Source organism: Vulpes vulpes, chromosome 4 (genome assembly GCF_048418805.1).
Source record: "Vulpes vulpes isolate BD-2025 chromosome 4, VulVul3, whole genome shotgun sequence".
Taxonomy (NCBI): domain Eukaryota; kingdom Metazoa; phylum Chordata; class Mammalia; order Carnivora; family Canidae; genus Vulpes; species Vulpes vulpes.
In genome coordinates this window covers 30,828,838-30,900,926 of record NC_132783.1, presented here as the reverse complement: position 1 = coordinate 30,900,926, position 72,089 = coordinate 30,828,838, and the positions used below count along the sequence as shown (strand labels likewise).

Sequence of the window (72,089 nt, the reverse complement as noted above, 5' to 3'; positions counted from 1 at the left end):
TGCTCTACAAATCTTTAAAAATATATATATATATAATGAGAGTGTCTATCTTGTGGTAGCTGAGTCAGTTTCTTGATTATTTCTGTATTTGTTATTATGCTTAGATGGACACTCCCAACCCCAAATTTAAGAATATTGACAGATAATTTGCTTTTACTTATATAGTTTCAGATTTTGCATCCTTTATCTGTATTTACTTGGCCATGTGATAAGGTGGTTAGGCTTAACTTCTTTTCCTAATTTTTTTAAAGATTTTATTTATTTATTCATGAGAGATACAGCAAGAGAGGCAGAGACACAGGCAGAGGCAAAAAGCAGGCTCCATGCAGGAAGGCGGATGCGAGACTCCATCACACCCTGAGCCAAAGGCAGATGCTCAACTGCTGAGCCACCCAGGGATGTCCTCTTTTCCTATTTAAACAACTCATAATTGCCACAACTCTTTATATTAGTGCATTGTACCTGATAATTTATATGCATTGCATGTTAATATTATGACTAATACTAAGTGATTTCTTGAAAAATGTTCGAACTCAAGACAAAGTTGAGAAAAGGGCATTATGTATTTTTTTGTCAAATTATTATACCAACATGATACAATTCTAAGGCCACAGTGCTTAAAATAAACTTTCTTCTAGATTAAATATAATTTTAATTGTAGTGCCATTCATACAATATCTCTAATCAGAAGCCTATCTCAGATTTATACAAAGGTGCTCTAAACATGCAGTTTTAACCTTTACTGATTCAAGGACTCTGTCATTATCCCATTTTCCAGGGTGAGGTGATTTCTAATTACTTCACATCCTGGTTAATTTCATGTGATAAGCTTGAAACTAATAGATGAATAGCCCTGCTTGTTTCTTAAAATGTAATAATTTGGTTTTAACGGAAAAGAAAAAAAAAGATTTAAGGAATTACAGAGGTGAATTTCACAAAGCCACGCATATTTTAAATGGCATTTACCTACAATTTTTCTACCTACAAAGAAGCAAAAACAAAAACAAAGGCTCTTTTCCCCTTTCAAAACCAAAAAAAAAATTAAATGAAAAAAAAAAACACAAATCCATTTCACTGTTGGCTTACATACAGTGTCTTAAAAAAAAATCACAGAAAATGGCCAAATTATTTTTTTCAAAATATGTTATAATGGAAAAATATCTATTATGTGTACATATACATACATACATATACATAGATACCTAATGTTTTATTTTTTCGATAGCAGTGAGGCATTTAAAAATATTCATGTAGGCATTCAGAGTCCTTGTATCTTTATAAAGAAAGGTAAGATCTGCTGCTGTTTAATGAAATTTAAATATATGATGAATGGTGTAACTTCAGATTTATTAGTAGTGTAGCATTAACAAAACACCTGTCTGTGCTATTTGTGAAGTAGAGGTGTGCAATTACTGTTGAAGTCAGAGGCGAGTTGCAATCTGTTTAAGAAATGCACATTATATTCAAGTATGGCTTGGTATTCCCTTGCTATTCACTCTTTTTAGTGCAAAAAGTGGTTTTTGCTAACTCCATTCTGCTGCTCATGGAAAGCTGAAAAATCAATAGCTGCAGGTTGATGAAACCTAAATCCATTTGATTCCTTTCCACCATTGCCATTATGCAGACAGTCAAGTGTGATGTATTTAGTTCATGCAGTACTTATTACTCTCAAGCACAGCTTCTCATCAGGGAAAAATTAGACCAGATGAGAAGTAATCAAGACATTCTGGAGAGGTTGCAAAGATCTTCTTTTTAACTGCTTCCTTCCCCTCCCCCCCTTCTCTCTTTGGCTCTCCTACTCTTTTGCAAAAAAGAAAAGTTAAGATCTCCACCACAAAGCTCCAGAAAGTTCTGTGGAAATATTTTATGTCACTTTTTTTTCAATATTTGTATTTAGTAATGGTCACAGAAAAGAACACTAACTGGATAAATAACAAATTAAGTAAAATTTCCCCTTACTAGAACTAACAGAGTCATCACTTTGGCAGAGTTGAGCAAATAAAAAACTCCTTAAACAGATTTGGACATTTCCAGTTTTTCTTAATAGACTATATAATAGGCTATTTAATAGACAACTAAAAGTGATTGCATAATCCAGGGTTCAGAGCATGGTCTTTGGTGATGGATTGCATTGGTTCAAATCCATAATTACTAGCTATTTGATTAATCTTGGACATGTTGTCCTCTCTGATCCTCAATTTTATCATCTGTATAGGGGAATCATAAAAAACATCAATGTCAAAGTTTTGGTCAGAGAATAAAATGGGTAATCAAAGTAAAGCATCTAATACCATAAACATTCAATATTAATTATTTGTTAATATTAATCCCTTATATGGCAATGGTTGAATTTAAATATATAGCAACACTTTAGCAGTGTTTTAGACATTTGACTTTAATATTGTAGGTATTTGACAAAACCTCTTTTATCACATTGTTGTGAGGTATGTATTACAATGAATGATTAAATGATCATCTAGTCCAACCTTCTGTTTTGGTAGCTAAAATGCTAAAATGAAAGTTTAAGTGATTTGCCTGAAAGTAAACATCTGTGTTTGGAGGAGATCCAAGACTAACACTTGGATATCCTAACTTTCAGAAATGTCTTTTACCTTTATACTCACATCTGTGAGTTTACCTAGACTTGCTTTTCAGACATGGGTGGACAGGATAGGCTCCAAATTACAGAAACTAGAAGTTAAGGTAAGAACTTCATTATAGGGCTATATGTAAAGATTACTCTTACTAGAAATGATACAAGTAGCTGACTATTTGTAATGGGTTAGCAGCTGGCAAAAATCATTCTCTCTCTGACCAATGAAGTAAAAGCCTAGGAAAACACAACTGGAAGGCACTGAAACTGTCCCACTCTTACCAGACAAAATAGTAAAATAAAGAAGCAGTGATATACCTCAAGAACAGATTAATCTACCATCATAGAGTTTAAGGAAGTTGAAATTGTGGTCTCTGACATATCTATGTTTATTTCAACTACATTGGTGTTGCAGAGATAAGATAGATTGTAACAAATGGTAGTGGATTATCATAATTTTAACCAGTTGTTAGCTTCAGTCACATTCATAGCCCTCAAAGAGGTATCTTTACCTAAATGTATCAAGACAGCCTTGGACACTGAGTATGCTACTAATAATATGATAAACACATTCTTTTCACTATCCTCAGTTGAAAGGATCTGAAGTTGTTTGCCTTTTGTGAAAAGAACACAGGAGTATGCTATCTTGACCTAAGGCTAGGTTAACATTATTTTCTTTTCTCTGCTCAAAAATAATTTGCAGTACCTTGATTATCTTGACATTCTGCAGAACATTACACTGGCTCACTTTTTAAATTATATCATGAAAATTGGACCCAGTGAGCAGGAAATGGTATTATATTTAATACGTTATGCTAAGATGTGCATGGCTGCCTATGGGAAATAAACTTTACAAAAATTCAGAGGCATGACACATTACTGAAAGTTTTTAGATTATTTGGCAAGAACGGTTGTTATATAATGGTGGCCGGGTGGGATGTATCCAGTGATCAGGGGATGTGCTAGATTGTCTCTTGGTATTTGCATGCTTTTGCAGTGACCATAGCTCTAACAAGGTAAAGCAATAAAGAGTTTTGAGCTTTGTGGGACTCTTTAAGGAGGAATCAACCCACCATGAAATCTAGAACAGCTGAATTACTGATTCAAGGTGAGAAAAATGTAGAATGTATGGTGGAAGAGGAAAATGATAACTATAACACACTGGCGAACACAGTTTGTCTCAGTAGCTATGATATATAGTCTGTTGTACTGCATATAAAAAATGGTCAGCCACTAATTTGAAAACACAGTGACAAAAAAGACTAAAATGGTGCAAATGGTAGACAGTATCAGATGCCTGGTTTAACTTCCTCTGAATCTTCTCTGTCTCACACACAATTCTAGATGAGACTTTGTGGACAGTTCTGCAAGGGTTTTGATACATCTGGTGCCAATCATAACTTTTTTTTAAGGCTTCTCCAGAGCTGTAGACATAAATGGGATTTATTTCAACCCTCTGAATAATAATCTGAAAAAAAAAAAAAAAGCAATTAGTGCTCTTGAAAACAGCCCTTAACCACTATGGTGATAGGAACAGATGCATTAAACTCAGGTGAATAATTTCAGGAGACATTCTGTAGCCTAGTTTGAATATCTTTGTTGGAACTGAACCTCAGTTGTCCATAGCAGTATACATTATTTCACTTTTTTTTACTGGTTTTTTTTTTCTCCTCTCCTCAGCTGTTCATGTCTTTAACTCTTACTCCCTGAGATGAACTTCAAAAAAACTACCTGCTTCTAAGTTATTGTTTCCGATTTCCCAGGACTTGTTCAGGATTTCTCAGACTATATATAGATTATATAAAATATATAGTCAAGGATCCCTGGGTGGCGCAGTGGTTTGGCGCCTGCCTTTGGCCCAGGGCGTGATCCTGGAGACCCGGGATCAAATCCCACGTCGGGCTCCCGGTGCATGGAGCCTGCTTCTCCCTCTGCCTGTGTCTCTGCCTCTCTCTCTCTCTTTGTGACTATAGTAGATTAAAAAAAAAAATATATATATATAATCATATTTTTTTATTTATAGTATTATATAAATGTAATATTTGCTCCCTATTTGTTGGTCACCAGTAGCCATTTAAAACAAAGTTTCTTTCTTCCTTTGAGGTAGTTCCACCCAAACTAGTACAACCTTTGCTTTTAACACTATCCTATCTCTGAAATTTAAGGAACTCTATTATGTATTACATCATAAATGAATTAGGGAAAAAACAGAAAGGCCCAGTACTTACAAATGTAGTTCAGGAATCATGGGGGAATTAGATTAGGGAGTCCAAACCCTTCACTGTTTGAATAATATATTTGTAATGATATTAAATTTAGTAGGATTAGACACATAAGAGAATTGTTAAATTCATGCACAAACTGACTTTAGTTACCTCTTATAGTGCATTGTTACTGGAAGTACTGTTATTATATTGTGAATCTCTGTGGCATGTATTCATTAGTCTTTTATTACATTTTCAAAAGCTAGAAATGCAATTTATATCAATTTGCTTTCCATACTTCTTAGGGAATTTGATTGAATATGAAAAAGTTCTACTGAGTTCCTGTATGATATACTGGTAATTGGGATATATACCTGTACAACTCACTTGTTATAATGTCTAACACTTTCAGATGATTCACTAAAAAATATAAAAGGCTACCAACTCCAACCAGCTTCACAGGGTCTAGGAATATTTATCAATATACACAAAAACAGGCACACAAACACACACACCTGTCTTGATTTTTTTTGGTATACTTTTGCATTTGAGATAGGAGAGACATGAAGAATCAGAAAAGGGCAAGAAAGCAACTTTCTCATAATTCTATATAGCAAGTCATTTACTTAGCTGTTTTTATTGTATACCAGGTATTAGTCCTCAAAGACTTTCTGTGCGGTAGGTTTTATTTTATATTTTGATTTTTTTCAACAGGTGAAGATATAATTATATATTGGGGCTTGGAAAGGTTAGACATTTTGCTCTAGGTCTCACAGCTAGTAAGTGGTACAATCAGATTTAAATCCTTCTGGCTTTGTCTTAAATTTTAATATTTTCATGGCTATTTACTCCTTTTTTTTAGATGGAATGTACTTATAGTTTGCTTCATCAATTATTGATTTGAATTTAGGTAAACAGCTATTTGTTTATGAATTGATATCTTATTTGTTACCTCATATATTTCATTCCCTCTTTACTCTCATCAAGACATTTGTCATTATGTTAACAAAAGTTTGATTCATCTGTAACTCTTTCTAGACTGGGCATTCTTTTGAAAGAAATAATTTCATAAATTTGATTATAGTGGTATACATAAAAGATTTGTCAGTGATTAATAGTAAAGGTGTATGATTGTATTTCTGTCTTCTATGTTGTACTTTATGAATTTGTTTCATTAATATTGTTATGCATAGTAACAAAATATATTTATATTACAAATATTACTATTTACATATTTGAGTTACTTAAAATAGGATATTCAAAACTAATTTGATTTTGGATACTAAATTGTCAAGAATCTCAAGAGATGAAGGAAAAAAGGAATAAATTACATATAATGAGAGAGGATTTTGAACTAATGATTTGAAGAAAATAAAATATTGAACCTTATGTAATCTAATTCTATACCAGTGAAAGTAGACTTTTAAAATGAAGCGTGGTTAAATATCACTTTACTTGGTAATTATTCTGGTGCAAAAATATGACTTGAAACTATACAGACTTATTCTGTTCCAAATGTAGAAATAACTGTAAGGCCAGTAGACAGGTAAATGTTATGTTTTACCTTTGATACTTCTACTTTGAAATTATGCAGGCAGTTACTAGCAGACAGAGACTTGGGAAATTCTAAGGCTACTTTACCATTAATTGCTAATTAATTCCAATTATTTGTTAGATATTTTTGTATTATTAGGAAGTTTCTCCAGAAATCTGATACTGATTTTTTTCTGTTGTCTAAGACTGTTTTTTCTGGTCTTTGATGGATATTATAATACAGACAATACCTCCATAGGTATTATAACTTATTAACACAATATAGCATTTAATTTTTGGATCATTCCATATCCTATTCCTATTATGATGGGGACCAGGGGACTATTACAGTTTATGTCACTTTATTTGTGTTTGAATTATTCTTATACCAAAATAAAGTCTGTTTGTCTATTAATTACATACAGTTATATTCAATGGTAATTAAATGTTAGTTTAATTTTTATTATTACTTTTACTTAAACTAATTCCATCTTGTACATGAAAACACTGATTTCTATCTTCTAAATACTCAATTATTAACAATTATTGATATTATTAAATATATATTTTTAAATGTACTAATTTTTTTACTTTATTATTTTGATTTGGTTACAAAAGACTGAGCTATTTTCATCAAATTTCCACCCTTTTGTGAAGCCCAGATTTTTTTTTCTTTTTTAAAAGATGGATTCTATAAGATAAGGAATCTCTTAAATAGCTAAGGTAAAGATGAAAATTGTGAATATTATATATTACTTTGAAATATTTTGGAGGAGATTGTTGTACTGTTAGATAATTAATGCCAATATTTTCTTATATTTAGTAATGAACAAATTATTTAATAGAACTAGCAGTGCCACAACCCAAATGTTATTTTTTTTTCCTGAAGAAACTTGATTACTTCCTCCATACCACCTATATAAACTTATTAATTTACCTGTTTGTAATTCACTACCTTTTGAAATGACTATGTGTAATACATATATGTTTTAAGGACTGGAACCATACTCTAATTCACCAGTCTATGTCTGTATCTTAGTTGGAGCTTGATGACATAAGGATGAACCTCTAACCTGTTCTCAGCACTCAGGAGGAGTCTTTGATGTAGCCTCTTAATTTTCTGCTTCTCAAGAACTGTCAGTGAACAGCAGCTATTATAGCTGTGGTATTATAAGAACAGCATTAATTAATCACTCATTCAGTACCAAGCCTGGTGCCACTCTGAGACATAAAATTCATACTTAAAGAATTTTAATTTTATCGTGATCAAGATAAAAGAGATTAGAGCTAAGACTCAACACATATCATTGTGATCTAAAGTCATGAGTAGAGGAACAGAATAGTGTTGTTGAGGAAGTAGGAAAAATTTCCTCAATATCATATATTTTTAGCTTTTAATGATCTACTGGAACATTATCCTTACTTTGCAAGCACTGTTGAGTAACTCCCATTTTTAAACCTATAGTCTTCTTTGTGACCCACATTCCTTTATACCATTCTGATTCTTTAAAAACAAAACAAAACCAAACAGCTACATTACTGACTCCTTCAGTTCCTCACATAATGATTTCCATGTGGCTAAACCTTAGGATGTATTTCCCACTTACATTATTTGACTGCTCTCCTGGTAGCAATATGACCACTTACACTCCTACAACACCATTCAACCTTAGGCCATGACTGTTTCTCTAATGAGACATTTGTAGTGTCCCTTATAGGCTGTTCTGCCTCTTTTCCACTGTTTTGGAAGCTTTTCATGTGTTAGTAATGTCATTCAGTATTACTAGGGTTTTAATATGGTTTTACCGGCCCTGTAGCAAGTCCTGTAAGACCTTCAAATTCAACATTATTTTTTCTCTTAAACCTGCTCCTCTTAGTTACTAATACTTTTGACAAATTGCATCACTTCATATACAATGAGTCTCCAACTCCAGTTGACATTTCCAATGATGGCTTATGTGTCAGCTTGGGTAGGCCATAGTACCCAGATATTTGGTCAACCGCTACTATAGATATTTCTGTGATGGTATTTTTTTAAGATTTTATTTATTATTTATTTGAGAGAGAGAGAGAGAGAGAGAGAATGAGTGGGCAGAGAGGGAGAAGGAGAAACAGACTCTCAGCTGAGCAGGGTGCCCAACTTCGTGGCTCCGTCCCAGGACCCTGAAGTCATGACCTGATTAGAAGGCAGATGCCTAACTGACTGAGCCATCCAGGTGCTCCTCTGTGATGGTATTCTTGATAAGATTAAAATTTATATCAACCTTACCCTGCAAATAATGAATGTATGGAAATAGAGGTTAGCAGCACAGTTTATGAGATGTATGATAAGTCGCATACACCTAAACGTGTTAATCATTTTCCCTCTGTAATAGTGTTAACAATTGCCCTTCCTTCCATTGACAGTAAGAGCTCACAAGTGCCTGAAGAATCACAACAAACCAGTGATAATTTGTAGACTAACCTTGGTATGGTTTTATTGTTGAGACCTTTTTATAGGAGTGACTCTTAATACTCCTTTTTCAATTATTTTTAAAAAACAGTATATTAATATTTGATGTTGCTAAATTATAATAATGGTGGAGATACTGAGAAAGTAAATTTAAATTATTTTTCTTCCACTTTTCATTCACACATATTTGTAAAAAGAGGAAAATAAATGTAGATGTATATCCCACCAATAAATGTAGATGGAGTCCTTTAAACTATATTTTTATTTCTGTTATAATTCCAACCTAACTGTTTTAGAACATAATAACTTTTTATTTCTCCAACTTTGACTAGTAATAGAAGGTTAATCACACCTTTGAGAAACTTCTATTTTCATTTAAAAAGAGAAACTTTGACATTGTAATCATCATGAAATATTAAAAACATACTATGATCAAGTTTTTAAATCCCACTTATATATTAATCTAGGTAGGTATATTTAAATCCTTATATTGGCATTCTTAAATCTAGAAATTCCTAGTCTTTAGGGATAAATATAGAAATAACACTCTATAATTTCCAACTATAACTCCCTTTAGACATGGATATATGCCTGCAAATATCTTCTAGAAATCTGAAGTGCCATGCTAAACTGAGAACAAGTTTAAATGAAATAATTCTTTCCAGGTGGGTAACTTCCTCTAGTGAGCAGGTTAAAATTTCCATAACCATTGATAGAGGCCATAGAATCCTTATGACCACCATCCTTATGACTGCTACCATCCTTATGACGGCTAAGCACCAGACATAAAGTAATAACATAACTTGATTCTAAATGAAGCTACATTCTCAGATCTTATTAGTGTTTTATAGAAAATGTATATCTTTAAAGTGAAAACTTAGATCAAATATCAAAGACCTATGAAATTTTAATTCTTGTTTAAAGAAAAATGATCTCAGTGTTTTACATAATCTCTACTATTTGTTCATTATTAACTTAAATACTGGAGTTATGGGCATTAGTATTTATATAAGTACTGCTACAATGGGAGGGTAACATAAACCTTAATAATTTGCCTGGAGCAAAATTCAAACAAATAAGTACCTTTTTTGTTGTTGTTGTTAAGTGTAATGATCAGTGGTGTTTGTGCTACCTGGCTTTTGATTGTGTGTGGAGAGTACAGGCAGACACTCACATTAAGAATAGTATCATAGTTCAGGGGAAATATGTGGGTTCTGTAGCTCTACTGTCTGAGTTTTGGTCTTGACTTTCACTTATTGGTGTTTGAACTTGGAAAAATTACTTCAGGGGATCCCTGGGTGGCTCAGTGATTTAGCGCCTGCCTCTGGCCCAGGGTGCAATCCTGGAGCCCCGGGATCGAGTCCCGTGTCGGGCTCCCGGTAGGGATCCTGCCTCTCCTTCTGCCTATGTCTCTGCCTCTCTCTCTCTATGTCTATCATGAATAAATAAAATCTTAAAAAAAAAAAAAAAGAAAAATTACTTCATCTGTATGCACCTCAGTTCTATAAACTGCTTTTAATGTTAGTACACACTTCGTATGAACAATGCTTAGCATAGTAGATGCTCAGTAAGTGTTAGTTACTCATATTATGAGACATAAAATGTATGTATCTAATGTTCAAACACTGGTAATTCCTAACCTTTTTCTCTCAGTAAGTCACTATTTTTATTAGTTTGATGTTTGTATCCTAAAACTTTTCTTAAAATTAAGAATAGTGTTTAAGAATGATCACATTGAGGTTTTCTCTCAGTCAGTCACTATTTTTATTAGTTTGATGTTTGTATCCTAAAACCTTTCTTAAAATTATGAATAATGTTTAAGAATGATCACATTGAGGTTTTCTCTCAGTCAGTCACTATTTTTATTAGTTTGATGTTTGTATCCTAAAACCTTTCTTAAAATTATGAATAGTGTTTAAGAATGATCACATTGAGGTTAACTTTTCTCAGGAATGTTGTAATAGTCCTTGAAATAAATACCCTGTCTTATATTACTTTAGCTCAATATTGAGGTGGTATTGTTTTGTAGTAGTACATGAAGAACATAGAAGGCTACAGCTGGGAGAAAACTCAGAGATTGTTATTTACAAGAGGGGGATCCGGACCCAGATGGATAGTATGCCCTTCTGAAAATCACTCAGCAAGGGTAGAGGATCTAAGAGTGGGTTTCAGGTCTTCTGAGACTTAAAAATCTGTGCTTCTCTTGTTAAACTATTCTGCTCTTCTTCTCAGCAATTTAATTGCATGCTTTTAAAAAATGCACATATTCTTTCTTCTTTATGTATATATTCCTTTGAAATGAAGAAGGCTATTATGATTAGAAAATAAATTTGTCTGACTAATTTATATGCAGACAGCATTTTCTTAGCTTTCTGATTCTAAATAATCCTTATACTATTGAACAAATGATTAGGCATTTTTCACATCTTAGGATGTAAGACCAATATTGTTAAATGTTTAATCATGCCCAGAGGTAATACATCAAAGGAATCAACCATTGTAATGATGATGACTTCAATTAAGTATTTTGTAATCCAATAATGAATTTCATTAGAGTATTCGAAGAATTTTCCAGGCATTATTACCATAATCTTCAGTGCTCATATTTGGTATATATTTTGAGTCCTGAACATAATAAATAGAAAGGCACAGTCCCTACTATCAGATAACTTTCATTTCTTAGGAGAATACACTGCAGAATAATATGTGTTGACAAAAGAAAATATTTACACCTAAATTTTACTACTATGGATTAGTTACAGGTCTGTGTTGGTTCTTTAGGAGAGAGGAAAGAAAAAGGAAAAAACAAATGAGGGATTGTTTTTAGACTGTCAGAAAGCCAGGCAAAAGCTCTTGCTAAATATCAAAGCTGCTACAATCTGTACATGGTGAGATATTCACTTACTTCTCAAAACACAGACAAGAAAGATAAATAGTATTCATGACTTTTAACTCTGGAGAGCTGAGACATTTACTAACAATAGAATCCAGGACCTTGTGATATTCTCATTTCCCAAATTAATTCTCTAAAATCAAACCAAATCTTACTCAACTCAGTATCTCCTTCTATAAGACAATTTCTCCTTTAACAACTTCATGTCTCTGAGAGTCTAAATGTATGTTTTCTTTTAACAATAACTGTCAGCTTATTTAAGGAGTATCTGCCATTCCTGGTAGGTAGTGTGAACTGAGTGAGCGTGTGCACATATACCTACTATTTTTAAACCCTGTGGTCTCTGACTACCAGGTCTTTTTACATGTGAAGGCTTGACAAAAAAATTCAACTGTATCTAATCATTGTCTTAAACAAAAAGATCTTCATGGGTATAGGAAAAAAGAAAAAAAGAGATGATATTCATGCTCATTTCCTATTTTTTAGTAATATGAGACTCCTAAAAGCAGAGAAAATAGAGAAAATAGAGCTTATCCACAAGCTATTGAAGGCAATACTGTGACCACCTGGTGACTAAGATTTTGTGTGTGTGTGTGTGTGTGTGTGTGTGTGTGTGTGTGTGTGTGTGACTAAGATTTCTATGCTCATTTCTACTACACAAATGGTGATTTTCTGTAAATTTATAATGCATGATTCCTTTATGTTTCCACAGCTGTGTCTGGAGTGCACTTTATCTAAAGTAGAGCTTAGCTCTTTTCTCTCAAACATGTAAAAGTTTATCAGAATGACAACAGTATATCCTATAATTTAAGCTAATCATTAGTTTACTGCTATTATTTTTTGCCCCAATTAATGGGTAGAGACAGTATATGGAGTTTAAATAATACGCTTATTATAAAACCATGTATTAGAAAATATTGGTAGTTTTTTAATTTTAGATAGTGAATCTATTTAATCAGGGTCATACTGCAGTTTCTTTATTAATCCAAGTAAAATAGATTATCGAGGATCAAAACCTTAGTATTTTATTTTAAGCACCTATCCTTCTAAACTTTCTTATGCATTCTTATCCCCCAGCTAGTGATAATCTTCTACTTCCTTCCTAAATAATTTTTTTTGTGTGTGTGTATATGTACCTCCATTCAGCTCAAGCAACACCATCTCTTTGTGACTGTCCCTAGCCTCCACCAATTAACTTTAAAAAAAAAATGTTTTTATCTTTATGCTGCTGTTGATTTCATAGTTTTCAAGGAATACACATTTAGGAAACAGCAATAAAAAATGGGCAATTTTGTTTTATAGAACTCCAGTGCAGGTATCTGAGCAGAGAGCCAAATTATGGATTAAACAGAAGAACAAAAGGCACTATTGTGTGGAACAGAAGCTTGATCCTAGTGGAGAACAAAAGAAAAACCCCATTTTGGGGGCTAGCCTATGATACCAAATGTAAAAAGCCTGACTTATTTCTCATCTAATCAGTTTTTTAAATTACATACTATCAGAATATATCCATTTCACTTATATTTTCAAGTTGCTTTTTATATACATTTTCATAGTATTTTCTTAATTATTGTGTTACTTGGTAATAATTGTTCAAAACAATTGCTTCTAATTCCTACCAGCTTCCTCTTTATGCCCCAGAGGAATGACTCTCTATATGTTTCAATATATGTAGAAATGCTTATTATATTGTATTAATATTATACTATATCATTTATATTATATTAATTTCCTGGCCCATTTGACGATAGACTTGGCCATGTGACTTACTTTGGTCAATTGAACCTGAAAAGATATAATGTGTGATGAACAGTTTTAAGAGCTAGCATGAGATCACTATACTTTTAATTCCTTAGCTATGAAACTAGCAAGTTCCAGAACAAAAGGGGTTTAAAATTGATAAACACAGCTAGGCATGAGGAATTTAACCAGAACAATAATGATTCTTTCCCATTGTTTACTATTGAGATTTGGTATTATTTGTTAATTACAGCATACTTATTTTTAGTTGAATAATATTTGCTTTGTTCATAGGCTACTTTTTAATTTGTTCCTTTTAGCTTGTTCATATTTTATTAAATATTGAATGAGAAATTCAATTGTTTCATTATTTTCTTAAACTGATTTTGCTTTTTCAGATCTCTATTTTTATCTTTGTTTTCTACTTTTTTTGACAGAAATTACATTATTAATAGGAAGTACCTTTATTTTATCATCACTTTTTTCTACTTTCTTTGGGTTTATTCTAGAATTCTTTTAAACCTCTTAAGTGGATCATTAGCTTATTTAGTTTTAACATTTCTGTTCTCTAATGTATAGCTTTTAAGCTATAAATTCCCGCCTTATTACTGTTTTGCTTGAGCCTACAAGTTTTAATGTATAGTTTTGTTTTGTTTTAATGTCTTTTTTGAAACTAGAGATAGGTAGAAATATGATTTTAAGATTCATAAGGGATTTTTTTTGTCTATATTGTCATTATTGACTTTGAATTTAATTGCATTGCAAACAGAGTAAGTGTTCTGTGTGACAATGATTTTTGAACATTTCTAGATTGTTTTTATTGCCAAGTTTATAGTGAGTTTTTATAAATGGACCATGTGTGCTTAACATAATTTGCATTTTCTTATTGTTAGGTCCAAGGTTCTGTATATGTCCAATAACTCATACTTGTTTTATTATTCAGATTCTTCTTACTTTCCTAATTTTTTTTTTTACCTTGAGTTTTCATTAATTGGAAAGATCCTGTTAAAATGGTGAATTTGTCCATTTCTTCCTGTTTTGCATATTATTATATATAAGATAAGGCAATTTTACTAAGAAAAGTTTAAAATAGTTATATTTGCTTATTGAGTTGAATCTTTAATCATATCCTTAATGCTGTTTTCTCTTGAGTTATTTTATATAACAATAAATACCAACTTTCTTTTTGTTATTATTTTCCTGTACATATAGGAAAAAAAAATTCTTCCATTTTTTTCTTTCAGTGTTTTCTTTTACTTATTTTAGGAACATCTCATAAACATCATACCCCTAATTTTTAAAATCCCTTTTAGAAAATCTTTTGCTTTTAAATGAAAATTTATTTAAGATTAATTATCCATTGAAATTTGCTTCTTTCCGTTGACTTCTAGCCTTGACCAAAACTGTTAGGTATGTTTTGTACATTTGTACCTTTCACTTTATTCTTTCTATGGAATTCTATCTACTATTTCTTTGGAAACTGAACTTTATTTTCTTATATAGATTATTATTTGGAAGTTACATTTACTAGACTGTAGAATATATATTTTAATAGCATCCAAAAAATATAAGGACCTTAGAAAACTCTATCTTATTTTCATTCCTTATGAAGTGTTCCCAGAGTAAAAACTATATAGATAAATTATGTTTCTATCTCAAAAATTAAGCCTATAATGAATCTACTTGAGTTTGTAAAAATGTGGTCTTTATTTTAAGCTTCAATGTATCTTTATACTTTTAGGAAACCCATTTTTCCTTTTTGAAAATTCTGTGCAACCATAGCGGAAATAAGAAAGGTACTATCTCTCGAATCTAAAACGAAAAGACTCTGGCAAAAACAATGTGCCAGACAATATACCCTATATGTTACCTACATTAGGATGTTTGCTGTCATTAGACAACCGTAGTAACTAAGTAGTAGTAGTATGGCCAGTATACATAGGAAAGAGATAAGGCAAATTGACTCTCATTACCTTTTTATTCCCTTATATTAGCTTAAATTCTATAAATTCAAGCTTGAAAATATAAAGTATAAATTATAAAGATTTCCTCAAGCTCACATAGCCTAGTGAGAAGTAAAGTAACCACTTAAAAGTGGCAGCAGCGTAACTCTCTTGAACCTTCTGAGGAAAGTACTTAAATTTTCTTCTGTAAAAGCTCTGTTAAGTGGCTTTAGTGTCCAAACAGCCCCTAAGTTGAATGTTGCCAAGCTAGTCACAATGGCTAGCTCCCTCACCAAGCCAGCTTTACAAGAGTGTCTTGGAAGGCTTTCCTGAGAGGTCAAACTAAGCTCTCCAGTTTCTGAGCACTTCTTTATGTCATTTAAAACCCTATAATAGATTTCTTTCTTCTTCTTTTTTTTCTTCTTAAATAGTAAGCAGATTATGATTTCTGCAACTATACCCTGGTCTATAAATCAGAGAAGGAAACTGAGGCCAAAAAAGGTGAAATAACAACATTCCCAAGGCTAGTTAATTATAGAGCCAGAATTTGAATCCAGTTGGTGTGGAGTCAGTGTCCAAAATGTTCACTTATACAGCTTTTGCCAATAAATTAAGTATTTAACAGGAAGATATGTGACATGATATTAGAAATGGGCACTTTGAGAAATTTAATGTGAATTTGAATAAAGTTGATCATGAAATACAAAATCATATTAAGCATTCCCATTTAACTCCAAGAAGATGAAAAAATATGAAACGCTTTCTAAAAGAATGAATGAGTGAACTTAACCCTGTTTGAAATTGGTGGTGCCAGATATACAGTTGTTTGACTTCTTCAACTTCATTCTGAATTATCATACTGATTAAAACAGTGACAAGCTTATCCAAATCATTGCTTAAAAATAATCCAAAAAACTGGAAGGCAAGAATAAATGAACAAAATGCAAAGCTGGTAATCAGAAAACATATCTTCAAAAGTAGGAAACCTAAATCTAAACATATCGCTAAATACATTAAATTTTAATGGACTAAACATTCCAGTTAAAAGTCAGATATTTAAATATAAAAAAATAAGATGAAATTATAAGCTATCTTCAAAATACACATTTTAAATAGAGAAATGAAGATAGTTTGAATGTAAACAGGTAAGTAAAGGTTTGCCATAAACACAAAGCATGCATAGGCAGGAGTGGCTATATTAATATGATATAATATAGATCTCAAGAGAAAGGTTATCACCAGGATAAAGAAGAATACTTCATTATAATAAAAAGGTTAATTCTTTAGCAAGGCATAATATTTATAACATTAGTTTTTCTAATAACCTTAAAATTACATGAAACAAAAATTAGCATAATTAAAGGAAGTGATAGACAATTCAAAAACATATTAGAGAAACTTAAGACCCCTTTCTCAACAATTGGGAGACCAATTAGACAAAAGAATATAAATAAAGCAATAATAAAGATAAATAATTTGGACAACACTATTAACCACCTTGACTTAATTGGTAATTGTAGAATCCTACAAATGCAAAATGGACATTCTCTACATGTTCTTGGGTTTAACATAAGTCTCAACAAATGTAAAGTAATTGAAATATCATCTCATATCAAAATAAACTTAAAAAGAAAGCACTAACGTTTTTCTCTCTCTAGGTGCCCTCTTTTCTGAAATTTGTATTCAAGGCATATCACTAAAATGTTCATTAATGTGTAAGAATGACTAAGAAAAATATCAGTGTTTTCATCTTAATTCAAAATACATGTAGAACCTTGGTTCTTAACTCATCAGCTTAAATTCTGATTGCAGAGTAGTAAGTCACAATATGTTATGGAATAGAAAAGTGCTCGTATGTTTAAGATTTACCCTTCAGTGAAGAAAATGTATTTGTATATCATAGAAAATTTTAAAATTTCATAACTACTATTATTGAAAAAAGCTCAGTAGTTTGTGAGAAGATAATTTATCTATTTTTTTTATTTTGAAAAAGAGATTGTAGGAAATTAATAGCAATAGTACTTAGAGTTCCTATGCATATGTACCCTCACAATTTCCCTCACTGGTTATATTTTGCATAACCATAGTACATCAAAATGAGGAAATTAGCATTGGTAAATATGTGTGCATAGTTCTATGCAATTTTATCACATGTTTATATAAATATTCAGAATATCCATATATTATCAGACACAAACTATTTCATCCATAAAGATCTTTGGTGCCACTCTTTTTTTTAAAGATATTTTATTTATTCATCAGAAAGAGACAGAGACATAGGCAGAGGGAGATGCAGGCTCCCTGCGAGGAGCCTGATGTGGGATTCCGTCCCAGGACTCTGGGATCATGCCCTGAGCTGAAGGCAGAAGCTCAACTGCTGAGCCGCCCACTCATCCCTGTGCTACTCCTTTATAGTTACACCCATCCCACACCACACCTAGCCCTTGGCTATTATGAATGTGGTTTTCATCTCTATACAGTATGTGAACTTTGTATGTTGGCCTTAAGTGAACAAACTGTGCATTTTAACTTTGCGATCTATATAAACTGTATATTTCAATAGTTCGCTCCTTTTTATTGCTAAATAGTATTCCATAGTCAGAGTTCTATATTCTCTTCTATTGATACATGTATCAAACCTTTGATATTCCACATTCTTGCTTATAATAACTATTTAATAAGTCTTAAAATTAGATTTACTGATTAATTCTACTTTATTCCTTATAAAAAGTATTTACCTATTTTAGTTCCTTTGTGTTTCATATAAATTTAGAATAAGCTTGCCAGTATATGCAAATACAATGAGATTTTGTATATACAAATACACTGAGATTTTGATTGGAATTGTGTTAAAATATCTCATTTGGGGGGAAATATCTATTGTATTAAGTCTTCCATTTCATTTAGGTTGTCAAATTTATGTATATAGACTTATTTTATAATATTACCTTATGTTTCTTTTGATGTTCTTAAGGTATATAAAGACATCCTTGTTTCATTATTGTGGTTCAGGATGAATTTATTTTGGTTTATCTTGCTTTTGATTTCCTCGGCTTTTTTAATCTGTAGATTTATGTCTTTTGCCAAATTTGGTAAATTTCTAGTCATTTTTACTTCAAATTCTTTTTGAGCCTCACAGTCTTAACTCCTTCTGGGGCTTTTTTTCTATAAATGTTAGATCTTTGGTTATAGTTGCAAAGGTCCCGAGGCCCTACACATTTATTTTCAGGTTCCTTTCTGTTGATAATATTGTATAATTTCTATTGTTCTACTTTCAAGTTTAATGATTCTTTCGACTCTCATCTTCATTCTACTGTTGAGCCCATCCTTTGAACTTTTTATTTTGGGTGTTGTATTTTACACTTCTAAATTTCTACTTGGTTCTCTTTTAGATCCTATTTCTTTTGCATTGTGGAGACTATTTTAATTTTTTTCAGTATTCAAAATTGCTACATGGATTATTTTTATGTTGGCTGCTGGACATTACCAGCTTCTGTTAACTCATTGTTGTCCATAATATTTAATCATTGATTTTGAGGTTTCCTGGTTCTTGTTAAGATGAGGGCTTTTATGTCATATACTGAATATTTTGGGTATTTTGTTATGAGGCTCTGGATCTTATTTAAATCATCTATTTTAAAACTGGCACCACGTTCATAGGGTAAAGAAGATAGAGCTTCATTACTACTTTGTGGGAATAAAAGTCAAGGTTTCCTAACCAGCCTTTGTTGATATTTCAGGGAGCTGGGAGAATACCTTAATACTGCTGGGTAGAGTTAAAGTTCAAATTCTCCTCTAGCCTCCACTGAGACCATCCTGGCTGAGAGAAGATGGACACCTTGTTCCTGTTTTCATATGACCTCCATCAGTACTGTGTGGGGTGGCCTCTTTTCTGCCTCATGGAATTAAAATGTCAGGGAGGTTTATCTGAAATAAACCAGCTAGGTTTATCTGACTTTTATATCACCTCAGTAAGGGGTAAGGGCCTTTGCTGAAATGTGTGAAGGTGAGGTCGCCATTTTGTCCAAGACTTGTGGCTGAAGTAGAATAATTATTTAAAAGATTTTTGTCTTGCTAATCTACCCTTTCTTGATCCTTTTCTCTAGAGAGAAGACTTCAATTTTTTAAAAGTTTAAGTAAAATTTTTTTTGTCGTTGTGGCAAAACCACTTAACATAAGATCTGCCCTCTCTCTTTTTTTTTTTTTTGAGATCTGCCCTCTTAACACATTTTTAAGTGTGCATGCAATACAGTATTGTTAACTATAGCTACAATGCCAAAGTAAATCCAGAACTTACTCATCTTGTTTAACTCAAAGTTTATGTCCATTGATTACTTAATCCCCATTTCCCTCTCTCCCACCCCACCCATGGCAACCACTATGCTACTGTAAGTTTCTATGTGTTTGACTATTTTAGATAACTCATATAAGTGAAATGATGCGGTGTTTGTCTTTCTGTGACTAGCTTATTTCACTTGGAATAATGTCCTCCAGGCACATGCATGTTGTTGCATATTACAGAGTTCCCTTCTCTCTCTTTTGAAGGTGGAATAATATTCATATAATATTTAAAATAACATTTTCTTTATCCATTCATCTGTTAGTAGACATTTAGCTTGTTTACACAACTTGGTTTTTGTGAATAGTGTTGCAGTGGACTTGGGAATGTAGAGATCTCTTCATGATACTGATTTCAATTTTTTTAAAAATAAATATCCAGAAGTAGGATTGCTAGATCAGAAGCAATAGAAATAATATGGAGGTTCCTTTAAAAATTAAAAAGAGAGCCTTTTCTTGAATGATTTTTTTTCCCTGAGATTTCTAGCATACTGGCTTCTCTAGCATCAGGTCTGGGCTTAACAGGTAAAAAGAAAGCTGAGTAGACTTACCACTGTGTTCCTCTGATGCTGAGATCCCTAGCCAGTCAGCTTTCTGCTTGCCACCTTTTAAAGCCTTCTTATGTTTGCTTTATGTATAATATTTAGAGTTACTATCCGTACTTAGGAGGGGGAATAGAGAGACATGCATCTAGTTCATCTAGTTCCAGAATCAAAAGCATTGCAGTACTCTTTAAACTGGTATCCTTGTTTTCTTTTCTTGTTCTTCCTAAGAAAAGAAATTTAAATTCATTAGATAATGAAAACAAGCTACAAGTAAATCAATAAAAGAAGTTGTACAGAACAATATAATTAATTATTTTAGCAGAAAATTATATTTTTATTTTATAAACATATCTATATTTTATATTCTACCTTTGAAGGTTTCTTTGATCTACCTTTGCCTCTTTAGGGTTTATCCCAGTATCTAATTATTACTTTCTTTTGTTTCATTTCCTCTTTTTTTGTGGTATGGTCCTGATAAAGATTTTTAGGTTTCTTGTATTTCTAACCTTCAAAGTGTTTCTTCTGCAATAAGGGGAACAGTAATTTTCTTCAGCCTTTGATTGGCTGATATAGAATTGATTTGGAGCTATTTGAGAATTATTCTTATTTTTTTCTTTCCTCTCAGACCCTTGCCTAAAATGTTTATTATTATATATTTCCAAATCAGTGGTACATTACTATCTTCATTGAATGATTTTCTAGTGAGATGAACAAGTAAATGGTTTGTCTTACTCATTTAACTTGAGATCTGGGAATAATTTAGGCAGAGGAAAATAGAACTCTCGTATCAAAATATCACATCTCTGTTTTTCAGTTTCTTAATCAGCAATACAGCAAAAATGGGATGCATACTAAATCATTGGTTTATGTAAATAGTAATGAAACATTTATAAAGTTATTATATCTAATGGAGGAAGGGAGTTATGTAAACAAACTGTTTCACTTTTCAGTAACAAAAACAACTGTAACAGTAAAATATTTTGGTAATCTGTCTTTTAGAGGAGCATGGAAATTCAAACTGTTTAAAAAAGGAATTAAAACTATGATCAACACCTGGGACTGTAGAGCTTCAGAGTATGGCTACAGTTCATTGACCACTTACAATATAATTTTCATTTTGTGTATAATTTAATTCTTACAAAAAACTTTGGAAGTATGTATTAACTCTGTTTTGCTTATGAGACAAATGAAGCTTAGGGATTTTAAGTAACTTTCCCACTATTGCAGTTAGTAAATACAAGATCCAACTCAGTGTACAGTGTAAACTTACTTTTTAATATTATTATCCACTGCCTTACATGGAGTACATTAACTATTTTCAGATCATTTAATTTGTGAATAATATTTAACTAAATGGGCAAATAATATTTCTTCAATTTTGCCAGGTCTTTCTCCTTTCTTCCTCCCTCTATTTCTCTCTCCTTTTTTTGAAATATTATTGAAAATTGTTAGGGACAATTTATTTTTTAAATGAAGGATAAGGACTGGGGCAAGATGGTGGAAGAGTAGGGTCCCCAAATCACCTGTCCCCAACAAATTACCCAGGAAACCTTCCAACCATCCTGAAAATCTACGAATTCGGCCTGAGATTTAAAGAGAGACCAGCTGAAACGCTACAGTGAGAAGAGTTCGCGCTTCTATCAAGGTAGGAAGACGGGGAAAAAGGAATAAAGACACAAAAGGCCTCCAAGGGGGAGGGGCCCCCAAGGAGCCGGGCTGAGGCCGGGGCGAGTGTCCCCAGGACAGGAGAGCCCCGGCCCGGAGAAGCAGGAGCTGCAACAACCTTCCCCGGGGAAAGGCCTCCCGGGGAATTGGAGCAGGACCCAGAAAGGCGGGGATGCCCTCGGGCTCCCTGGGACACTAACAGGCACCTGCGCCCCGGGAGATGCACCGAGCTCCCTAAGGGCTGCAGCGCTCAGCGGGACCCGGAGCAGCTCGGAGGGGCTCGGGCGGCGGCTCCGCGGAGGGGGCTGCGGGGCGGGAGCGCGAATCCAACAGCGCAGGCCCCGGAGCACAGGGCGCCGGACACAGCCCAGGATCCGGCCTCCCCCCGGGACAGGCAGAGGCCGGGAGAGCCCAGGACAGCGAGGACGCTCCTGCCCCGAGCTGAGCAGATCAGCGGCCCCGCCCCGGAGCCCCCAGGCCCTGCAGACGGAGAGCCCCGGAGTTACTGCGGGGGCTGACTCCAGGGTCCCAGAGCTGCCCCCGCCACTGTGGCTTCCTCCCGGGGCCTCACGGGGTGAACAACCCCCACTGAGCCCTGCACCAGGCAGGGGCAGAGCAGCTCCCCCAAGTGCTAACACCTGAGAATCAGCACACCAGGCCCCTCCCCCAGAAGACCAGCGAGACGGACCAGTTCCAAGGGAAGTCAAGGAACTTAAAGTATACAGAATCGGAAGATACTCCCCCGTGTTTTTTTGTTTTTGTTTTGTTTTTGTTTTGTTTTTTGCTTTTTTTTTCTTTCTTTCTTCTTGATTTCTGATTGCTTCCCCCACCACACCCCCCTCTTTTCTCCTTTCTTTCTTTTTCTTTCTCTTTTTCCCCTTTTTTTCTTCTTTCTCCTTTTTCTTTTTCTCTTTTCTTTCCTTCTCTCTCTCTTTCTCCTTTTCCCAATACAACTTGTTTTTGGCCACTCTGCACTGAGCAAAATGACTAGAAGGAAAACCTCACCTCAAAAAAGAATCAGAAACAGCCCTCTCTCCCACAGTTACAAAATCTGGATTACAATTCAATGTCAGAAAGCCAATTCAGAAGCACTATTGTACAGCTACTGGAGGCTCTAGAAAAAACCATAAAGGACTCAAGAGACTTCATGATTGCAGAATTTAGATCCAATCAGGCAGAAATTAAAAATCAATTAAATGAGATGCAATCCAAGCTAGAAGTCCTAACGACGAGGGTTAACGAGGTGGAAGAACGAGTGAGTGACATAGAAGACAAGTTGATGGCAAAGAGGGAAACTGAGGAAAAAAGAGACAGGCAATTAAAAGACCATGAGGATAGATTAAGGAAAATAAATGACAGCCTGAGGAAGAAAAACCTACGTTTAATTGGGATTCCCGCGGGCGCCGAAAGGGACAGAGGGCCAGAATATGTATTTGAACAAATCCTAGCTGAAAACTTTCCTAATCTAGGAAGGGAAACAGGCATTCAGATCCAGGAAATAGAGAGATCCCCCCCCCCAAAAACAATAAAAACCGTTCAACATCTCGATATTTAATAGTGAAGCTTACAAATTCCAAAGATAAGAAGATCCTTAAAGCTGCAAGAGAAAAAATGTCCCTGACTTTTATGGGGAGGAATATTAGGATAACAGCAGACCTCTCCACAGAGACCTGGCAGGCCAGAAAGGGCTGGCAGGATATATTCAGGGTCCTAAGTGAGAAGAACATGCAACCAAGAATACTTTATCCAGCAAGACTCTCATTCAAAATGGAAGGAGAGATAAAGAGCTTCCAAGACAGGCAGGAAATGAAAGAATATGTTACTTCCAAACCAGCTCTGCAAGAAATTTTAAGGGGAACTCTTAAAATTCCCCTTTAAGAAGAAGTTCAGTGGAACAATCCACAAAAACAAGGACTCAATAGATATGATGACTCTAAACTCATATCTATCAATAGTAACTCTGAACGTGAACGGGCTTAATGACCCCATCAAAAGGCGCAGGGTTTCATACTGGATAAAAAAGCAGGACCCGTCTATTTGCTGTCTACAAGAGACTCATTTTATACAGAAGGACACATACAACCTGAAAATAAAAGGTTGGAGAACCATTTACCATTCAAATGGTCCTCAAAAGAAAGCAGGGGTAGCCATCCTTATATCAGATAAATTAAAATTTACCCCGAAGACTGTAGTGAGAGATGAAGAGGGACACTATCTCATACTCAAAGGATCTATCCAACAAGAGGACTTAACAATCCTCAATATATATGCCCCGAATGTGGGAGCTGCCAAATATTTAAACCAATTAATAACCAAACTGAAGAAATACTTTGATAATAATACACTTATACTTGGTGACTTCAATCTAGCTCTTTCTATACTAGATAGGTCTTCTAAGCACAACATTTCCCAAGAAACGAGAGCTTTAAATGATACACTGGACCAGATGGATTTCACAGATATCTACAGAACTTTACATCCAAACTCAACTTGAATACACATTCTTCTCAAGTGCACATGGAACTTTCTCCAGAATAGACCACATACTGGGTCACAAATCGAGTCTGAACTGATACCAAAACATCGGGATAGTCCCCTGCATATTCTCAGACCATAATGCCTTGAAATTAGAACTTAATCACAACAAGAAGTTTGGAAGGACCACAAACACGTGGAGGTTAAGGACCATCCTGCTAAAAGATGAAAAGGTCAACCAGGAAATTAAGGAAGAATTAAAAAGATTCATGGAAACTAATGAGAATGAAGATACAACCGTTCAAAATCTTTGGGATGCAGCAAAAGCAGTCCTGAGGGGGAAATACATCGCAATACAAGCATCCATCCAAAAACTGGAAAGAGCGCAAATTCAAAAGCTCACCTTACACATAAAGGAACTAGAGAAAAAGCAACAAATGGACCCCACCCCCAGCAGAAGAAGAGAGTTAATTAAAATTCGAGCAGAACTAAATGAAATCGAGACCAAAAGAACTGTGGAACAGATCAACAAAACCAGGAGTTGGTTCTTTGAAAGAATTAATAAGATAGATAAACCATTAGCCAACCTTATTAAAAAGAAGAGAGAGAATTAATAAGATAGATAAACCATTAGCCAACCTTATTAAAAAGAAGAGAGAGAAGACTCAAATTAATAAAATCATGAATGAGAAAGGAGAGATCACTACCAACACCAAGGAAATACAAACGATTTTAAAAACATATTATGAACAGCTGTACGCCAATAAATTAGGAAATCTAGAAGAAATGGACGCATTCCTGGAAAGCCACAAACTACCAAAACTGGAGCAGGAAGAAACAGACAACCTGAACAGGCCAATAACCAGGGAGGAAATTGAAGCAGTCATCAAAAACCTCCCAAGACACAAGAGTCCAGGGCCAGATGGCTTCCCAGGAGAATTCTATCAAACGTTTAAAGAAGAAATCATACCTAAACTAAAGCTGTTTGGAAAAGATAGAAAGAGATGGAGTACTTCCAAATTCATTCTATGAGGCCAGCATCACCTTAATTCCGAAACCAGACAAAGATCCCACCAAAAAGGAGAATTACAGACCAATATCCCTGATGAACATGGATGCAAAAATTCTCAACAAGATACTAGCCAATAGGATCCAACAACACATTAAGAAAATTATTCACCATGACCAAGTAGGATTTATCCCCGGGACGCAAGGCTGGTTCAACACTCGTAAAACCATCAATGTGATTCATCATATCAGCAAGAGAAAAACCAAGAACCATATGATACTCTCATTAGATGCAGATAAAGCATTTGACAAAATACAGCATCCATTCCTGATCAAAACCCTTCAGAGTGTTGGAATAGAGGGAACTTTCCTTGACATCTTAAAAGCCATTTACGAAAAGCCCACAGCAAATATCATTCTCAATGGGGAAGCACTGGGAGCCTTTCCCCTAAGATCAGGAACAAGACAGGGATGTCCACTCTCACCACTGCTGTTCAACATAGTTCTGGAAGTCCTCGCCTCAGCAATCAGACAACAAAATGACATTAAAGGCATTCAACTTGGCAAAGAAGAAGTCAAACTCTCCCTCTTCGCCAATGACATGATACTCTACATAGAAAACCCAAAAGCCTCCACCCTAAGATTGCTAGAACTCATACAGCAATTTGGTAGCTTGGCAGGATACAAAATCAATGCCCAGAAATCAATGGCATTTCTATACACTAACAATGAGACTGAAGAAAGAGAAATTAAGGAGTCAACCCCATTTACAATTGCACCCAAAAGCAGAAGATACCTAGGAATAAACCTAACCAAAGAGGTAAAAGATCTATACCCTAAAAACTATAGAACACTTCTGAAAGAAATTGAGGAAGACACAAAGAGATGGAAAAATATTCCATGCTCATGGATTGGCAGAATTAATATTGTAAAAATGTCAATGTTACCCAGGGCAATTTACACGTTTAATGCAATCCCTATCAAAATACCATGGACTTTCTTCAGAGAGCTAGAACAAATTATTTTAAGATTTGTGTGGAATCAGAAAAGACCCCGAATAGCCAGGGGAATTTTAAAAGAGAAAACCATATCTGGGGGCATCACAATGCCAGATTTCAGGTTGTACTACAAAGCTGTGGTCATCAAGACAGTGTGGTACTGGCACAAAAACAGACACATAGATCAATGGAACAGAATAGAGAACCCAGAAGTGGACCCTGAAATGTATGGTCATCTAATATTCGATAAAGGAGGAAAGACTATCCATTAGAAGAAAGACAGTATCTTCAATAAATGGTGCTGGGAAAATTGGACATCCACGTGCAGAAGAATGAAACTGGACCACTCTCTTGCACCATACACAAAGATAAACTCAAAATGGATGAGAGATCTAAATGTGAGACAAGAGTCCATCAAAATCATAGAAGAGACACAGGCAACACCCTTTTTGAGCTTGGCCACAGTAACTTCTTGCAAGATACATCCACGAAGGCAAAAGAAACAAAAGCAAAAATGAACTATTGGGACTTCATCAAGATAAGAAGCTTTTGCACAGCAAAGGATGCAGTCAACAAAACTAAAAGACAACCTACAGAATGGGAGAAGATATTTGCAAATGACATATCAGATAAAGAGCTATTTTCCAAAATCTATAAAGAACTTATTAAGCTCAACACCAAAGAAACAAACAATCCAATCATGAAATGGGCAAAAGACATGAAGAGAAATCTCACAGAGGAAGACATGGACATGGCCAACATGCACATGAGAAAATGCTCTGCATCACTTGCCATCAGGGAAATACAAATCAAATCCACAATGAGATACCACCTCACACCAGTGAGAATGGGGAAAATTAACAAGGCAGGAAACAACAAATGTTGGAGAGGATGCGGAGAAAAGGGAACCCTCTTACACTGTTGGTGAGAATGTGAACTGGTGCAGCCACTCTGGAAAACTGTGTGGAGGTTCCTCAAAGAGTTAAAAATAGACCTGCCCTACGACCCAGCAATTGCACTGTTGGGGATTTACCCCAAAGATTCAGATGCAATGAAACGTCGGGACACCTGCACCCCGATGTTTATAGCAGCAATGGCCACAATAGCCAAACTGTGGAAGGAGCCTCGGTGTCCATCGAAAGATGAATGGATAAAGAAGATGTGGTTTATGTATACAATGGAATATTACTCAGCAATTAGAAACGACAAATACCCACCATTTGCTTCAACATGGATGGAACTGGAGGGTATTATGCTGAGTGAAATAAGTCAATCGGAGGACAAACAGTGTATGTTCTCATTCATTTGGGGAATATAAATAATTGTGAAAGGGAATATAAAGGAAGGGAAAAGAAATGTTGGGAAATATCAGGAAGGGAGACAGAACATAAAGACTCCTAACTCGGGGAAACGAACTAGGGGTGGTGGAAGGGGAGGAGGGCGGGTGTTGGAGGGGAATGGGTGACGGGCACTGAGGCGGACACTTGACGGGATGAGCACTGGGTGTTTTTCTGTATGTTGGTAAATTGAACACCAATAAAAATTAATTAAAAATAAATAAATAAATAAATAAATAAATAAATAAATAAATGAAGGATAAGTCTTATCCTTCTTGTAAAGGATGATGTTTCACAGCAATGGAAGAGAGTGGATAAGCAAATTTTTCTGAAGTCCTGTTGCTTTCTTGAAGGCAGTCATATGATGTATGCTGATAGGATTTTTTAGTGCCTCAATGGAAATTTATTAAGGATAGCTGAGTAGTTTTTGGAATGGAGGATGCCGGAATCTGACGTATAGGTGTGTGAGCAACATCCTCTGTATTAGTGTATTAACTAAGTATATCAGAACTTTAAAAAAATCAGATTATTACTGCAGGTAGTTTTCAAAGAATATAAGAGGCATGATTCTATCCTTTGAACAAAACAGAAATTTCATATACTTTCCCACCTTGGCCTAGATATGTGAAAAACTACCTTCTTGTTTACTGCTCATGCTTTTCTGTCTTCTTTCCCATACTGTCCTAGGGGAGAATAGTTTTCCATTTGTCTAGTAGGTCTTGGATCCTATTTTTTCTTAATATTTATTTATTTATTTATTTATTTATTTATTTATTTATTTAAGGGAGAGAGAGAGGCAGAGACACAGGCAGAGGGAGAAGCAGGCTCCATGCAGGGAGTCCGAGGCAGGACTTGATCCTGGGTCTCCAGGATGACACCCCGGGCTGCAGGTGGCTTTAAACTGCTGTGCCACCAGGGCTGCCTGATCCTGGGTCCTATTATCGTGCTTCTTTTTAATTATATTGAGAATTTATGGAACCTCCCACTTCCAAATTACAGAAAAAGAAAAAAATGTTCAATTTAAATTTCATATTTTCATATTTTGATTTAATGGAAAATTAGTTTTCTTTTTGCTACAAGCACATAATCTAGAGGTGAGAGAACTTGAAATGTTTCTTAACTGAAGAATAGGGGCCAGTGATTGAGAAATATAACAGAGGGGAAAAGAAAGTCATTTGATATATATTATAATATTACAATCAATATTCTTGTCAAACCCTAAATAAATTCAATATTACAATTTGGAGCTTTGTTACAATTCTGTTATTACTAATAGTAATAATAATAGCTAACATTTACTGTGTTCTTACTATGTGTATTGAACTAAATGTTTTATACTAATTATTCCATTTATTTCTTATATCATACAAACTGAAAATGTGATAAAATATGATAAAATTGAGGATTAGAAAATCAGATCACTCATCAGTTGAAGAGAGACTCAAAATTTGGTCACAACTGCACTACCTTCAAAATTGACACTCTAAGCCACTGCAGGATACTCCCTCAAAAAGGTGTTGAGGCCAATAGAGACATGCCACATTGTAAAGACAAATATCCCTTTTTTATACATTTTTCTTAACTCTATTTTTACTGATTTGCATTTTTCAGGTATTATTCATGAACCTTGATGGACCTGAGAATAAAGAAATGCCAATACTTTCAGCTGACCACTGATACAGTCTCTTGGCATTTTCAGTCTCCAATTCTTGGAATTGGAGGAAAGTGTAATTTCTCAAGCTGCTTGTGGGAGTTTAAACATACAGTCTTGGGAGGAAAAGAGAAAGTACTTCCATTGGCTATATAAAATTTCAAACAGTGGTGTTTAGTATTGATATTTTCAGAGCCCCATTGGTATCACTATATTATAGCACCAACAAAGAAATGTAAAGACCTGTAGCTTATATGAGACAAGCTAATTCTTTAGAAAATATTTTAAGAGTATTTTCTCTTCTGTCTCTAAATGCAACATGGCCCTAAACAATTTTATATAGGATATTCATGGCTCTGCTCTGCAAAATACTTTCCTTTGTTGATTGAAATCAACATATTCTCACAAATACTAAGCCAATTATTATTTCTGACAAGTTAATTGACAGAAGATAGCTCATAATTTTTGAATTTTTATTCTGTTTTTGGTTGTTGTCATGTGTTTCGTGGGAAGATGAAAGAGATTACATCAAATGCCACTATGTATTTTGTTGTTTTTTTTTTTGTTTGTTTGTTTGTTTGTTTTTTTAACTATGTATTTTGACATTGGAATACGTCTTAGCATCTCTTAACTAAAACAAAAGTGACTTGACCCAAGAAAGTATACTTGGGAGAGGCAGGGCGAGATGGCGGAAGAGTAGGGTCCCCAAGTCACCTGTAATTACCAAATTACCAAGATAACCTTCAAATCATCCTGAAAATCTACGAATTCGGCCTGAGATTTAAAGAGAGAAAAGCTGGAATGCTACAGTGAGAAGAGTTCACGCTTCTATCACGGTAGAAGACGGGAAAAAAAAAATAAAGAAACAAAAGGCCTCCAAGGGGGGGTGGTGGCCCACGAGGAGCCAGGCTGAGGCCGGGGCGAGTGTCCCCAAGACAGGAGAGCCCCGTCCCGGAGAAGCAGGAGCTGCACCGACCTTCCCCTCGGAAAGGGGCCTGCAGGGAGTTAGAGCAGGACCCAGGAGGGCGGGGATGCCCTCGGGCTCCCTGGGACACTAACAGGCACCTGAGCCCCTGGGAGAGTGCGCCGAGGTCTGTAAGGGCTGCATCGCCCACAGCGGGACCCGGAGCAGCTCGGAAGGGCTCGGGCGGCGGCTCAGCGGAGGGGGCTGCGGGGCGGGAGCGCGAATCCAACAGTACAGGCCCCGGAGCACAGGGCGCCGGGGACAAAGCCCAGGATCCGACCTCCCCCTGGGACAGGCAGAGGCCAGAAGGGCCCAGGACAGCAAGGATGCTCCTGCCCCGAGCTGAGCAGATCAGCGGCCCCACCCCAGAGCCTCCAGGCCTCTACAGGCTGAGAGCTCCGTAGTTACTGCGGGGGCTGACTCTAGGGCTCCAGAGCTGGCCGCTGCCACTGTTGTTCCTCCTGGGGCCTCACGGGGTAAACAACCCCCAGTGAACACTGCACCAGGCAGGGGGCAGAGCAGCTCCCCCAAGTGCTAACACCTGAAAATCAGCACAGCAGGCCCTCCCCCAGAAGACCAACTAGACCCACAGGGGAAAAACAAATTATTGACCAAGCAGCCCTGGAAAGTTCCAGGGGAAGTCAAGGGATTTACAGTATACAGAATCAGAGGATACTCCCCCCACCTTTTTTTCTTTTTTCTTTTGATTTCTGTTTGCTTCCTCCCCCTTTTCTCTTTTTTTCTCTTTTTCTTCGCTCTTTTTCTTTTTTTCTCTTTTTTTCTTCCTTTTTTCTTTTTTCTTTTTTTTCGATTTCTTTCCTTCTTTCACTTCTCTCTTTTTCTCCTTTGCCCAATACAACTTGTTTTTGGCCACTCTGCACTGAGCAAAATGACTAGAAGGAAAACCTCACCTCAATAGAAGGAATCAGAAACAGTCCTCTCTCCCACAGAGTTACAAAATCTGGATTACAATTCAATGTCAGAAAGCCAATTCAGAAGCACTATTATAAAGCTACTGGTGGCTCTAGAAAAAAGCATAAGGGACTCAAGAGACTTCATGACTGCAGAATTTAGATCTACTCAGGCAGAAATTAAAAATCAATTGAATGAGATGCAATCCAAACTAGAAGTCCTAACGATGAGGGTTAATGAGGTGGAAGAACGAGTGAGTGACATAGAAGACAAGTTGATGGCAAACAGGGAAACTGACGAAAAAAGAGACAAACAATTAAAAGATCATGAGGATAGATTAAGGAAAATAAGTGACACCCTGAGGAAGAAAAACCTACGTTTAATTGGGGTTCCGAGGGCGCTGAAAGGGACACAGGTCCAGAATATGTATTTGAACAAATCCTAGCTGAAAACTTTCCTAATCTAGGAAGGGAAAAAGGCATTCAGATCCAGGAAATAGAGACCCCCCCCAAAAGCAATAAAAACCGTTCAACACCTGACATTTAATAGTTAAGCTTGCAAATTTCAAAGATAAAGAGAAGATCCTTAAAGCAGCAAGAGACAAGAAATCCCTAACTTATATGGGGATGAATAATCAGATTAACAGCAGACCTCTTCACAGAGACCTGGCAGGCCAGAAAGGGCTGGCAGGATATATTCAGGGTCCCAAATGAGAAGAACATGCAACCAAGAATACTTTATCCAGCAAGGCTCTCATTCAAAATGGAAGGAGAGATAAAGAGCTTCCAAGACAGACAGGAACTGAAAGAACATGTGACCTCCAAACCGGCTCTGCAAGAAATTTTATGGGGGACTCTTAAAATTCCCCTTTAAGAAGAAGTTCAGTGGAACAATCCACAAAAACAAGGACTAAATAGATATCGTGATGACACTAAACTCATATCTGTCAATAGTAACTCTGAACATGAACGGGCTTAATGACCCCATCAAAAAGCGCAGGGTGTCAGACTGGATAAAAAAGCAGGACCCATCTATTTGCTGTCTACAAGAGACTCATTTTAGACAGGACACCTACAGCATGAACATAAAAGGTTGGAGAACCATTTACCATTCAAATGGTCCTCAAAAGAAAGCAGGGGTAGCCATCCTTATATCAGATAAACTAAAATTTACCCTGAAGACTGTAGTGAGAGATGAAGAGGGACACTATGTCATACTAAAAGGATCTATCCAACAAGAGGACTTAACAATCATCAATATATATGACCTGAATGTGGGAGCTGCCAAATATATCAATCAATTAATAACCAAAGTTAAGACATACTTAGATAATAATACACTTATACTTGGTGACTTCAATCTAGCGCTTTCTATACTAGATAGGTCTTCTAAGCACAACAGCTCCAAAGAAACGAGAGCTTTAAATGATACACTGGACCAGATGGAATTCACAGAAATCTACAGAACTTTACATCCAAACTCAACTGAATACACATTCTTCTCAAGTGCACATGGAACTTTCTCCAGAATAGACCACATACTGGGTCACAAATCAGGTCTGAACTGATACCAAAAGATTGGGATCGTCCCCTGCGTATTCTCAGACCATAATGCATTGAAATTAGAACTAAATCACAACAAGAAGTTTGGAGGGACTTCAAATACGTGGAGATTAAGGACTATCTTGCTAAAAGATGAACAGGTCAACCAGGAAATTAAGAAAGAATTAAAAAGATTCATGGAAACTAATGAGAATGAAGATACAACCGTTCAAAATCTTTGGGATACCGAGAAAGCAGTCCTGAGGGTGAAATACATCGCAATACAAGCATCCATCCAAAAACTGGAAAGAACTCAAGTACAAAAGCTCACCTTACACCTAAAGGAGCTAGAGAAAAAAACAGCAAATAGATCCTACATGCAGCAGAAGAAGAGAGTTAATAAAGATTCGAGAACTCAATGAAATCAAGACCAGAAGAACTGTGGAACAGATCAACAAAACCAGGAGTTGGTTCTTTGAAAAAATTAATAATATAGATAAGCCATTAGCCAGCCTTATTAAAAAGAAGAGAGAGAAGTTTCAAATTAATAAAATCATGAATGAGAAAGGAGAGATCACTACCAACACCAAGGAAATACAAACTATTTTAAAAACATATTATGAACAGCTATACACCAATAAATTAGGCAATCTAGAAGAAATGGACGCTTTTCTGGAAAGCTACAAACTACAAAAACTGGAACAGGAAGAAATAGAAAACCTGAACAGGCCAATAACCAGGGAGGAAATTGAAGCAGTCATCAAAAACCTCCCAAGACACAGAAGTCCAGGGCCAGATGGCTTCCCAGGGGAATTCTATCAAACGTTTAAAGAAGAAACCATACCTATTCTACTAAAGCTCTTTGGAAAGATAGAAAGAGAAGGAGTACTTCCAAATTTGTTCAGAGGCCAGCATCACCTTAATTCCGAAACCAGACAAAGATCCCACCAAAAAGGAGAATTACAGACCAATATCCCTGATGAACATGGATGCAAAAAATTCTCAACAAGATACTAGCCAATAGGATCCAAAAGTACATTAAGAAAATTATCCCCCATGACCAAGTAGGATTTATTCCCGGGACACAAGGCTGGTTCAACACTCATAAAACAATCCATGTGATTCATCATATCAGCAAGAGAAAAAGCAAGAACCATATGATCCTCTCAACAGATGTGAGAAAGCATTTGACAAAATACAGCATCCATTCCTGTTCAAAACTCTTCAGAGTGTAGGGATAGAGGGAACATTCCTCAACATATTAAAAGCCATCTACAAAAAGCCCACAGCAAATACAATTCTCAGTGGGGAAGCACTGGGAGCCTTTCCCCTAAGATCAGGAACAAGACAGGGATGTCCACTCTCACCACTGCTGTTCAACATAGTACTAGAAGTCAGCTATCAGGCAACAAAAAGACATTAAAGGCATTCAAATTGGCAAAGAAGAAGTCAAACTCTCCCTCTTTGCCGATGACATGATACTCTACATAGAAAACCCAAAAGACTCCACCCCAAGATTGCTAGAACTCATACAGCAATTTGGCAGTGTGGCAGGATACAAAATCAATGCCCAGAAGTCAGTGGCATTTCTATACACTAACAATGAGACTGAAGAAAGAGAAATTAAGGAGTCAGTCCCATTTACAATTGCACCCAAAAGCATAAGACACCTAGGAATAAACCTAACCAAAGAGGTCAAGGATCTATACCCTAAAAACTATAGAACACTTCTGAAGAAATTGAGGAAGACACAGAGATGGAAAAATATTCCATGCTCATGGATTGGCAGAATTAATATTGTGAAAATGTCAATGTTACCCAGGGTAATTTACACGTTTAATGCAATCCCTATCAAAATACCATGGACTTTCTTCAGAGAGTTAGAACAAATTATTTTAAGATTTGTGTGGAATCAGAAAAGACCCCGAATAGCCAGGGGAATTTTAAAAAGGAAAACCATAGCTGGGGGCGTCACAATGCCAGATTTCAGGTTGTACTACAAAGCTGTGGTCATCAAGACAGTGTGGTACTGGCACAAAAACAGACACATAGATCAATGGAACAGAATAGAGAATCCAGAAGTGGACCCTCAACGTTATAGTCAACTAATATTTGACAAAGGAGGAAAGACTATCTACTGGAAGAAAGACAGTCTCTTCAATAAATGGTGCTGGGAAAATTGGACATCCACATGCATAAGAATGAAACTAGACCACTCTCTTTCACCATACACAAAGATAAACTCAAAATGGATGAAAGATCTAAATGTGAGACAAGATTCCATCAAAATCCTAGAGGAGAACACAGGCAACACACTTTTTGAACTCAGCCACAGTAACTTCTTGCAAGATACATCCACGAAGGCAAAAGAAACAAAAGCAAAAATGAACTATTGGGACTTCATCAAGATAAGAAGCTTTTGCACAGCAAAGGATACAGTCAACAAAACTAAAAGACAACCTACAGAATGGGAGAAGATATTTGCAAATGACCTATCAGATAAAGGGCTAGTTTCCAAGATCTATAAAGAATTTATTAAACTCAACACCAAAGAAACAAACAATCCAATCATGAAATGGGCAAAAGACATGAAGAGAAATCTCACAGAGGAAGACATAGACATGGCCAATAAGCTCATGAGAAAATGCTCCGTATCACTGGCCATCAGGGAAATACAAATCAAATCCACAATGAGATACCACCTCACACCAGTGAGAATGGGGAAAATTAACAAGGCAGGAAACCACAAATGTTGGAGAGGATGCGGAGAAAAGGGAACCCTCTTGCACTGTTGGTGGGAATGTGAACTGGTGCAGCCACTCTGGAAAACTGTGTGGAGGTTCCTCAAAGAGTTAAAAATAGACTTGCCCTAGGACCTAGCAATTGCACTGTTGGGGATTTACCCCAAAGATTCAGATGCAATGAAAATCCGGGACACCTGCACCCCGATGTTTCTAGCAGCAATGTCCACAATAGCCAAACTGTGGAAGGAGCCTCGTTGTCCATGGAAAGATGAATGGATAACGAAGATGTGGTTTATGTATACAATGGAATATTCCTCAGCCATTAGAAACGACAAATACCCACCATTTGCTTCGATGTGGATGGAACTGGAGGGTATTATGCTGAGTGAAGTAAGTCAATCGGAGGACAAACAGTGTATGTTCTCATTCATTTGGGGAATATAAATAATAGTGAAAGGGAATAGAGGGGAAGGGAGTAGAAATGGGTAGGAAATATCAGAAAGGGAGACAGAACATGGAAGACTCCTACCTCTGGGAAACGAACTAGGGGTGGTGGATGGGTAGGAGGGCCGGGTGTGGTGGTGACTGAGTGGCGGGCAATGAGGGGGGCACTTGACGGGATGAGCACTGGGTGTTATTCTGTATGTTGGCAATTTGAACACCATTAAAAAATAAATTTATTATTAAAAAAAAGAAAGTATACTTGCGTATAATGTTGCATTACTAGATATCTCTTTATTTAAAGGTGTAGATTCCAGTGGCTTGTTGTTTCCAAAATATTGTGAGAAAAATAAAGGAACACAGAAAAATTTTTATTCATTGTATATATTCAAAAAATGTTCAGTTATGGAGGATTCCATCAATACTTCACTTGCAGATTCAAATTCAGAAAATAGATTCTGCAAAACAACGTTCTCCTCAAGAATATGTTGCTAAAAATGTGTTACCATGAAGCTCAGGTGCTCTCAAGTGCAAATGAAAACATCTGGCAGCTGGTGTTCATGATTTCCTGGTATCCGTGATTCTGGTGATTCTGGTAACATCAAATACCTGAACAATACTTTGAGAAAAGAATGGTGTCTGAAAGTCCTGTGGCATTTCCATCATTACTAATAAATTAACTTAGCAGTTTTAGCAAATTTTCCAATGTTTTTTACACGGTTTTCTCACAAGTGTTTTGCGAAAGTTACCGAAGCTAACATTTTTTTAAAGGCAAAATAATTGTGGCTTATGCTCCTGGAAATGCAAGTGTTTATGTCTTTAGAATAATCAGACTTTAGGAAATACTAATTAATTTCTTCCTTTTATTTTCTAAATACAATGAAGTATTTAAGACATGTTCACTGTGCTGTCATTTGTGTCCATGTCTTTGCACTATAAAACTAGAAATGCTCCTTTTGTTTTAATTTTTTTCTACAAATTCTCCTTATTGAACATAAATCAGGAGTTATTCATGTCTACAAGTTTAGGAGATTATTAGCAAGTTTCTTGACAACAAGCCTTTTGATCTGTTTTATTATTTTATTTTTTTATATAATCATGACTATATTTTATCAATGTGAATTACATTGCTTTTTTTTCAAATTTTTATTTAAATTCTAGCTAGTTAACATGCAGTATTTCAAGGATAGAATTTAGTAGATTCATCACTTATATATAGCACCCAGTACTCAACACAAGTGCCCTCCTTAATACCCATTACTCATTTAACCCAACTCCTGCTCACCTCTGCTGCAGCAACTAACCCTCAGTTTGTTTGTTCTCTATAGTTAAGAGTCTCTTATGGTTTGCTTCCCTTTCTTTTTTTCTTTTATTTCCTTTCCCCTGTGTTGATCTGTTTTGTTTCTTAAATGCTCCTTTTGTTTTAAAAGAGGGAAATTAATCTATTGACTTCCATTTAAATGCCTCTCTCTCAATAGATATAGAGGCATGATCATATTTTATATATACAGTTATGCTTGAAAAATAAACTGGTGAGTGGCATTTCATCTCTCAGTGGGCTCAATAAAAAGGTGAGGTTAGACTAATAAAGACTATAAATGCTATGAAAATTAAAGTTAATCAGTATTAATGGTTATTATTTGGAGATCTCGCGATTCTTAAATAGAAGATCTAGGTAAACCTCAATCCTTTCTAAACTTATCAGCCATCGATGATGCAATTTCAATAGAATAAACAATCATCCCCCTCCAAGACCCTTAACTCTTTCATTTGGAAACACTAGAGATGCTATGATTTTATATGCTCCCGTAAAGAGATTTCCAAAAATTTGTGAAGTATTTAATCATTTAGTGCATTCATTGTTTTAGTTGGCTTTTAGTAGATATATAGTACTTGTTATGCGCCATGGAAGTACTAGAGGCAGACAAAATGTTGAGTAAGGTGTGTATTCCCCTAGTACATGTATAGACTGGTTTCAGTATCAAAAAGAATCTAATTATAGGGATCCCTGGGTGGCGCAGCGGTTTGGCGCCTGCCTTTGGCCCAGGGCGCGATCCTGGAGACCCCGGATCGAATCCCATGTCGGGCTCCAGGTGCATGGAGCCTGCTTCTCCCTCTGCCTTTATCTCTGCCTTGTGTCTGCCTCTCTCTCTCTATATGACTATCATAAATAAATAATAAAAAAAATTAAAAAAAAAAGAATCTAATTATAGTCTTCTCCTCTTTATTTAATATATAGCCTAGAGATATTGTGAAGGGAAATTAGATAATATTTGTGATTCTTAAAAACTGTATAGCACAAGATAAGCAATCAACAATTAGGATCTTTAAATATAATACTCAAAATTAGCATTTAAATGGAGGTAAAGGGACAACCTCAAAATTTCTTAAGTATTTTTCTGATGAATTGTAAAATTCTAACTTTTGCTTCGTTACAATTTTGTCTTTATCTTTAAAAAATTTGAGGCTAAGTGAACAATAATTTTTCTTTAATCATAAAAGTTGAATCAATTTCTATTTTTAAACCCATTTTGTAACACATAGTGGGCTTTTTTTTAAGATTTATTTATTCATGATAGATGTAGACAGAGAGAGAGAGGCAGAGACACAGGCAGAGGGAGAAGCAGGCTCCATGCCAGAAGCCTGACGCAGGACTCGATCCTGGGACTCCAGGATCGTGCCCTGGGCCAAAGGCAGGTGCTAAACTGCTAAGCCACTCAGGGATCCCCTACATAGTTGGCTTTGTGAAAAGACATCTTCTTACAAGTTAAGATTATTCTAAAATTATGCTAAATAAAAGCATTATATATTTAAGGTGTACAAAAAAGTGAAATTAAAGTTGAAAAAAATAAACATAAAAGTGTACACATCATTAGAGTTTGATTCAACAAATTTTCACAAAATAAACCACTCAAGTAACCTCACTGAGACCAAGAAAGAAGAAAATATTAACAATACAGAAGTTCCGTCTTGTACAATTTAGGTCATTCTCCTATAGAGGTAACTACTGTCCTGATTTCTTTCATGTTAGAATAATTTTGCCCTTTATAAACTGTATATAAATAGAATCATGAAGTATATACTCATTTGTATCTGGCTTCATCCGATTGATATCATGTATGTAGCTGCAGTTTATTCATTCCCTTTATTGTATGTTAGTTCATTGCTTGGATAGCACAATTGGTTTATCCATTCTAATATTGATGGACATTTGGTTGATTACAGGTTTGGGCTCTTATAAATTGTGCTGCTCTGATATTCGTGTGCATATTTTTGCTGACAATATGACTCCATATCTGTTTAGAACAAATGTACTTTTGAGTTTATTTTGTCTCAGCATTATGCTTATGAGATCTATCACATCACTGTTTATAGTAGTAATTCATTCATTCTGCTTAGTCTGTAATGTCAGAGTTCTGTGTTTTGACATGTGTGTTTTCTTGCCTTTCCCTTTGGTTGCACATTTTTCTGATTTAGGTTGAATTTGCCTAGAATGATGTTTGTTCCAGAGAATGACTGTTAATAGCTTACTTATTCTTTACCTCTTTACTGCCATCCTAAAACCTCTCCCTTTGTTAGTCAAACACTTGGCAATCAATGTTTAGTGGCCCAGAACAAGGAACTATTACTGTTTTCATCATGTGAAAACCAGAGCAAATACTATATACAAAGAGTTAAAAACCCCTTTAGCATTTCTTAATTAAGTAGATATTGACTTTATGGTTATTTTATTTCCTTTTCTTTTTGGAATCCTTTATAATTAAGCAAAGGCAATGGCTAATTTACTAACACCTTTACTTTTTATTATTCTTTTATCTCACAATGTTTCTAGAAACTTAGAAAGTTATGGGGAAAAAACTTGCTTAGACTTGTTCAAAATAATGGTTTATAAAAAAACTAGAGAAAGGATTATTCAATTATATCTGTCCTATCAGGTGGCTCTGGGGTCTTCTCAAGCAAATTGCATTCTGGATGGTTCTTCAGACATTGTTAGCTTTATCTCTATTTTACACAATCAGCTGTGTCATTTATACTTTTTCTTATCTTGAGATTTAGTTAGTAATACTATGTAAATCTGTATCTTTTCTTTTTCACTTAAATACACTTCTATTGCTTAAGTAAAATTGTACTTCTCAAGTACTGTGTTTTTGGACTTTTAGTTTCTTATTGTTAATACATAATTTCAACATTACCTAGAGATTTTTGCCAATAGTGGTGTTAAAAGTAAGGGTTTAATGATACTATTTGTAGCATAGGATTCTCAAATCTCATACACATAGTAGTAAGGCAGCTATCTAAAGTTATCCTCAATAATTTCTTAGAATATATTGAAAACATAACTATAGTTGTTGCCTTATGTTATCTATTTTACCTTTCCCAAATTTTTTAGAAAACAACAATTTTTAAAAGATGTAGTTAATTAATCATTTAAGAGAGAGCAATAGAGAGAAGGAGCAGGAGTGGAGGGGCAGAGAGAAAAGGAGACTGAGCAGTGAGCCTGACATAGATCTTCATCCCAGAAACCAATTTTTGGGAGCATAAACAACGAAAGGGCATTTGGGAATAATGCATTAATACTGAACTATTTTTGAGGATTTGAACTGTCAAAGAAAAAAAATTGCACCAGAGTTAAAAAGGCAAGGAAGGCTTTATTCAAGATTATTGCAATAAGGAAGAGTGAGTGAACTCAATTCCACTGAAACAAAAGGCAAGGGAATTTTTAATGGATGGGGTGAGCTAATATAAAAGTACTGGAATACACTAGGGATGGGAGTTGGTTTCTGCAATGAGGCTATCTGTTTTTGCTAATTAGCTCACCAAAGTTAGGGTCCTACCCTCCCACAGAGACTGGAAGTAGGGACCCTATGTTTTTGGATTACATGTCAAAGAGAAGACTTCCAGGTTCTTGAGAAAGACATCCTTAGGTTGTAGAAGACTTACATCTCATGAGGCACAGGAATAATTTTCAATGACAAGTTTTCTAAAGTAAAAAAAGAGAGATCAGAGGACTATAGTCAGGAAAAAACCTAGTCTAAAGTTATTCAAGTTGAGAAGGATGTTAGTGCTCTCTTGGTTAATACAGAATATTTGTTTTCATACAAAAAGTCCTATACAGAAGTACCTTTGTATTTTTAATCCAGTGATTTACTTCTCCAAAACAAACTAACAAACCTTGTACTTAGTTTTGGTTTTGAGAATGAGCATTGACTTTTGCTCTGATTTCTGCTTGGGCAGAGTTATAAAAACTAATAAGGATATATTTATTATATTGGGCATAGTTAATATCCAAAGACATATTCCAATAACTTCAATTTACATATGCATCAATTCCTAGGCATAACATTTTTTAAGATTTCAAAAATCTAGTCTTAATACTGCTTTCAATAGCTTATTCCTGAAATAAGTCCAATTATTTGTTAGTTTTTATAAAGCTACATCTGATGTTTAATTTCTTTTGACTATCAGTGAAACCCAAAAGCAGTGAAGCAGTGACTCCCTCTGGACCACAGACAGTTTCCAAGTTGTAATTTAGTACTATCTTCAAGTAAAAATAATAAAATATTTCAGCTTCCTTGCCTTCTGTATATTGAATCAATATTTAGTCATTATTAAAACAATGCAAATTTATTATCAGAGAAGAAAACATGGAAAAAATCTTAAAATTACCTTGTACATGTTTATTGCTCACTGTTCAGAGGTCTGCTGACACTTACTGGTTTGTACAGGATTATATAAATTACCACTTCCTGGTTTGCTCTTAGTAATGAATTTCTTGTCTCCTACATTTCTCTCCATCATAAACACTTTTCTCCATCTGCCTGTCAAAATGCTACTTCTAAATTTCACATTGCTACATACAATAAATGAATGCTATGAATAAAATTCTATTAAAATTTATTTTGTAGAATGTGGGTTTATACTTGTATCATAAATAATTGCAAATGTAATTATTAAGTGACTTCTCCAGAGATATGCTATTCCTAATGTAAAATAGTTTGTTTTCTTCAGAGATAAATTAAAAAAAAATAAAACTACAGAGTACTGATTTTTTAAATCAGTTTGTATATCTGAGAATTGCTGCAATGCTTGAAATATTTGCTTTCTAAAAATTGTTCAAATATGAGTATATTTTGACAACAAATGAATAAATATAGATGAAACTCCTTTGACTCTCAGAAGACTTTAAAATAAGAACTAATGGAAAAAATAATAATAAGAGCTAATGGGATGCCTGGGTGGCTCAGTGGTTTAGCACCTGCTTTCCGTCCAAAGCATGATCCTGGAGTCCCGGAATCAAGTTCCACATCGGGTTCCCTGGAGGGAGCCTGCTTCTCCCTCTGCCTCTCTCTTTCTGTGTCTGTCATGAATAAATAAATAAAATCTTTTAAAAATAAGAAGAACTGGTCATACAAAACATGAGAGTCACCTAACTCTGGGAAATGGACAAGGGGTAGTGGAAGGGGAGGTGGGCAGGGGGTTGGGGTGACTGGGTGATGGGCCCTGAGGGGGGCACTTGGCAGGATGAGCACTGGGTGTTATGCTAAATGTTGGCAAATTGAACACCAATAAAAAAAATTTAAAAAAGAAAGAACTGATCATAGCTCTTAAACAAAACCAAAACAAAAGAAACCTCCTTTGTGGCATTATTTTAAGAATTTGGTTTTTGGAACTATACATAACTTTCTGGTTTCAATACATCTTTTTTTTTTCTTTTAAAGATTTTATTTATTTATTCATGAGAGACAGAGAGAGAGAGAGAAAGAGAGAGAGAGAGAGAGAGGCAGAGGCACAGGCAGAGGGAGAAGCAGGCTCCATGCAGGGAGCCTGATGTGGGACTCAATCCTGGGTCCCTAGGATCACGCCCTGGGCTAAAAGAGGCGCTAAACTGCTGAGCTACCCAGGCTGCCCTATAAAATTTCTCACATAGTCTCTCAAATTATCTCAGCATCTTCATTTTCTGGCAGAATGCAAGTATCTAGTGATTATCCCAAGGTCTTTGAAAGCCGCTTAAGGGAGGAGCCTTATTTTTTAAATTATCTGTGAAGCAGTCGCCCAAAGGCCAAGCCAACTGCCATTGAACTCCAGAGTGAGTGAAAAATAATCTCTGACTACATTAAATTACTGAGATGCTGGAGCTGGTTTTTTTTTATAGTAATTAATAATCCTTACCATGACCAATACAGACATATTTTGCTTATTGTCATTTCATACTACTGAGATATGGTATACATGGTCGAAGACATTGTCTCATCTATAAAAAAAGTGTTACTTAAATGTTTTGCCTATTTAATGCATCAGAATCTTGACTATGATGTTTGAAGTCCACATGATTCACATATTTCTGTTTAAGCATATTGCAAAAAATTCTTTACCTCAGGACTTAAAAACTGTAACAGATATAACAGAACTACCTATTTGAATTACAGAATTCAAATTATGACATAAAGCTACTCATTTATATTTATTACATAGTTTAATATATAAGTATATGTATTTTTAAATATTTATATATAGCTTAATATATAAGTATGCATATTTTATTTAATATATACTTAAATTTGTTATATAATATAAAGATAAATGTTACATACTTATTTGACTGTAGAATAAAAATATCAGAGTTAAAGATTGATATGAATTTTAAGTACTTTATTTGGGAAAGATTTGGAGATATCTTTTTGCCAGTTGTTAAAGGAAAGATCTCTATTTAGTTATTACCTGAATTTTTCTTGTTATATTGTTCAGTTCTGAGGAAATTCTTTTTTGTTATTATTCATATGCTGGGATATTGTCTTCCTATAAAAGATCTTCATAATCTTTGGAAAATTATTGAGTCTTTGTTAAATTACACAATTTATTTTAAGCACATGTGTGCTGTCTTAAGTTCTTCAGTATTTTAAAAAAGCAAAATAAGAGTGTGTATATACTACCTCCCTGACAAGAACTGTGGAAGTCTGAGAATTTACTCAGTTTGCAAGCTAACAACCTAATCTACCAAACAGTTTCATAGTTTCTAAAAAACAAAAACATTAAACTATCAAGTCAGAAGCAAAGGAATTTATTACAGCAATGTCTTTGGCCAGTGTATCAACTTCCATTGGGCAATGTCCCAAGTGCCAATTCTGGCAAGGAAACACTAAGAAGACCAAGTAATACCTGCACTTGGAGGAGAGTAACCACAGTCTTAGGGAACTTGACTATAATAAGCAGTAGGGTTGCATGCTCTTTACTCTAGAGGGAACCAGTCAGTGTCTTCCGAACTGTTCATTATAAAAGCGGTCTTGAAAGAATTAGAAACAAATAGTGCAGAAACTGAGAGACCAAGGGGAAATTGCCTCACAGTCCTACCAAGTAGCCTCTGTATCCATGGATGCTTGTATATTTCTATTCAACATTTGTAGGTTATATTAATCTCCTTTTTTCTGTTCTTACTACCATAATGGGGAGCGATTTCATTCTACTCTATTTAACTAAAAAGAGTAACATCTAGATTATATTCAGAGCCAAAATCTGTTTCTATTACTGGACTGAGTCAGAATGTATTGATACTTATTTAGTATTATCCGCAACTAGCTTCTCTGCATTCTGTTTACAGCAGCTCATGGTGTTAATATTTAATTATCTACCACCTGTGGCCTCTTATATGAGTAATGTGAGCCACAAACAAATGATTGTTGGACCTTTCTCTTGAGGGATGTGAATTGCAATAGCTACACCAAGACTTAATGCATACATGTAAAAATAACAAAATATAAGGGACTGAAGGTGAACATAGTTAAATGCCAATGTAAATATTAGTGCTTTATAAAGTCATTCTTTTCAGATAAAACTGTTTTTAAAAATGGTTACTAATGGGGGCAGCCCCGGTGGTGCAGCGGTTTAGCGCTGCCTGCAGCCCAGGGATGATCCTGGGGACACGGGATCGAGTCCCACATCGGGCTCCCTGCATGGAGCCTGTTTCTCTCTGCCTGTGTCTCTGCCTCTCTCCCTTTCTCTCTCTGAATAAATAACATAAAATAAATTTTTAAAAAAATAGTTACTAATAGATCATCCTGCCAAAAAAGTTATTTAAATAGAAGTTTTAATTAGTTGAATATAAAGGTATAATTTTCAGATGTCAGCAAAATTAAATTCATCAATTTGGTCTCAAAATTTATCTGTTGGACAAAGCAGCACTGCCCAACAGATAAATAATAGGAGCCTCATATGTAATTTTAAAAGTTCTAGTAGGCAAATTAGAATAGAAACAGATGAAATTAATTTTAATATATTGTATTTAAGCCCATATACCCAAAATATTACTTAAATAAAGAATATAGAATTATTAATGAGTTTGTTTATATTATTTTCTTTATCTTAAGCCTTAAAATTCCAGTGTGTATTTTACGCTTAATGGCATATCTTTGCTTAAGCAGGACACATTTCAAGTGCTCAGTTGCTACCGGTGACTAGCACCTATAATATTGGATAATGTGAAAAATAAAGTCAACTTTCATTTAATTGCTTAATCAAATGCATAAAATGATATTAAATTGAATATTTGTGATGTCAAGATACTCTTTATGAATGTACCTGAGCAAAAGTTTTTATTTTTTTTTTATTTATTTTTTTTTTTAATTTTTATTTATGATAGTCACAGAGAGAGAGAGAGAGGCAGAGACACAGGGAGAGGGAGAAGCAGGCTCCATGCACCGGGAGCCCGACGTGGGATTCGATCCCAGGTCTCCAGGATCGCGCCCCGGGCCAAAGGCAGGCGCTAAACTGCTGCGCCACCCAGGGATCCCCAAAAGTTTTTAATTTAATCTTTCCATTACAGCAGAATGAAACAGTGGTAAGAATATTGGATTAAGATCCTGGAGTCACAGGCTCAAGTTTCTACACACTAACTAAGAACCTTGAATGAGTCATGTAAACCCTTGGGTCTTATTTCCTCATATGTAGATGAAAGGCTTTGGGTTTTATGATTTATAAAGTAGTTTTAGTCCTAAAATTCTGTCAATCTGTGCAGACCAAATAAATGGCTAGGGGGAAGATGTAAAATATCATTAACTTGAGAAATAGGTTATCATGGCTTTGGAAAAATCAATGGCTATGCTTTACTAAATATAGCTACTAAGTCTACTTTGTATAGGGTCATATAAAAATCACCTAAACATATGTAGTTAATTTGACCTTAAGCATTGGAATAGTCTGAGAACTAACATTGTACAGAAATTATGGGCATTATCTCATATTTAGATTTGAGACTTATAGGGTGTATTTAAGTCATATATTATCAAAAATTCTACTGAGCCATTGTATCTAGTTCAGAAATGCACTTTTTTTTCTTCCAAAAAGAAGTCAGATACAATGAAACAAGCAAAATGTAGTAGAGGGAAAAAAAAAAAAAAAAACAACTATGTATTAAACATGCTGCAGTCTTCCTAGACACATACATTAACCTGTCTGGCTGAAGGTATTTGCTAATTCATTTAGCCTAAACATTGTCTTGAAAACTCACAGCTGGTTACAAATCCAATCTTTTACAAAGCTCTATACCCGCAGGCAGTTAAAAGAAATATTCAAGTTCAACTTCAGCTTCAATGGGAAGTTAATCATTAAGTTAACTTCCTGATTTTCTTGTACAATTGAGTCAATCACATTGAATTTGCCCTTTAACATTCTGGCTTTTTTTCTGCCAAAAAATTGTTTGGCTCTAGAAGAAGGAAAAACAAAAACAAAAACAAAAACACCAGTATTGGTAGAACAATTAGAAGGTATAGGAATATTTGTTTTGCAACCACTGAGTCTATCATTCCTTTGCTCATGACCCACTGTGTTTGATTTCAGATTTCGGAAACAAATATTTTTGTTTATATTTTATTATAATTATATCCTTAGTTCTTATGGCAATGTAGTTGTCTGCATACAGTCAATAAGAATCGGTCCCAGGCAGCCCTGGCGGCTCAGCGGTTTAGCACCACCTTCTCCAGGCCGTGATCCTGGAGACCGGGGATGGAGTCCCATGTTGGGCTCCCTGCGTGGATCCTGGTCCTCACTCTGCCTGTGTCTCTGCCTCTATCTCTCTGTGTCTCTCGTGAATAAATAAATAAAATCTTAAAAAAAAATCTGTCCCTTCCCCTTAACCAGTATCAATTATACTACCAAGATATACTCTTTGTCCTATTTCAGAATAAATCTATTGAATCAGAACTGAAAACCCTTCTTTAAATAATAAGTTGTATTTTGATTTGCAAAGGCAGTATAATTGAAACAAAAACAGGATGGGTACCTGGGTGGCTCAATGGTTGAGTTGAGCATCCACCTTTGACTCAGGTCATGATCCTGGGTTCCAGGGATTGAGTCCTTAATTGAGCACCCCGCAGGGAGCCTTCCTCTCCCTCTGCCTATGTCTCTGCCTGTCTCTGTTTCTCATGAATAATTAAATAAAATCTTAAAAAAAAAAGAAAAACAGACAGAAAACTGGCCTGCTAACCTGTTGTATACCTAAAGGTCGTTGGACACTTTACTGGCAAGCCAAAAACCTCAGTATGTGTTGAACACCTTGAATATACAGAAATTCTTCAAAATCAACAAGTACTGCAGGTGTAATAATTGAGGTTTTTAAAAAGTCTAATACTGTATTTATTAATAGAAGTTCAGGATAGAAATGAATTCATGGTCTTAACAGTTTGCACTCAAGGAGGTTTACATAGTTAATCCTTTTAGTTGTAGACATTCAAAACAAACCAAAATGTGACCAGCCTTCTTGTTAAATTTGAGTGCCACTTAAGATTATTTCTGATCAAAATGGAGAAACTTTAAAGAAAAACTATAAATACCCATGAAAATTAAAAATATGTATTATGGCAGTTTTTTAAAGATTGTATTTATATATTTGAAAAGAGAGAGTGTGGAGAGAGAGAGAGAACACGAGTGGGGTGAGGAGTTGAGAGAGAAGCAAACTCCCCACTGAGCAGGGAGCCGGGTGCAGGGATCATAACCCAAGCTGAAGGCAGGTACTTAAGAGCCTGAGCCACCCAAGTGCTCATAGTATGACAGTTCCAAGAACACCTAAAATGTATTTATTTCATTAAGAGAATTTACCCACTATTTGCTATTTTATTAGAGCCCAGTCACTATGAAGTTGCATGTCTGCTTACAAATTTCTTTTTGGTAGAAAAGGTAACTTCTGGGCCTATAAACATTAACTAGGTTTGTATTTAATGTTGCATCCTTTTTATAATGTTCTTTTTTAAAAAATGCCTTTCATAATGGACTATATATTTTGGTTCTTTAAATGCTGTAGAGTCACCATCTTATTAATTCATTAATGAGTTAAATAATTAATATGCACATTCTATTAATGGAAGCTGTTTTTAGCATATGAAAATGATACTTTAACACTTAAAACTATTTTGAAGACTAAATTATTCATGTAATTCAGTTATCTTAGCACTATTAGAAAAGTCAAACTGTACTTCCAGTTTATTCATCTGGGTAAATATGCCTTTCATTAGGACAATAGATTACTCATCTACTCAGATAACTGCTTACATATTAATACTCATTTTACCAACCGACCAATTCTAAATTATTATGTCACAAACAATTACATTCAAATAGTTCTCTTGAGCCCAGATTACAAAGTCCTGAAAACATACTTTCCCAGTCTCTCCTATCTGATACTATTAAACCACCAGAGCCCAGATTCCAAAACCTTATATGCTCTGCTAACATTTCCTTTTCTGAAACAGCAAAGATTCTATCAAGATGTATTCTCCTTTAATAATAAGGTCTAATGAACTTAGCTAAACTAGAGCAATAGGTTATTTTAGTGATCTATTGAAAAGAAAGTTGACGGTTTGTGTTCTGGGCCATGGACTGGTCTTTGACTTAAAGAGTTTTAGTATTTATGAGGATATGCTAATTTGTATGTGGAGAGCATAACTTTTGTCAGATGATAACAGTGTTCTGCATATCAAAAATGTAAGGTTCAGTCTTTAGAGAATTTACACTCTGAATTATTTTAATGATAATTAAGTTTCTGGATCTACTTTATTATTATACTCACAGAAGCCAAGTTCTTTAGACAGGTGCTTAGGAAATTTGTTATTGAGCTTTTTCTAGGCACAATATTTTCAGTTCCTTTTAAATTTCCTTCTAGTTTCTTAATCGTCTTGTGTATAAAAGCCAAGATAATGGCTGCTAAATCTCTTATTGTTTATTTTTACTCTCATAAAGCACAATAATATTTACATTTCATAATGGATCACTTCCTGGGACAGATATACCAGATTTCCCTATGTAAAATGATCAAAAAGAAAGAGTCCAAAAAAAAGTAATGAAAAAAATATCTGTAAGGGAAAGGTTAGCAGAGCTATGGCATCAAGAGTGGTAACATGTCAAGTCATTCTTATTATAATAGCATTTCCCTTTATTTATCCAATGGTTATACCTTAAGGGACTATGTATATAAAATAATAAAATTATAGAAAATGTAAGTAGTTTAAGGAAATTTTTTCTTGAATAGCATACTGTTTTAGCATTGGTGTTTACCTTTTTAATGCTTACTTTTTCCAACTTTCTATAATCCCTAAATAAGCAAAATGAATAAAAATATTTTTATTATTCCATAGATTACTTGCATGGCCTGAATTATGTGCCTTCCTGTCCGGAAATTACATTTTTGTAAAACTGTGTAACAAACACAGTGGACAGAGTAGAAATTGACAACTACCTACACTTGTCTCAACACTGCTCCCAGGACACCATGAGTTAAATTCTGTGTATTTTTTTCCTACTGTATGACAGTGGATGAAGAGAAATATAGACTCATTGGTTCCTCCTGAGAAAGAGATTAACTGGACTCCTCACCAAATCCTCAGAGGGACTGGTGAGGCTGGAGGACATTGATTCGTTGGTTTTGAGAAAAAAGATAACATGCATAAAATGTATTTGTCCAATCACCAAGTCTGATTGGTGCCCCCTCTCAATCTTCAGACTCTTGACCATCTTTCATCAAATATATGCTTGCCTCTTTCTGATGCCTTCCTCAATATTGATATACAGGACCAGCCTCAAGAGCATATAAATTGTGTTATTCCACAGAACTCTGAGCTTACAATGGATTTATGCTTAGTTTCATTCTCTGCTTTCACCATCTTGAAAGTCTTAATATTTTTTTTTTTTAACAAAGGGCTCTACATTTTCATTTTGCTCTGGGTCCTGAAAATTGTGTTGCTGGTCTTTGTATTATATGAAAAGAGGGGTCATCTCTCATTGAGTTATTTCTTTTTAAAGCTAAGAGAAATTATAATTATTAGCTCAATTACTGTATTTTGCTTATAAAGAAGGTAACATTCTAAATTCCATTTTTTTAATAGTTAGTATGATGTAAGAGAACTTGTCTTGGAATCAGGAAATGTGGATCCTGGTTTGAATACTGATGTTGGAAAAGACATTAGGGTTTGAAGCCAACAGCCAAGAAAGAATTCTTGAGATGTCTTTGGTGCAAAAAAAGGTGATTTTATTAAAACACAGGGACGGGACCCATGGGCAGAAAGAGCTGCATTGGGGTCATGAAGAGTGGCCCATTACATACTTCCAGATTGGGCAGGGGTTAGCGATAGTATAAGTCTCTACAGAATTTTGGAAGGAAGGTTTTCAGGACCTTGAGGGGGCTAGCTATTGTTGGGAAAAGGTCATTTATTAGTGTCTAATAAAACCTTAGTCATGAGACCCTTTATATCAGTGGACCATATGCTTAGGGGATGATTGCCAGGATATACCTTGGGAGTGTGGTTAGAGATAAAGGAAATTTCTAAAGGAATTTTTTATATGTTAAAATAGACTTACAGGGTCCTGGGGGTCAGGCTAAGATTGCCTTTTGCCCTTAGCAAAGTAGTAACGTTGAGGCAGTTGAGTCCCTAGAGGAATGTCACTCTGCCTGTTTCAAGGACATGTCAATGAGCTATAGGTAGTAAGGAAATTTACTAATTTTTCTTCTGCCTTTGTTTCTCACATCAAATGCCAGTATTTTGCTTCATAACCTTAGGACCTCTATGATTTCTCGTTCTTTTTCCAGGGACAAAAGATCTACTTTTAAATAGATTTAGACTAGGTAATCTTAAACATTCTAGTTTTAAATTTTATACAAATTTGAAGGAGAAGAATAATTCCCTTTTGGTTGTTTTTTTGCCATTTCCACCCCAAGTCATTTTGCATTTTTCTCCTTGAATTGAAAATCAGGAGGAGAAGAATCAAAATTTAGAGTACAGGGCCAAAGAAGCATATGTGGATTTGTGATGTATAATTATGGATAGTTAAAAAATATTTAAAGAATTACTTCCTGATAATTCATCTACTGACTCATCAGCAGGACTAGAAATATTTTTGTTTCTTGTGATTAGATCTTGCTGTTTCATTGCAGATCACACACACACACACAAATACATATATGTTCATGTATAGTGCAAGTGTATGTGTATATATGGAGTCTGTGTGTGTATATATGTATACATATATGTATGTATATATATACGCATACAATAGTTTAACCTGAATAAATTCTTTTTTTTCTAGTAAATTCTCGATATTGCTGTAAATGAAAATATATCTATTGCTTTAACATAAGTCCAATAAAGCTTCAACATAGCACAGCATGATGGGTCCAAAGAGATCTAGAGCATAACCTTCAGGGATGTATCACCGTGAGGCTGATGGAATGGACTAAGTAGCCTATTAAAACCAGCTGCTCTGGCTTTACCTGCTGAATCTCCCCTGTGGCCCATGCTTTGGAGCAACCAGATGCCATTTTTCAGTCTGGATTAAATTACCTGGTCCTGTGGTTGGTTCTCCACTGTCCTCATCCTCTCCTTGTCTATCTTCTCTCATACCAAAGGAAGTAAGAACTCTAGCGTTCCTCTCCTTGAAACTGTGTAGAAGACTGGAGGCAGATATCATGAATTCAAAATTTATTGTATTTAAATTTTGTTATCCTAGGTAACTTTTTCACAGGTCTTTTTTTATTGTTATTTTAAAATTCCATAACCCTGAATAATTAGAAAACCCTCTTTTATTTAAATATGTGACCAGATATATCTTCACCTAAATACACCCACCAAGAATAAAAACCCTCCCTATCCTCTCTGCTGCTCTTCATTATTTATTAGCTGTCACCCTACATGTTTTTATTTATCTTGTTTATTCTGTCTTTCTTGGCTAGAATGCAATTCTGACGAGGGCAGTACTTTTTTGACTAACACTGTTGTATGTAGTAGCTGCATACTGATTATTTCTTAAATTAACAAATAGTGTTTAGCAAAATCATTTAATTTTTATCATGAAGTTAAAATTCCATGTTGTGTGTGGGATTCTGATAGTTTCTATTAAACAGAGTTTTAAAGTTACTCAGCTTGGATACAATGTTTAGATGATAATTAAATTAGTCCTCACCTTTTTCCTTAATAGACACATTTTTAAACTCATACAAATGCCTAAAAGTTTTGAACATCAGGACTTAAAAATGCAGAAACTGGGCTTTTTAGAAAAAATGATGTTTGAGCATTCTATAAATCATAGCCCAAGATAGTAAAAATAAATAGTTTACATAATAAAGGAGTTGAAGATTGCATATGTGTACTAGCTAATTTTTACCCCAAAGGAACTACGTTTCCATTGGCTGAAAGACACATACAGAGTTAAAGTTCTGTGTTCCCATTGAGGGAAAACTCACAAAAGATATTAAGTTTGTGTGGGGATCCAGAGGTTAACAATCTGGTGGTCAATAGCCATGATAGGGCATACAAATGCCAAGAGTGCAGTGAAATTTGTACGTTTGAATCCTACTAACATGGACTGTAGACCACCAAATACCTGCTGACTCATCAGGTTCTTATCATAGGGTTAGGTTTAACACTCACTGCAGCATTCTTAGCCCTATACAAAATGTAGACCACACTTGGGAAGAAGAGAAGGAGAAGGCAGAAAATCGTGAGAAGAAACCTGAATTAAACAATTCTTCAAAAAGTTTAAATCCTCCATAAATAACAGAACTACCTTGGGTTGCTAGATATATTTTTCATTTTTAGCATGAATGAAGCTTCAAAACCTTAGGTTCATGATAAGTAAAGAAGTCATAATATTTTTGCTTCTCTGTAAGCATAGGAAATTAGTTTTTCCCATTAAACTCTGATACCCACTGATCTTTTTATAATCTCCATTGTTGCCTTTTTCAAAAAGTCACTGGGGGACCTGAGTGGCTCATTCAATTGTTTACCTTTGGCTCTGGTCATAATCCCTGGGTCTTAGATTTAGCTCTACAGTGGACTCCCTGCTCAGTAGAATCTACTTCTCCCTCTCTCTCTCTGCCTTTCCCCACTCATGCTCTCTCTTTCTCTTTCTCAAATAAATAAAGTCAAAAAAATATATGTAATATTAATAAAAATAATAAAAATAATATAATAATATATATAATAATAATTTATAATAATAAAAATAAAAAATATATGTCATATTGTTAGAATCATGCAGTATATAGCCTTTTAAGAATGAGTATTTCAGGGATCCCTGGGTGGTGCAGCGGTTTGGCGCCTGCCTTTGGCCCAGGGCGTGATCCTGGAGACCCAGGATCGAATCCCATGTCGGGCTCCCGGTGCATGGAGCCTGCTTCTCCCTCTGCCTGTGTCTCTGCCTCTCTCTCTCTCTCTGTGTGTGACTATCATAAATAAATAAAAATTAAAAAAAAAAGAATGAGTATTTCCCTTAAAATATGAATTTAAGGTTCCTCTGTTTCTTTTTATGGCTTGATCATTTCTTTTTAGCACTAAATAATATCCCATTTCCTGGATGTACTGCAGTTTATAAATTCACCTACTGAAGGACATCTTGGTTCTTACCAAGCATTGGCAACTATGAATAAAGCTGTTGGAAACAGACTTGTACAGGGTTTTGTGTGTACATAAGCTTTCAACTTCTTTGAATAAATACTAAGAAGTCCAATTGAGGCCATGATTTTCCCTGGGTCCTCCCCTCTCTTACAAATCCAAAAATACTTGTTGATTTTTTGGTGTGTTTAGCTTTCACCTGTTAGGATAGAGTGGTGAGTTCCAAGCTTCTTAGATTTAAAACTGAAAACAGGAAAACTATTTTTTAAAATAGTGCCATCATGTAGGCAAGAAGTGATAATGGTTTAAACCAAAGTCATGAGATGGAAGTGATAACAAAAGCTGAATATGTTTTGAAATTACAGTCAATAGGAGTTCATGATGAAACAGATGTGGTGTGAGAAGAAAAGTAGGGATTTAAGACTTTAAGTTGAGACTGGAGGGGTGGAGTTTATTGGGATGTGTGTGTGTGTGTGTGTGTGTGTGTGTGTGTGTGTGTTTTAAAAGTGAAAATCAAGATGCCTGGGTGGCTTAGTGATTGAGCACCTGCCTTGGCTCAAGGCATGATCCCAGAGTCCTGGGGTTGAGTCCCACATCAGACTCCCTGCATGGAGCCTGCTTCTCCCTCTGCCTATGTCTCTGCCTTTCTCTCTCTGCCTTTCTCATGAATGAATGAATGAATGAATAAATAAATAAAATCTTAAAAAAAACCCTTGAAAATCAGCAAACTTATAAAATGTTAAAGTAATAACCAGTGTTGATATTTCATTTATAGGTAGAATTTATTTATTTTTAGAACATTGAAAAAAAATTTTTCCCAGCAAACAAAAGAGTAGGAGATTCAACAGAACTAATTTTTGCTTCCTTTAGAAATATTTAGGTCACTTTATTTTTTAACTAATTTGGAAAAAGTGTATTTTATAAAAATATTTACATAAGATAGCTTCTAGATTTCTACTGTTTAGGTCATTTTATATTGATTATGTTTTGAAGTTAATGGTGATGAGTAAATCATAGCATAGAGAATGGTTTAAGATTATTTATCATTCCGTCTTAATTAACTAGTATTTATTCCTTTGGATTAACTACCTTTTTAGTTTAGGATATCACCACACAATCCTTTATTATTCTGGCCCATAAATAACCAGAAAAAATTAAATTTACCAGGTTCCAGTCTTATGTTTCAGAACTATCAATAATTTCTGTCATAAACTTTTCATTAGAACTAGGTATAATTAATAAAACTGAATAATCACTGTAATTTTATTTTCCAATAGTCTATAGACTTTGGAATTTTGATCACCACACAGGAAAAAAAAAAGCCCCGTGGAAACGGACAAAAATAAAGGTACAGAGAAGCCATAACTGGATAATTAACTCTTAAATAGCTTATACTTGGTTGAAAGATAATTTAAAATAAAATTTGACAAGGGAGGTTTGATAAAAATTCACTGCTTTTAGAAATAGAAATGACAGTAACTTATGCCATTGGCATAAACAAGCTTTGGCCCAGTATTTCATTCATAATGTCATATATTTAAGAGAATTACATGTTAAATGATGTTTCTCTGAGATAATTTTCTAATAGTCAAATTTTAATTAATACTTAATTTTCAAGGCCAGCGATTTAATGATAAATTCATTTTTTGAACAATGCACCATACTAAGTAACAGAGACTAATTTGATTTTTTCAAGTGTATCAGGTGAAAGGAATTCATAATAATGTAGTGATCACTATATATCTTTATGTTAATGTTACCAGGTAGTCATCTTGAAAGACTGGAAATGATTAATATGTTAGTGTATAAACCAGAGAAAATGTTTAACACTTAATAGAGACAGGAACATTTAGGACAATGTAAAAACATCTGCCCAAGAAATTGTTTTCAAAACTCTGAAAATTATAAGCAATTATAAGAATTTTACCTCACTATTCCTTTAACTCTGACTTAGTGACAGCTTAACTGGTATTAAGCTTCATTTTTTCAGCACTAGGATTTTGGGATAATCACTGTGTGCCTGTAATTTATACTCTTCGTCTTCCTTCTTTGTATGTGCTAAAAATGTTTTGGCAATACATTTTTAAGATGGTAATTACGTTGGAGTATAAGATTGCTTTTATTTTTTAAAGCTAGTGAAAAGAAATTTGGAGTTACTATACTTACCTAAAAGTTTGAGAACTTAAATTTTCTCAATTTTAGTTTTATTCTTGTATAAAATAATACCAAGCTAATCATTTCCATTATGAATGAATATACTTCAATTACACGTGTTTATTAATAGCAAAATATAAGATCACTAAGAAAAAATAGTGAGGATTGTTTGGCAAAATATGGATTTTTGTATCAGGCAAACTGATATTCAAATCTTAGCTTCACTGCCTACTCTATAACACCTGTAATTTCAGTCTCAGTTCCATCTGTAGAATGAGAAATATTTCTTCTGGAAAGGACAATGAGATGATGTATATTAAGTGTTTACTCAAGTGGCCAACACGTTGTAAATATTTAATGAATAATAATTATTGCTTTTGACCAACAATGCACTTTTAAAAAATAAAGATTATATTTATTCACTATCATTATTAGCAAAGCATAATTCCTCTGGTGTTTTATTCACATTAATTTAAAAAAAACTTTCATATCAAAAGAAAATAAAAGAGGATGAATGGTTAATGAAAAGATCATGAAACTATATGTGACGGTCAAAGAGCACTAGCAGAATAGCAATAAAAAAATTCTATGAACTTTTAGACTTCACTGGAGAACACAGCTCAACATCCTTCTGTGTAATACATTTCCTTTTCAAATATTCAGCCTGCCATGTCTCCATTTGAAAAACGAAAACAATATATTTTTTTTACATGATGCTACATTTTTTCTTCCAATCTGCATAGGGGGAAATTGAATACAGATAACAAACAATGGTACATATACTTTAATAAAGATTCTGGATTACTAGTTACACAGTCCTGAAGGCTACAGAAAAGGATTTGATGGCTGGTAACCTTGAAATTTGAGTATTAGGAAATGATTAAACCTAACAAGAATAGGTAAATTAAATACTTAGTATTCTCTGTCAATGTTTAATGTCTCTAAGCAGAACTCCACAGTCTCTATTTTAATTTTTTAAATTTAATTAAATTTGATTTTTTAATATTACAGAAATGATATGTTAAAAGCTTTAAGTAAAATTATAAAAATGACACAAAATCAAATATGTACCATAAGTATGAAGCTGTTTCATTTACCTCAATTTCCTTGGGAGTTTCAGCTTCATTTGCTTGCTACACCCCTAAAACTTTTATTTTTCTATTGTATTTCAGGTTTGATATAACAGCAAAAAAACAAGTTTCAAAAATAAAAATAAAAAAAAATAACAGGGGTGCCTGGCAGCCTTAGTAAGTAGAGCATGTGGCTGTTCATCTCAGGGTTCTGAGTTTGAGCCCCAAATTGGGTGTAGATATTACTTTAAAAATTAAAAAAAAATCTGAGAGCCTTTCCCCTAAGATCAGGAACATGACAGGGATGTCCAATCTCACCATTGCTATTCAACAGAGTACTAGAAGTCCTAGCACCAGCAATCAGACAACAAAAATAAATAAAAGGCATTCAAATTGGCAAAGAAGTCAAATTCTTCCTATTCACAGATGACATGATACTGTATATAGAAAACCCAAAGACTCCACCTCAAGATTGCTAGAACTCATACAGCAATTCAGCAATGTGGCAGGATACAAAATCAATACACCAGAATCAGTGGCATTTCTATACACTAAGAATGAGACTGAAGAAAGAGAAATTAAGGAATCAATCCCATTTACAATGGCACCAAAACCATAAGATACCTCGGAATAAACCTAACTGAAGAGGTAAAGGATCTATACCTAAAAACTACAGAACACTTCTGAAAGAAATTGAGGAAGACACAAAGAGATGGAAAAACATTCCATGCTCATGGATTGGAAGAATTAATATCATGAAAATGTCTATGCTACCCAGGGCAATTTACACATTCAATGCAATCCCTATCAAAATACCATGGACTTTCTTCACAGAGTTGGAACAAATAATCTTAAGATTTAGGTGGAATCAAAAAAGACCCTGAATAGCCAGAGGAATATTGAAAAAGAAAACCAATCCTGGGGGCATCACAATGCCAGATTTCAAGTTGTATTACATAGCTGTGATCATCAAGACAGCATACTACTGGCACAAAAACAGACACATAGATCAATGGAACAGAATAGGGAACGCAGAAATGGGCACTCCAGTCTGTGGTCAACTAATATTCGACAAAGCAGGAAAGAATATCCACTAGAAAAAGGACAGTATCTTCAATAAATGGTGTTGGGAAAAATTGGGCATCCGTGTGGAGAACAATGAAACTAGAAAAACACAACCTACAGAATGGGAGAAGATATGTGACAAGTGACATATCAGATAGAGGGCTAGTATCCAGGATCTATAAAAAACTTATCAAACTCAACAGCAAAGGAACAAAAAATCCAATCATGAAATGGGTAGAAGACATGAACAGAAATTTCACCAAAGAAGACATACACATGGCCAACAAGCACTTGAGAAAATGCTCTGCATCACTTGCCATCAGGGAAATACAAGTCAAAACCACAATGAGATACCACCTCACACCAGTGAGAATGGCAAAAATTAACAAAACAGGAAATAACAAATGTTAGAGAGGGTGTGAGGAAAGGGGAACCCTCTTGCACTGTTGGTGGGAATGTGAACTGGTGCAGCCACTCTGGAAAACTGTGTGGAGGTTCCTCAAAGAGTTAAAAATAGAGCTACCCTATGACCCAGCAATTGCACTACTGGAGATTTACCCCAAAGATACTGATGTAGTGAAATGCCGGGACACCTGCACCTCAATGTTCATAGCAGCAATGTCCACAATAGCCAAACTGTGGAAGGAGCCTTGGTGTCCTTTGACAGATGAATGGATAAAGAAGATGTGGTCTATATATACAATGGAATATTAGTCAGCCATCAGAAGAGATGAGTACCCACTATTTGCTTCAACATGGATGGAACTGGAGGGTATTATGCTGAGTGAAATAACTTAATTGGAGAAGGACAAACATTATATGGTTTCACTCATATGTGAAATATGAGAAATAGTTAAAGGGATTGTAAGCAAAAGGAAGGTAACTGAGTGGGAAAAATTAGAGAGGGAGACAAACCATGAGACTCCTAACTCTGGGAAAGAAGCAAAAGGTTGTGGAAGGGGAGGTACATGGGGGGATGGGGTAACTGGGTGACGGGCACTGAGGAGAGTCCTTGATGGGATGAATGCTGGGTGTTATACTATATGTTGGCAATTTGGATTTAAATTAAAAAAATAAAACAATAAAAATACAGCCATTTACAGACTTGTGTGCTATTTTCAATATTATGCAAAACTAAATGAAAACTTTTTTATTTGAGCAGCAGTATAGTTTTTCAACTTCTGTTAACAAGAGAGATTTATATAGAGAAAATTTGGAAACATCTGAATAATACTCCGTCATCATTATCATCATTATAATAATCAACAGTATTGTTTCCGATAACTTATAGTAAAGTATACACTGTCGAGACAGAAAACCATAAGTTTTATAGGTAGAGAAATATATTGAATGTCTGCAAAATACTGAAATATTTTGAATCTAAATCTCAAGTATAATAACTGATTTTTCATCTTAATGCCTATTTGTTTTAATCTTTTCTCAACTTTGAGAACCTTGGTTGACAGTTCAGGAAGAAAGAGCAATTTTTCACTCATTTGTTTCAATGAATTGGTTGTTCTCTTCCAGGATAAAGCTAAATAATAAGAAAAGTATGCATAGGAATCATATGAGCTTTGAGATGACAAAAAAGTCAGCTATAATGTCACTTTCACTGAGTTACAGTTTATTTAAAGAAACATTACATACCTTCTAAAAATTTTTTTAAGAACAAGGGAAGTGATAAAAAGAAAATGACAATACTGTTATTAGCAGACAATGATAATTATACTGCTTACATAAAGTGTTTTCAAAACATTGAAAATTGGATAAAATGCTACATTTTGGATTGGATAAAATTTTGGATTGGATAAAATGCTACATTTCTAATATTTTTATATCTCTCATAGTTTAATATCCTAATTATTTAGTCATTTATCAGGAAAATAGGTGTATTTGGTAATAATAATGAGTGGTTATTAATGCTTATACTTCCTTTGCCATCAAACTTCAATATTTCAAAGAATATACCTGCAAGTTAATCTTACTAGTTATTTGCATAATTAGCTGATAGAAGTTACATTTTCAGTCTGATGAATTATAGTTATCTCCAATCCATCTAGTAATGAGAGCATGGTAATAAATCTACTTTTTCAAGGTTTTCCTTTGAGCTAATAATCTAAATAGCAGTGTTTGTTCTCTGAGACTTGTGTATTTTGCTCATTTCAAAATTTCTCTACATAATTCTCAGGATCTTCTACTGGCAAATAATTATGAAGCATTCCTGCAGTTGACAAAACTGACAGTCAAGGGCAATTATATAAATTATCTCCTTTGAAAAGATACTGTCCTGAAAACATTACCTTACTAATAGAAGCAACACTTTCTACAGGGCTTGAGTGATAGATTTTTATGGGAAAATGGTAGGAAGCCAAAAGGTAGTTCCCTAGCTGAATAATATAGATTGAAAAAGAGTGAATAGAAAAAGCAATTTTAAAAGGGAAACCTTTTGGGGGACCTTGCCAGCTGACCAAAGACAATTAACAATGTATACTGTGCATGTAGAAAGGAATGGTGGTTTTCACTGTGCTGCATGAGGAAATTAGCCCATGTCCATGTCCAGTCTATTAAATATCTGCATTTATATACAAATATTTCTTGTGTTAGTGAAGAAGTGCTGTTTGTGGAGAAAAGAGACAAATTCCACTTGATTTCTGTGCTAAGAACCAGGTGATCACTATCTGGGCCAAAATAATGGCCATGAAAATGAACTGGAATGGGTATATATGAAAAATATTTCAAAACTGATTGTGTTCTTAGAACTTATGCAGTAGAATGTAAACTAATCTGATTTTCCACAATGTTACAGACAGATGGGAACCTACCATTTACAGACAACTTTTCTGTAGGAAAAAAAACAAAAAACAAAAAAGAGACACAGGTTCTCTTGCATTGACCACCTAAGAGTCGTGCTGTAAGAAGCAACAACCTCTCCTCTTCTGCTCTGCCATCTGCTCAGCAGCCACAAAGCAGCAACCGTGCATGAATATGTCTCCATCCACGTTGGCCAGGCTGGTGTCCAGGTTGGCAATGCCTGTTGGGAGCCCTATTGCCTGGAACATGGCATTCAGCCAATGGCCAGATGCCAAGTGACAAGACCATTGGGGGAGGAGGTGAATCCTTCAACACCTTCTTTAGTGAGACAGGCACTGGCGAGCATGTGCCCACCACAGTGTTATAGACCTGGAACCCACAGGCCATCTATGACATCTGTTGTAGAAACCTCGATATTGAACGCCCAACCTACACTAATCTAAATAGGTTGATAGGTCAAATTGTGTCCTCCATTACGCTTCTCTCAGATTTGATGGAGCCCTGAATGTTGATCTGATGGAATTCCAGACCAACCTGGTGCCCTATCCCCACATCCACTTCCATTTGGCCACATATGCCCCTGTCATCTCTTCTGAGAAAGCCTACCATGAACAGCTTTCTGTAGCAGAGATCACCAATGCATGCTTTGAGCCAGGCAACCAGATGGTGAAATGTGACCCTCACCATGATAAATACATGACTTGCTGCCTGTTGTACAGTAGCAACGTGGTTCCCAAAGATGTCAGTGCTGCCATTGCCACCATCAAGACCAAGCGTACCATCCAGTTTGTGGACTGGTGCTCCACTGGCTTCAAAGTGGGCATTAATTTTCAGCCTCTCACTGTGGTACCTGGTGGAGACCTGGCCAAAGTATAATGAGCTGTGTGCATGCTGAGCACCACCACAGCCATTGATGAGGCCTGGGCTTGCCTGGACCACAAGTTTGACCTGATGTATGCCAAGCGTGCCTTTGTTTACTGGTATGTGGGTGAGGGCATGGAGGAAGGAGAGTTTTCTGAGGCCCGTGAGGACATGGCTACCCTGGAGAAGGATTATGAGGAGGTTGGTGTGGATTCTATTGAAGGAGAGGGTGAAAAATAAGGAGAGGAATACTAAAGTTAAAAATGTCACAAAGGTGCTGCTTTTACAGGGAAGCGTATTCTGTTTTTTTTTTTTTTAATTTTTAAAGATTTTATTTGTTTATTCACGTATTCTGTTTTGAACATTGAAAAGTTAGGCTCTGATCAGTTAATTTGTATGTAAGCAGTGTATACTCTCATATACAATTATTGACCTATGCTTTAAAACACAACACTTAAAACCACTTTGTTACATTTCTGTGATGGGTTTGAATAAAGTATTCCCTGTCTTAAAAACAAATAAAGAAATAAAAAACAAACAAACAAACAAAAAGGACATGGTGTTCTTTATTTACCTTACCTCAGTCTCTTTGTTTTCTTTTATTTCTGTCCCAAGTAATTATTTTATTGTTTTTATTTCTCAAAGATCAATTCTATTCTTTAGCCTACCAGACAATGTTACTCTAGTTTAATGCAATTTTTTTTGTATTTTACTTAACTTTTTCCATCATTTAAAAACGTTTTATAGAGATATAAACCCATTGATGAACAACTCAGTGTATGTGCTGCCTTAATTTTTGGTTAAATTATCAATGTCAAAATTTTATCTTTGATGATCAATCTTTCTTGAATTTGGCTATAAGATAATGCCTTTTTTTTCCCTTTAGAACCTATAAAATTATCTTTTCAAAGTCTAATTCTGTTCAGTTTTTCTCTTCTTGACAATTATGATTTATGAAATAAGTTGAATACAGAATGACATTTTCTCTGATTTTTTTCCTCGGTCTACTGAGCAATTAAATTATCATTAGGTCACATGGCATAATCCTATCAAAATGAGTCAGAAAACATTAGAAGCAGGTGTTAGGGGGTGGATGGGGGCAGAGCATTTCCTAGCCCTGCCCAAGTACCTATACTGATATTTTCCCATTAGTGTCTCTATACCTTTGGGGATTAAGGACTTTACTTCTACTGTGGGGTAGGGAGGCTTCTTGGCATTTAACAAAGAAAGTGACCACAATTGGAGTTCAGATAGATACTCATCAAACTCCAGTGTCTCAGGAGATGGTCCTTCTGTAAGATAACCCACAGACAATGGGCAGTTAACTCTTTGACATGTTGAATGAGATGTATACAATGCTCCTCATCATGGATTTCCCCCATGTAATTGGTCTCCTTGATGCCTTCTTCATTTGTTTAATCATTATAATCATTTTTTTTGCATATTCCCTCAATTCCATACCTTCTTTCTTTACTTGTGCAAATTCTTGGTGAAACCATAGCCTTGTTTAAATTCATATCTCTGCACCAGTGCAACTGAATATGGTTACTTTAAAAACAGAAGAGTGTATATATATATATATATATATATATATATATATATATATATCCACATTCACACACACACACACACACAATGAAATATTATTCAGCCATCAAAAAGAATGAAATCTTGTTATTTGCAACAATAGGGGTGGAGCTAGAGTGTCTTATGCTAAGTGAAATAAGTCAGTCAGAGAAAGACAAATACCATGTGATTTCACACCATTTAAGAAATAAAACCAATGAATATAAGGGAAGTGGAGAAAAAAAGGAGACAAATCATAAGAGATTCTTAATTATAGAGAACAAACAGAGTTGCTAGAGGAGAGCTGGGCAGGGGAGGGGCTAAATGGGGTGTGAGTATTAAGGAAGGCACTTGTGTTGAACACTAGGAGTTATATGTAGGTGCTGAATCACTAAATTCTCTTCTAAAACCAATATCACACTGTATGTTAACTAACCAGAATTTAAATAAAAATTTAAAAAATAAAATAAAATAAATTCTCTGCCTCCCACCAAGAATTACTGCTAATTGCAAATAAAGTTTACCATATAGATAATGTCCTATAAACTTTATCATAAATATTCTAGTATAAATGCTATAGATTATGCTGGCATCCTAAATTCAGCTGGGTCCTTTAACAATTCTGTACACCTGCTTTAACATTTGGTAATATAAAAAGCATTCAACTTATTGTTAGTTGAAATCTATCCTGAGATCATATATTCTAGAATGTGTTTTAAGTTTGTCTTTTATTATTGAAGGTGGCCTGTGTTTACTTAATTACCAGATCATATTTCACTATTCTCAGCATTCAATCTAGCATCTTTCTCATTAACTTTTTCCTGGGAAAGTGGCCTAAATCTATTTGCATACTCCATGACCTGCCCAGATTTCAGTTTTGACCTGTGGTAACCTCCCAAATATATATAGTCAATATATAATTGATTTATATCTGTGGATTAGAGAGTCATTTGATACTCTGATGTCCTCTTCTCTTCACTGTAGATCTTCCTCCAGACTTCACAAATGATCTTCATCCTCCTACTGAAAAAATATTTAAGTCCTTAGAAAAAGCTAAAAAATAAAGAAAAAGATGAAATATCACTCTCATGGAATTCATAATCCAAGTGGGAGATGATGAAAAATACTACAAGAGTGTAAAATATAATCATAATTTATACATAAGTTATGTTAAATGTTAATGGAGCATGGTAATCAGAGACGTGAAGTACAAGAAAGGAAACTGAGTGAGTTGAGTCTTGTGGAAAAAAAGCAATGATCCTAAGTGTAGGATAAGAAGTAGTAGTTCAAAGGAATCAGTGGAAACACTGAAAATATCCAAAAAAGTATGTTTTCCAAAATTTAGTACTATTAAATAACCACTGTATACAAGCCAGACATTTATAACTATCATAACTGATAAAAGACTTTTCTTCCCAATTCCTCAAAGGAAAAAAGTAATTTAGGATCTATTAGAATCTATGTCCTCTGCCTTTGAGAGATGGCATGCATATCCAAGCTACCAAATAATTTTTACTCAGTAATGTAAGGTGATTGTTATTTTTAATGAATAGCATAGAGTTGTTGGGCCTGTCTTACCTGTTAGAAAATCCATGGGATAAAAGCAGTATTTATGTGTTCAATTCAATTATCTGAGGATAAAACTCCTTGAATACTTTTTATTCATGCCATGGACAGCAAAGTTAACCTCTTGCTTTCATGAGGCATTTGTTTTTGCAGATCTATTTTAGGAAGGATTGAAATAATACCTTTACCTATGCGATATTTGATGTGGAAAAATATTTTCTCTTAACTTTTGAATAGGTATAAGTAGCTATTAAAATATGCTTTTAAAAATTGAAGAATAGCAAATATGAATTTTTATAAATATCTCCATTATTTCATCCCAAGAGCAATTAAACCTGAGAGTGCAATCTAATCGATATGAATGAGTTAAGGAATTCATCCCTAAATCATCTCAATTTTTAATAAAGTTGGCAAATTCAATTCCTTGAGTATTCCTTCAGTAAAGAAAATCTGGTGAGAGTTTTGTACATTCATGACATGAGCTTTGTAAAGTTCTTCTTTAGGGGTTTTTCCCATTATATCAAGATGTTTCATAAGTAAATGGAAATATTTAAACTTGTTCAGAATTTTCTTACCTTTTTTTTTCACATCGGGTGAGTATGAAAAAGTAAAACTAGTTCCAGACTTGACTTGTTTCCATAAAATTGATTCTTCCAAATGGATATTTTATTATATACATTCTATCTAACATTTGGAAAGTGTGAAAAGAAAATATTTGTATGGTGCTAGATAACATTTTAGTGTACTTTGTCATTATTATCATTTTTGTATTATTAAAGGTGTTACTTTTTAGTCTTGAAATAAACATAAATGCTTTTGTAAGTTTGTCCTCCAATAAATTGGCTATGGTGAAAATAAAGTTAAGTTTGATGCATATAGTCAACTCTTCCATTTGTATACCTTCTCTTTAGATTTAAAAATCTCCTCATGGATTGGAAAAATAAATATTGTGAAAATGTCTATGCTCCCCAGAGTACTATACACATTCAATGCAATCACTATAAAAATACCATGGACATTTTTCATAGAGTTGGAACAAATAATTCTAAGATTTGTACTGAACCACAACAGACTCCAAGAAGCCAAAGGAATGTTGAATAAGAAAAAGCTGAGGGCATCACAGTGCCTGACTTCAAGCTTCATTACAAAGCTGTGATCATCAAGACAGCTTAGTACTGGCACAAAAACAGACACATAAATCAATGAAACAGAATAGAGAACCCAGAAATGGGCACTCCACTCTATGGTCAACTAATCTTTGACAAAGCAAGGAAAGAAGATCCAGTGGAAAAAAGACAGTCACTTAAATAAATGGTGTTGGGAAAATTGGAAAGCCACATGCAGAAGAATGTAATTAGACCATTCTCTTACACTGTACACTAAGATAAACTCAAAATGGTTGAAAGATCTAAATGTGAGATAGGAATGCATCAAAATCCTCGAGGAGAACACAGAGAGCAACCTTTTTGACCTCGCCTACAGCAGCTTCCTATAAGACATGTCTCTAAAGACAAGGGAAACAAAAGCAAAATGAACTATTGGGACTTGATCAAGTTAAAAAGCTTCTGCACAACAAAAGAAACAGTCAGCAAAACTAAAAGACAACCTACAGAATGGGAGAAGATATTTGCAAGTGACATATCAGATAAGGAGCTACTATCCAAGATCTGTAAAGAATTTATCAATCTCAATACCCTAAAAATAAATAATCCATCATGGAATGGGAAGAAAACATGAACAGACATTTCTCCAGAGAAGACCTACATGTGGCCAACAAGCACATAAAAAAATGCTCTGCATCACTTGCCATCAGGGAAATACAAATCAAAACCATAATGAGATATACTCTACACCAGTGAAAATGACAAAAATTAACAAGACAGGAAACAACAAATGTTGGAGAAGATGTGGAGAAAGGGGAACCCTCTTGCACTGTGGTGGGAATGTGAACTGGTGCAGCCACTCTGGAAAAGAGTATGGAGGTTCCTCAAGAAGTTAAAAATAGAGCTACCCTATGACCCAGCAATTGCACTACTGTGTATTTACCCAAAAGATACTGATGTAGTGAAATGCTGGGACACCTGTACCCTGATGTTCATAGCAGCAATGTCCACAATAGCCAAACTGTGGAAGGAGCCTTGGTGTCCTTTGACAGATGAATGGATAAAGAAGATGTGGTCTATAAATACAATGGAATATTAGTCAGGCATCAGAAGAGATGAGTACCCACTATTTGCTTCAACATGGATAGAACTGGAGGGCATTATGTTAGGCAAACTAAGTCAGTTAAAGAAACACAATTATCATATGGTTTCATTCATATGTGGAATATAAGAAATAGTGTAAAGGACCATAAAGGAAGGAGGGGAAACTAAATGGGGAAAAATCAGAGAAGAAAACAAACCATGAGAGACTCTTAATTGTGGGAAACAAATTGAGGGTTGCTGAAGGCGAGGTGGGAGGGGAAGTGTGTAACTGTGTGATGGGTATTAAGAAGGGCATGTGAGGGATCCCTGGGTGGCGCAGCGGTTTGGCGCCTGCCTTTGGCCCAGGGCGCGATCCTGGAGACCCGGGATCGAATCCCACGTCGGGCTCCCGGTGCATGGAGCCTGCTTCTCCCTCTGCCTGTGTCTCTGCTTCTCTCTCTATCTCTCTGTGACTATCATAAGTGAAAAAAATAAAAAAAAAAAAGAAGGGCATGTGACATGATGAGCTGGGGTGTTACACTCTATATTGGCAAATTTAATAAAAAAAAATCCTTCTGAAAGTGACTTCAATGGTTTTTTGGTAGGGGCATCTATAGCTGGCCTTTGGACTATATGAGAACGGGGGCAGGCCTTTATATAGGGCTACAGTGTTAAAGTTGGGATTAAAGTTAATACACTGTAAATTCTCTAATCAACAGTTTGACAGATTTAGCATTTATGTCAGACACTTTGTATGACTCATACTAATTATAATTTTAGAAAAACAGATGAGTTCTGGCATTTTATAAATTTTGAATATTAGGAAATTGAGTCTTTGATTATGTAATATTTCCAAGATCACACAATGAGACATACCTGAGTCAGAACTATACCCCAAGAATATCTGATTCCAATGTCTAAATTCTTAATTTTAGTAGCTCTTATTGTATCACTATATACACTATATGCAACCTAAAGTTATAGGGGAAGGTGAGGATTAATGTTAATATCTGTCTGCTTGTGCTCGTGATTGAGAGAAAAATAAAAAAGCTAATTTTAGATAAAATGTGTATGTTTCAATTATCTTTGTTGCATAACATACTCCCAAAATCTCATGATTTGAGGATGATTTGGTTTAACTAGGCAACTCTCAGTTGGGTTCTCATGAAGATTGGTAGCCAAAGCTAGAGTTATCTGGGAAGCGTTTTCACTTTCATGTCTGGCAGTTTGTGCTGTCAGCTCAGACCTCAGATGGGGTTGTCAGCCAGAACACTTCCACATGTCCTCTACATGTGTCCTGGACTTTCTCATAGCATTAGAGGTGGATTTTAAGAACAAGATTCTAGGAAAGAAATCCATGTAGAAGCTTTTACAACTTAACTTTAGAAGTCATGGTGTCAGTTCTTCAGTATTCTGTTAGCATATGTATCACCAAGATCAGCCAGTATTCAAGGGGAGAGAATTAGACTTCACCTCTGACCGGGAAAGGTATCAAAGAATTTGTAATCATATTTTAAAACCACTTCAGTATACATGTGTCCTAATCTTCTTAATTAATTTTTAGTGCCAGCTAGTAGACTCTTCCTAATTCTTTGCCAGTTGTTAGGGCATCATTCATTGTTCACAGCCAGCCAAATATAGGAACTGGCTGATCATTCATATTTGACACATTCTATAGATCATTCTGGGGTAAAAACTGTTAAATTATACATTACAAACTAGAAGCCTCAGAAATAGACATGATTATGTAATGAGTTGGAATGAAAAGAATACTTGCTTAGGAATCAGAGATGTGGGTTCCTGGCTTCTTTATCCCTTAATAGTCAACATATATTTAGGCAGTTTACTAAAGTTTTAATGCTTCAGCGTTTTCATGTGTAAAAAGGGAATATATATATTTGTATGTACATATGTATGTATGTATGTATGGGTTTCAAATGAGACAATGAGAAAAAAAGAGCGGTATATATTTTCTTCTGTATATGAAGATTTAAGAAAAGGGGAAAATTTCCTAACCATTAAGTCAAATAAATGTGCTGTCTCCAGTATACTGTGTTTGAAGCAGATAGAGGAAATGAAATATAGATGTTTCAATATACAATAAACTTTAGAGTGTACCTACCAAACCCTTATTTTACAACTGAAGGAAATGAGACCAAAACATGTAAGATACTTGCACAAGATCACATATTTCTGGGCAAGGACATCACCAAGTACAGAAGTTCTTGACCAGAGCTAGAGCTTGAGTTCTTGATCAGAGCTTGACATGTTTATAGTCTTTGCTTATTTATTTACTAATTGTTTTATGTACTGGCTTGACATAAATATTGCTTTTGTGCTGGTGATGGTTTTATGTAATCTTTTGCTGAATTTAATTATTTGAAGCTATATTTCTGCCACTTAAATGTTTCTAAGTTCTTGTAGTCCCAAATCAATCTTTTAGTAATAATATTGTTAAAAATTTCTTCCCTTTGATGAGATATATGGAAGGAATGAACTCTGATTCTTGTGATTTATTGGTGGAACAAGAGAAAAATATAGTCAGGAAATACATAATCAGCTGACAATGTGCAAAAACAAAACTAGAATTCATTAATGATCTGCTAAGATATCATTCTTTTAAGTTCTCTCCCTCCCTCTCCTATAAAATCTAGCCTTTATTTATGGCAGTGAAGCACCATTCAAGAAAAAATAAGATGAAGATTTGGAGTGTGTGCAATGTATTTTACAGTATATCTGAGGAACCCATCTTAAATGTTCAAAAAATTGTCTTAGAATAAAACTGTAAGTTTGTATTTTTTTCATTCATTCATTGGATATGTGTTAAATGCTCAGGACCATGCAAGATGCTGAACATAAAATCTTAATGGGCTAGAGGTGGCTCTAGCTTTCACAGAGCAAGCAGTCTTATTGATAAGACTGATAATTAATCATCATGGTGGACCATGTTCAGTAACCTGTCAGCGGAGGTAGAGGGCTCTGAGGAAGTACATTTGAGGGTTACTGACCCAGAGATGGGCAGTTGGGAGGTTTCCAATGTCAGTGACATTTCATCTAAGACTTCAGGCTTGAGAAAGTGTTCTGGCAATGTTCAGAGTTGAGGAGAACATAATACATTCAAGAAGTAAAAAATTCAACCTAGGTGGAATGACAGCAAAAGAATTGGTATATAAGCAGAAGACAAATTATGATGTGACTTTTAAGTCACATTCAGAGATTTTTATTCTATTCTCAGACCCATGAGAAGGCTCAGAATGGATGGAAGCCTTCCTTCTTCTTCTTCCAGGACTTGGGGTAAGTTTCTCTGCATCTCTTTTTCTATGACTGATTTTCCTTTTCCCAAGTCTAGAGTCTATCTCCCTCCTTTCTAGGTCAATATGAACATAAAATAAACAGTCAAAAAAGATTGATATGTGTCAGAAAATGTTTTAGAGTTACTAATTTATGCTTATTGCTATAAAAAGAATCATGAAAAATGGGAACTTTTAAATTTGTTTTTAATTCCTCTTTCCAACTATACTTTCCTTCTACCATCCCCACAATAAATAGGAAGCTAAGTTAGTCAGATTTTTAGATTTTGAAGTCTTAATAGTTTTTTTTTTCAAAGAGAAGAGTTAAGACATTTTTAAAATTAATTGTTTCTTAATATATATTTTTAATTCAAGTTTTTATTTAAGTTCTAGGTAGTTAACATATAGTGTAATATTGGGTTTGGTAGTAGATTTTTGTGATTCATCATTTACATAATACTACTAGTGCTCTTCATAAGTGCCCTCCTTAGTACCTGTCACCCACTAACCCATCCCCTCATTCACCTCCCCTCCATCAACCCTCTGTTCTCTATAGTTATGAGTCTGTTTTATGGTTTGTCTCTCTCCTTTTTTCCCTAATGTTCACATTTTATTTCTTAAATTCTACATTCAAATCATATGGTATTTGTCTTTCTCTGATTGATATTTTTTTTATTTTTTTAAAGATTTTATTTATCTATTCATGAGAGACACAGACAGAGAGGCAGAGACATAAGCAGAGGGAAAGGCAGAGACATAGGCTCCCTATGGGGAGCCTGATGCAGGACTTGATCCCAGGACCAAGCAGATCATGACCTGAACCAAAGGCAGACACTTAACCAGTGAGCCACCCAAATGTCCCTCTGACTGACCTATTTTGCTTCATAATATACTCCAGCACCAACCACATCACTGCAAATGGCAAGATTTCATTCTTCTTTATGGCTGAGTAATATTCTATTATATATATTATATTCATCCCACCCCTTCTTTATCCATTCATCAATCAATGGATATTTGGGCTCTTTCCATAATTTGGCTATTGTTGATAATGCTGCCATAAACTTTCAGGTCCATGTGCCCCTTTGAGTCTGTGTATTTTGTATCCTTTGGGTAAATACCTAGTAGTGCAATTGCAGGGTCTTAGTTCTCTTTTTAACTTTTTGAGGAATCTCCATACTGCTTTCCAGAATAGCTATACCAGTTTGTATTCCCATCAACAGTGTAGGGGAGTTCCCTTTTCTTCACATCCTCGTCAACACCTGTTGTTTCCTGTCTTGTTAATTTTAGCCATTCAGAGAGGTGTGAGGGGATACTTCACTGTAGTTTTGATTTGTATTACCCTGATGATAAGTGATGTTGAGCATCTTTTCATATGTCTGTTAGCCAACTGTATGTCTTCTTTGGAGAATGTCTGTTCATGCCTTCTGCCCATTTCTTGATTGAATTATTTGTTTCAGGTGTTGAGTTATTAGTTCTTTATAGATTTTGGATACTCTTTATCAGATATGTCTTTTGCAAATATCTTCTTCCATTCTAAAGTTTAAATCACATACACAAACTCAAATGCCAACCTGAATAGTGTAAATAAGCTAAATAAGTAGACTTGGTCATGCTTAAGAAATGAATAAGCAATTTAAATAATTGACTGTAAAATATATTTAGAAGAATAATTG

At 35.0% G+C, this 72,089-nt stretch overlaps 1 pseudogene; it reads left to right on the top strand.

Moving 5' to 3' along the window:
* The first annotated feature begins 30,060 nt into the window (after positions 1–30,060).
* Positions 30,061–62,103, top strand: LOC112931015 (tubulin alpha-1A chain-like; annotated as a pseudogene).
* Positions 62,104–72,089: the final 9,986 nt, after the last annotated feature.